The sequence below is a fragment of the Populus euphratica genome, unplaced genomic scaffold, assembly GCF_000495115.2.
Source record: "Populus euphratica unplaced genomic scaffold, PopEup_1.0 scaffold411.1, whole genome shotgun sequence".
Classification (NCBI taxonomy): domain Eukaryota; kingdom Viridiplantae; phylum Streptophyta; class Magnoliopsida; order Malpighiales; family Salicaceae; genus Populus; species Populus euphratica.
In genome coordinates this window covers 46,471-104,298 of record NW_011500297.1, presented here as the reverse complement: position 1 = coordinate 104,298, position 57,828 = coordinate 46,471, and the positions used below count along the sequence as shown (strand labels likewise).

General features: G+C 30.2%; 3 protein-coding genes across 3 annotated transcripts; all 3 read left to right on the top strand.

The window, feature by feature from the left end:
* The first annotated feature begins 212 nt into the window (after positions 1-212).
* Positions 213-3,437, top strand: LOC105113318 (triacylglycerol lipase 2-like). Its single transcript, XM_011009451.1, has 9 exons — positions 213-852; positions 954-1,064; positions 1,144-1,284; positions 1,378-1,488; positions 1,578-1,721; positions 1,821-1,861; positions 2,621-2,700; positions 2,801-2,896; positions 2,977-3,437. The coding sequence occupies exons 1-9, from the start codon at positions 664-666 to the stop codon at positions 3,294-3,296; spliced, it is 1,233 nt and encodes a 410-aa protein (XP_011007753.1). The 5' UTR covers positions 213-663; the 3' UTR covers positions 3,297-3,437.
* Positions 3,438-10,045: 6,608 nt separating this feature from the next.
* On the top strand, positions 10,046-12,610 carry LOC105113315 (triacylglycerol lipase 2-like). The gene is made up of 9 exons (XM_011009449.1): positions 10,046-10,341; positions 10,434-10,541; positions 10,640-10,780; positions 10,866-10,976; positions 11,106-11,249; positions 11,367-11,407; positions 11,558-11,637; positions 11,721-11,816; positions 12,046-12,610. Exons 1-9 carry the CDS (start codon positions 10,153-10,155, stop codon positions 12,363-12,365), a joined length of 1,230 nt encoding a protein of 409 aa, XP_011007751.1. The 5' UTR covers positions 10,046-10,152; the 3' UTR covers positions 12,366-12,610.
* A 15,576-nt stretch (positions 12,611-28,186) lies between these two features.
* Positions 28,187-30,633, top strand: LOC105113316 (triacylglycerol lipase 2-like). The gene is made up of 9 exons (XM_011009450.1): positions 28,187-28,412; positions 28,518-28,625; positions 28,720-28,860; positions 28,946-29,056; positions 29,173-29,316; positions 29,432-29,472; positions 29,658-29,737; positions 29,821-29,916; positions 30,157-30,633. Exons 1-9 carry the CDS (start codon positions 28,224-28,226, stop codon positions 30,474-30,476), a joined length of 1,230 nt encoding a protein of 409 aa, XP_011007752.1. The 5' UTR covers positions 28,187-28,223; the 3' UTR covers positions 30,477-30,633.
* Positions 30,634-57,828: the final 27,195 nt, after the last annotated feature.

The following is a 57,828-nucleotide window of genomic DNA, read 5'->3' as shown; positions in this document are numbered from 1 at the left end:
TTCATCTCTAATGGTGTAAGTTGTTTGGCAGGAAGGGGCCACCGAAAACAAAACAAAGCATTAGTATTCCTCCAAACACGCAAGTCCTCCAATCAGACAGTTCTGATGAAAGATTATGCAGCAGCATTTTTGCCTTAAAATAAAATTGCAGGTGTGTAATTAGATATCCTTAACGAGTCAGAATCAGAACACGCCAATGATATGGTGATAAGCAAGTTGCCTAGGAAATCCATTGCTTGTAGGGCATTTAAAGAGCCTTGTAAAGTGTCAACAGAAGGTGACAGGTCTTTGTTCTTTCTGATTCCATTGGACTTGCATCCTCGGAGTTTACTGATGAGACGAATGAAGAAGTCCTGCACAAATATAATTCTTATTGCCATGTTTTGGCTTATATATTTGCCACATATTTCTGATCACCCCCTTAGTAAGAAGCAATCTAGGATATTATGAACATGGAATAATTAATGCCAGCTAGGAATTCTAAATCATCTGTGAGGTAGATGATGAAGACTTCTAGGAGGAGAGGCTCTATAAGATACCTTATTTAGACCACTATTGTTGTCTTGAGATCTCGTGATCAAAATATATACTCCTTTCTGTTCGTATCCTTGATTATGCTAGTATAAAATTTGCCAAACATGAAAGAAAACATATCATAGGAACATGGCCAACAGTTTAGCCTTTGTACTTACGCTGACTCTTTTCTGTGGGTTGGCAGTTGGTAGCAGTAGAACAAAGTTGTTCTCAGACAAAAGTCAAAATGGCATGGCTGCTGCATTGGCCCCATCAGTCGGTGATGGCGTTTGTGCATCAATGATTGAGCCACAAGATTATATCTGCGAAGAACACACGGTAATCTGTTTGTATCGTACACTCTTCATTTTGTAAATGTGGCAATCAGTTGAAGACTTGAAGTGATGATTTATAGTGTGTAAAATTCCGTTGGGTTTCAGGTGACAACAGAAGATGGCTATATTCTCAGCTTGCAGAGAATCCCAGTAGGGCGATCCGGCGGGACTCGAGGAAACAGACCCCCAGTTCTGTTGCAGCATGGACTGCTAATGGTCAGTAATTCTGCTGGAAACTGGATTAGTGTTGGTATTCATTATATATATATTATAAGAAACAATGGTGTTATGGCAGGATGGAATTACCTGGCTGCTGTTACCTCCAGATCAATCTTTGGCATTCCTCTTGGCTGATAATGGCTTTGATGTATGGATTGCCAACACTCGGGGAACCAAATATAGTCGCGGCCATGTGTCCCTCAGTCCAGATGACTCAGTAACATCTCTTCCTCTTTCTAGCAATATTTTGTTCTCCCTGTTGTCACTTGTTTCGTGTTCTGTATGATTCAACGACTCAAATGTTTTCTAGGCTTATTGGGATTGGACTTGGGACGAGTTGGTCACATACGATCTTCCAGCTACCTTCCAGTATGTTCATGATCAAGCAGGACAAAACCTGCACTATGTTGGACATTCACTGGTGAACTTTTATATCTTCTAATGCTTAAGTTGTTTTGAGGACTCTGCTAACAACAATCTGCTCATACTAAGTTTTGAATTCTTTTCTAGGGAACTTTGATTGCTCTAGCTGCCTTTTCAAAGAACCAGCTGGTGAATTCATTGAGATCAGCTGCCCTACTTTGTCCAATTGCTTATGTTGGTCAGATGTCCTCTCCGCTTGCAAGAAACGCTGCCAAAGATTTTCTTGCTGAGGTGAAAGCTTATTTTCTTGTTTCTATGTGTCAAGCATCTAATTATATAATAGAATCCAATTTCCTGACAGTGATCTGCATATATATGCTTGTTTAACAGGCCTTACACTGGTTGGGTCTCAATGAATTTGATCCAAGAGGGTAATACTGCGAACTCTGCTCTTTTGACTTTCCACAATCACTCCTAAACATACTGATAATGCTAGAGATACTTAAATTATTTTTTTCACTGTAGCCCCACAGTCTCCTTCTTCTTCTTCTTATTTTTTATTATACCTTTTTCTTGACAATTGCACCCTTTTGTGATTAAATTAATGACTAAATTATAATAAATTGTTATATAAATACAAAACTTAAATATTGGGGACCAATGTGTAAAATACGGAAGAATAGCATGTTCACCCTATAATTTGAGCGCCAAAATTTTTTAATCCTCTTATGTTTCTTATTCTTTCGTTGCAGTCTCTTTTATTTTTAGATATTTTATTTTGGTTTAAAATTTTATTAATTTTTTAAAATTTTTAATTTGAGAAAAGAGAGAAAATCATAGGAAAAAATTAATAATACTTGTATGTTCCTTTTTTTTTTGCATTAATTTTTTTTCCTGATACATAGTGAAACGCAGACAATTATCTAATTGCTTTGCCCTATGATGTGGCAGCAAATGATTGGTGATTAATACGTTCTATTATAATTATTATTGCATCACTAAATTAATGTGATAAGATTCACGTTAAATACCTTTCGTATAACAAATGCCACGTCACTTAGTAAAAAAAGATTTATAAATATCTCAAGCATTATCTAAACATAATGCATTAGAAAATAATATAATTTAATTAGTCAGGAACGATTTTCTATTATTTATTTTGCTGCTGAACCCTTTCCAAAATCAAACAGGGAAGCTGTTGTAAAATTGCTTAAGATCATCTGCAACAAACCAGGTGTTGACTGCACCGACCTGTTAACTTCTTTCACAGGTATTACTTTTTTTTTTTGGCTAATTAGCTATCTCTATGACTTTAAACAGTTGAATTTCTATTACTGACTTGTTACCGTATGCTATTACCATTTTTTCAGGCCAGAATTGCTGCCTGAATTCTTCCATAGTGGATGTGTTTCTCAGCCACGAGCCTCAATCAACAGCAACAAAGAACATGATCCATATCTCTCAGAGTAAGTGCTTTTAAGCTAGGTGGTCACTTCTTCCTTTTTGTTGAAAACGAGTTTGGAATTAATTTTTAAGTTGTGGGTAGTGATCAGAGAAGGAACCATTGCAATGTACGATTACGACGACGAGGAGAAGAACAGAGAACACTACGGGCAGACAAGTCCTCCAGTGTACAACATGACAAGCATTCCAAATGACCTCCCTCTCTTCCTCAGCTATGGAGGAGCAGATGCTCTTTCTGATATTAATGACGTGCAACTCTTGCTCGATAGTCTGAAAGATCATGATGGAGATAAGCTCGTCAAGCAGTACAGAGTTGACTATGCTCATGCAGATTATGTTATGTCTGCGAATGCTAAGCAGGATGTGTATGATCCTCTCATAGCCTTCTTTAGACTTCAGTAAGAATTTCTCTGCTCATAGAGAGAAAAAAAACACAAGAAAGGAGGGGCGGGGGTCAATTTGTCATTTCATTACATTGCTGCCTTTTTCTCTGTGTCATCAGAATTTAAATTTGTTCAGTTGGGTTTCTTTCCTTTTTCTTTCGTTTTTTAGGATGAGTTCCGGTTCAGTTGAAATTCTTTTTTAATTTGAAATACTCATTTTCTTGTTGGAATTGAGTTATAAAAACATGTAATGTAATGAAACTTTTAAAAGCCAAAATTATATAGGGGTTCACTCGTTAAAATCATATTAGATTTTGTAATTCAATATCAATAATTTATCATTGAGACATTAACATGTCGTAGAATTCAATTAAAGGTGAATGAGAATTCATTCTAAAAAATACTTTTGAATAACAAAAATTTCAAATAAAAAATATTTTATATTAAATCTTTATTTGCTTGATAATTTCTTTTAATTCTTTTAACATCTTAATATATGAATTAATACATTAATTATGTGACAAGAAGAATAAATATTGTTATGAGTAATTCATGAACTATAAACATTTATAAGTTCTTTCTTTAATTACGGATATAGTCATTATGAGTAATTAATATTTTGGTTTCCGAGTTCTATAAAGAGATGTTTTAGAGGGGTGATAAGGTAATTCATAAATTTCCTAAACACTTTCCTTCCTTTGTTGATCTTGGACTTCTTCTCAGTTTTTCTACTCTAGAGCATGAATTCAATTATTGTAGAGTGATTTTGAGTATTATTCATTTGAATGCGTTGGATTTTATTTTAGAATGCACCTAAACAAGACAAGGATTTATTAGAATTCTTAGAAGCTTAATGAAATAAATTATTTTGCATTAAGTAAATAGTAATAAAATTTTAAAAACAAATAATTTATTTTTCAAAATAACAAAAATATCCAGTTTGATCAAATTCTAATAACTTTAACAAATAAATATTTTTACTTTAAGCATTATTTCAATATACATTTCAATATCCATAATAGGAGTTAATTTCAATCTTATGTATGATTATACACACACACATACTAGTTTTATGTGATGGTTGTAAGTTTATTATAATGAATTTAATCTTGCATGATTATAAATTAAATCACACTAGTTTTATGTGATGATTGTAAGTTTATTATAATGAATTTAATCTTGCATCATTATAAATTAAATATATTTTTCTTACTTGTCTAATTTTTACATGTTTAGACAACAATTCTTTAATAACATGACTGTTATATTTATTGACTTTTAAATTATTAAATTTGATTTAAATAAACATGATAACAATAATAATAACTTAACTCTTTGTTGTTTTATTTATCTCACCTAATATCTAGAATACCTAAATTCAAAATCAATTGTTTGAATGTTTGCTCATTTCCTTGATTTTCTTAGTTCCAACCTTGGAATTAACATTTAAATAAATTTATTTATTTATTTATGATTAAAAAAATTTATACATGTATATGCAACAAATTAACAAAAGATGAATCTTTAAGATTGTGATTAATGGCTAACCCTTGTCTTCTAAAAAACTAGAAGAAAAACCGTACTATCGGATCCAAATCTTATTTACGTACTCAAAATCCAATTGTATATACTTATCTACGTGGATGGATTGGTTTTAATAGTTGCCAAACATCACCTTACATGAAAAGAAATTATGAAATATTAGGCGAAGATCTTAATTAATAAGTGCATCAGGCTCTAGCATTGTATGTTATTTCAAATTTAGAGAATATGAATCAATAAATGTGAAATAGTTGTTAAAGCTATGGGTTGGTGATTAGTACTTAAAAGTGCATTTTTATCATGGTTTTATATCATCATTTTGCACTTGAAGTATCAATAACTCCTTAACCAAAGCATGTTTTATAATAATATATATAATAATATAAGATACCTTTAATTTATGGTAAATGTCTATTTTTAATGCAGGCCTATCACATAAATGAAAGGATTGATTGATGACTTGAAGAACTTAAATTGCAAGGATAAAGAGATGGCCAAACTTAGAAAAGAGATGTCGGTGCAATCCAAACCGGAACACTGTTCGGTAAATGGGTCATATCTGGAGCTATATATCTCAGATTTAGGTCCAATTTATATGGATGGAAAGGTAAGACATAGGCCTACAACTTTCATATGGAGCCCAAGATCTAAAAAGGCCATTATCAAGTCCAAATTGTAGCAACAACAAAGAAGCCCGAATCTGTCTTCCAGCCCGAGCACTGTTCGGTATTTTGGCCATATCTGGAGTTCTAGAAGTCCAAATGAGCTGAAATTTTTACACAAGAAAGCTGAGACAATTGCCTACAACTTTCATGTTTGCAACTGGCTCCAGTTTTGACGTTATCAATGACGTTTTGGGCAGACAAGAGAAGATAAGGATTGTCACCAAGTCAAAAGTTGGTCACCCACTTATCAATTAGTCATCAAATCAATAGTTCCCATTTTTGGCCTATAAAAGGAGGCATTTGCCATGCATTTAGGCATCTTGATTTCCAGATCAAGATCATGCTCTTCCTTTCTCTCTTTGTATTTTTTATGCTTTGTTTTCATTAATATTAAGTTTATGCCTTTCATTTCCTTTCCTTTACTTAGTTAACTTTTATGTTCTTATTTTGTTTATCTATTTTGCTTTCTTTCATTATGTCTAGCTAAGTTAATTATGTCAAGGTGAAAAGGTTACACTAATGGTGTAAGAATAAGTATAATGTAAACTTAATATGGACTTTAATGTTTGATACTAACATGTTTTATATTTGCTATCTTGTTCACTCTTTAATACTTTGCTTGTTAAATGACTAATCTTGATTTATGTTACATAACACTTGGTACAACAAATGTTTGGCACTTTCATAGCCCATAATGTATGGTATAACCGACACCTGAGCTATGAAAGGAACTTGATTTGTTGTTAACATAAGTTATAATCATGAATGCTTGACGAGATTTACAAGTATTAGCATTAATTGAATAAGATGACTAATGTAATCATGTTAACATTGTTATTGTTATTGTTATTGTTGTTGTATTATTGTTATTTATAATTTGTACAAATAACCTCCTTGTGGTTCGACCCCGGTCTTGCCGGGTTATTTATTACTTCGACACTCCTGCACTTGGGAGAAGACATCAATCTTTTAGTCGTGTCAGTTGGATTTCAAGTTACTTTTTAATATAAAAAAGAACAAAATAATTATGTTTTGAATATGTTTTTATTTATCATAATTTATTTGTAATTGATAAAAACAAAAAATAGTTGTTTACACTTCGAAAAATAAATTAAAAACTATATAAATGCTAAATTCAAAAAGAGTTGTTAACATTTATTAAATTTTAAACTAGAAACCTAGTCTTTATAGTAGAAATAAAAAATAGATATACTCGAGAATGTTTTACACTAATTATCTGATTTATTTTAAACATTATTATTTATTTTATTTTAGTAGATAATTAATTATTAATAGTAAATTATTTCTGTTTTTATAAATATTTCATTAAAATACAATGAGTACATATAAAACATAAAAGAAAAAAGATTCACAAGCAATTAATATTGATCATTTCAAAATATCATGCAACTAAAGAAAACATAAAAAGATCAATTACTACAAAAAACAAAAATCGAAGGTAATTCAACTTATTAAAGCAATAAGAAAGAGTACATAAATCATTATTTAAATAAAAACAATTAATGAAAAGGGAAATAAAATAAAAATAAAGGATAGAGTCTAGCTACAAATGAGTTATGCCTACATGTTTGATTATATAAAAGCCTTGCCTGCTCAGGCTTTAAATGTACTGTTTGAAAATAGAGTTGTGATTGTTTTTTAAATAATTTTTTATATTAAAATATATATTAATAAATTTTTTTAATTTTTAAAAATTATTTTTAATATTAATATATTAAAATAATTTGAAAAAATTAAAAATATATTAAATTAAAATTAATAAATAATATTTAATTTTTTTTAAAAAATATTTTTAAAACATAAAAACAAAAAAAGCATAGCATTTTTTTAGTTTTTTGTTTTCTTGTGCCGGAGACAATACATCATCTATTTTTATTTTATTTTTTTTCATATTAAGCAATAAATTATCTGTAGTGGCAGCTTACTATAACATTTTATGGTCACATGAGATGAACACAAAAGAAAATTGTTTTCCTTTAGTTTTTATGGATGGATATTTCCTGGAGGGCCATCTTTCCTTAATATGTTAGTTTTTCTTTGTACACTTAGCTTTTCTTAATATGCTTTATCATTATTCTGTTATTTAATATTTTTAACTCCTGAGAAATTAAAACATTTAGAGATGCATAAATAATTATTACTACATGAATATCCTATCTAGAAAAAAATCTTTTGGGATGCCCACAAAAATTTAGAATTTATCACTAAAATATCACAACATTACACATAAAACAATAAAGTAATAATGGATACATAATATTTAGTTAGACTGTTTTGTGATCGATCTAAATCTAATAAAATATAATATTTCATGCTATTTGATTTTTAAAGATAATATGAGAAAAATATAGAAAAAAAAAAAAGAATCTTTTGGAATGTCCATAAAAATTTGAAATTTATTACAAAACAATCGCTAAAATATATGTAATAATAGATACACAATATTTAGTTGGGTTTGTTTTTGTAATCAATCTAAATTTAATGAAATCTAATATTTCATGTCATTTGATTTTCAAAGATAATATATGAGAAAAATAGGGAAAGAAAAAAAAAAAGAAAGAATTTTTTGGGATGCCCATAAAAATTTGAAATTATCACAAAATCATGGCAATATTACACATAAGATAATGAACTATCTAAAATATATGTAATAATAGATATATAACCTTTAGTTGAGCTTATTTTGTGATCAATCTGAATATAATAAATATATAATATTTCATGCTAATTGATTTTCAAAGATAATATAAGAAAAATAGGGTTAAAAAAGAAAAAAATCTTTTGGAATGCCTATAAAAATTTGGTATTTATCACAAAAAATCACAACATTGCACATAAGACAATGAACTATCTAAAATATATGTAATAGTGGATACATAAGTTTTAGTTGGGCTTGATTTGTAATCAATCTCAATCTGATAAAATACAATATTTTCATATTATTTGATTTTTGAAGATAATATGATAAAAATATGGATAAAGAAAAAGAAGAATCTTTTAGGATGACTACAAATATTTAAAATTTATCACTAAAAAATCACAACATTACATATAAGACAATTTATTATCTAAAACATGTGTGATAGTGGATACACGTGATAGTGAGTACACAATATTTAGTTGAGCTTGTTTTACGATCGATCTAAATCTAATAAAATACAATATTTTGTTATTTGATTTTTAAAAATAATTTGAGAAAAATACAAAATAATAATAAAAAAAAAGAATCTTTTGGGATGACCACAAAAATTTAGAATTTATCATTAAAAATTCACAACATTACACGTAAGAAAATAAACTATCTAGAATACATGTAATAGGTTTGCAATCAATGTAATGCTAAGAAAAAATATATATTAATAGAGAAGTTTTTGAAATAGAAGATAACTTGGAAATAATTATAGGATTAATTAATGTTTAAAGACAAATTATTAGTTATTTATAACATATTATTCGTTCACTCACATAAAAATATAACTCACCATGATATTCTAGTATTTAATGCTCGTAAGTAATAGTACCTAAAATTCTTTTTCAAATGTTATTATGATAGTATCCCAATGTAAACGTGTACGGTTGTGATTGGAATAATAATCATGCGGTGGCCCTTTCAGTGCATCGACCCAACTAATATAATTATAATTATAATTATAATTATATTTTTTTTCCCGTCATCCCTCTATAAACATTTGAATATTCAAACCCCTGTCTTCTGGTCACAATATTGCTTGCTGCACAAAGTGACAGACGCTAAGCTCCTAGCTACAAAATCATGGCTGGTCCTTCATTTGTCAGCATACATCCATGGAAACGTACAAGAACAACCTTTATTAATGTGCAAACGTGGCGTTGACGAAATTGATTTGACGCTGAATATTAAAGTGATTTTTTTTTTTTCTGTTTGTAGTTAAAGTGTTAAAATATTGTATAACTTAAATATTTATAAAATATTTATATAAAATATCTAGATATTTTTCAAAATATTTATTTTAAAAAAATTATATAAAAGTTTTATCTTTATGGATAAAAAATCTACCACAACTTATCTTTATAGACTTTAGAAGTTTTAAGAAACATTGAAATTTAGAGAATATTTATTTTTGTTGTCACCTGAAAAAATACTATACTAACTTAAATTTTAAAGTGTTCTTCCTGTAAGTATTGCGGAACACTATCTTAAACAAAAAAATTATAATCAATCACCTTCTACAAAATTATTAATAAAAAAAAAGAACAACTTAAAATGGTTCTAATGAATTGTTGAAATATTTCTCGTAAAAAACTTTTCTTGTATTAATTTATCTTATTAAATTGTAAGCATGTACATGGAGAATTTTTACAATTTACCATTAATTAAATTTCATAGTTGTATCATAGTTATACTTTGATCCTTAAATTGACTCTTTTTTTTACGGTAACTTACATTCTAATTTTATTGATTTTATATAAAGAAAATTCAAGAAACTCACATCCATAATAAATGAGAAAGAGTTCAGGTCATATATATATATATATAACACGAAGGAGTTGAAATAGGTAAGATTTAATAATATATGCATTGATGTTGGTAGTATATAAAAGGAAATAGATTTGGTAAAATTTGAAAACAGAGAAGTATAGTTGGTGTGGTTTGTTACTAAATTTTAAATGGCTGAGACTTTAGCCACTCAAATTCTAGTGATCCTATTCTGTTTATCGGCAACTGCGGCCGCTGCAGGAACAAAGGTTTATTCCTTCAATAGTCGGAATAGCACATCTGTGTCATCCCTGAATGCCAATGATGGTATTTGCAAATCGGTGGTGGAGCCACAAGGCTACGCCTGCCAAGAACATACGGTACAGGAGGCTAACAGCTTCAATAAAAGGACTTAGTCGTTTTGCTTTAGAAACTTGAGCACATTTTTCCAACTCTGAATGGATTATTGCAGGTAACAACAAAAGATGGTTATATTCTTAGCCTTCAGAGAATCCCTTCTGGGTTGTCCGGTCAGGCAGCAGACAAGCCGCCAGTTCTGCTACAACATGGGCTAATTGTGGTACGTAGTAGCTAGCTAGCTAATTCTTCATTGATCTCTAATGTTTATGGCTGCGATTTAAATGAAGACGAAAAATAACATTAAAGGATTGACGGCAGGATGGCGTAACGTGGCTGATGAGTCTTCCTAATGAATCTTTAGCATTCATATGGGCGGATAATGGTTATGATGTGTGGATTTCCAACAGTCGTGGGACTAGATTTAGCCGGGGCCACGCGTCACTCGATCCCTCTGATTCGGTACTTTTGAGTCGATATATTTTGCTTCATTATGTGACCCTGAATCTTTTTTAACAATCGAACACTTTATCTTGTTTCATGGCAGGCTTATTGGGATTGGACCTGGGATGAGTTAGCTGCCTATGATCTTCCTGCTACATTTCAGTATGTTCATGACCAGACAGGGCAGAACCTTGACTATGTTGGGCATTCCCAGGTGAATATTACACTGTGTTGCTTTCACTGTTTTTTCTGGTTCCTGGGACATCAATATCTATCGTTGTAGAATTTTGTTCTGCATATATATACATAACTGAGGCTAAGACAATCTTTGACTTCATTTCAGGGAACTTTGATTGCTTTGGCTGCCTTTTCTCAAGGAAAGTTATTGAACATGTTAAGATCGGCTGTTTTGCTCTGTCCAATAGCTTATCTTAACCATATGACATCACCGTTTGCAAGAGGTCTTGTCGATTTATTTATAGCTGAGGTAAAACTAAATGAATGGATCTTCCTTGCTATAGAAAAAATGAATTTCCAAATTTAAATTTAAAGGAAAACAATTCCTTTACATTTTTACTTAGCATTTTGTCTCATTATTGCACAGGACTTGTACTGGTTAGGACAACATGAATTTTCTCTTTATGGGTGAGAAAGCAACTCTTCTTTCTTTTTCTACTTCATCATCATCATTATCACCACCATCAAGTTGCTAAATGAATTTTTTCTTCTTCTTCATCATCATCATTATCAAGTTGCTAAAAGAAATAGTAACTATTATGATTTCTTAGTGAACAGGCAGGTTGTGAACAAGCTTCTGGAAGATATCTGTATTAAGCCTGGGATCGACTGCTCTGACTTATTAACAGCTATAACTGGTATTTAGGCTTGTTCATTAAAACCTGAACACACAAAAATTTAGTACTTAACTAATACTGATTGACCAGCTAACATGTTTTAGACCCGAATTGCTGCCTGAATTCATCTCGGACAAATGAATTTCTTGATCATGAACCTCAATCAACAGCAACCAAGAACATTATTCATCTGGCACATAGTAAGTGTTTCTAAATTCCTGATTGGCTAACTCCTTCTTAAGAAAAACAAATCAAGAAAATTCTTTGAACAACAAAAGCAACCATTATGGTAGGAAATTATCTCAAACATTTTTTTCAATGAATGAGAAGGAAATGGGATAACTTATTCGAGTAAAATCTAAACAGAAAAATGCTGAACTTTAGAAGTTTGCTTTATTCATTACATTCTGATTCTGTGGTTCTATGTAGTGATTAGGACGGGAACGATAGCAATGTATGATTATGGTAATGAAAATGACAACATGGATCATTACGGGCAACCTACTCCTCCAGTGTATAACATGACCAGCATCCCTAATGACCTTCCTTTATTTCTTAGCTATGGAGAGAATGACTATCTCTCTGATGTGAAGGATGTACAAGTTCTACTAGACAACCTTAAAGATCATGATGGCGACAAGCTGGTGGTACAATACATAGATGAATATGCTCATGCAGATTTTGTTTTGGGCGTGAATGCTAATCAGATTGTCTATGATCCTTTAATAGCCTTCTTTAAGATCAACTGATCAGTCTAAGAACTCTGTTTGTGGACAATAATAAGAATTGTCTATGTCTTTTTTTCCGTGTAGATAGGCATATATTATCCATGTTTACTGCAAATATTCAATCTCATGATTAAATGTAAAGGTCATGTACTGCTTAAAATAGTTCTGATTTCCTTGGTTAATATCATTGCACTTTTCCATCTAGTATGATTTTGGATACATTGACAAATCAAGCCTATATACCCAAGTTTGCTTGATTAAGTGAAGTTTAAGAATGAGCTTAAGTTTGCAGCAAGAATAACATTGAACCAAAGGGCTATTGATAGGTTAAGCATGTATTATATGCCAACACGTACGCGTATATGTTTTGCGCATGGAAGTCTAAAATTGTTGAAAGTCAATATTTTTATTTAAATCCTTTAAAATTAACCAAAATCGATAAGAAAAGAGGCAGCGATAAGAAACATAAAAAGATGGGCTCTATGAGAATCTAGAAAGAAGGATAATAAAGCCCTATTTACAATCTATCAAAGGCTTGATAAAGTAGCACTTGAAATGACGGCTCTAGCAAAGACTTCAAAGAAAGCGTATGCAGTTTTGAACAAGACTTACAGTGGAGTTGAAAGAGCCAAAAAGGTATGATGATAAGCTCTAAAAGGAGATTTTGAAAAGCTTAACAAATAATAAGACAATTTTAAATTACTTTACAGAAGTAATTTACTTGGTGCATCAGATGAGAAGAAATGAAGAAAAGATTGATGATATTCATGTGATGAAGAAGATTTTGAGGTCTTTGTACTCAGAATTTGATCATGTTATTGGAATCTATATTAGTCTGTCAATATGCACAAGAAACACATCAAGAAAACAAGAAATCAAAGAAAGCCAAGTAGTTTATAAAAGAACCAATGCCCACAGCAGACTAGAGACTATCTTCACACACACACACACACACACAGTTACAAAGTTAGTTATAATTGTTAAGCTAGTTGAAAGCTGTTAGTTAATTGAGAAAATTAGTTAGAATATGTGTATATATATGTATTCATGTACTTTGATTCAAGTAAGAAAATAAGAAAAGAAAATGCTATATGCAGATTATTTAGACGTAAAGAATTCTTCTCTTCCTTTCCAAGAATTCATTCTCTACTTCTCTTTTCACTTCTTCTGCATGTTTCATATTCCTTATGTAAGAATTCTATATGGTATTAGATCATAATTACTAAAAATTTAAGTGTTTTTTTATTGTTTCACACTTCTTCTTCATCATCAACAGAAAGATTCATGTTCTTTTATAGTTTAAAATCTTTCCTCCATCATCTTTCTGATCCCTTCAAAACTTCAAAATGTTTAATCATCTTGAAGGAAATGCTTCTACAACACATAATGATTCATTCAACATCACTACTATGAATCTATCTGAAGATTCTTCCAGCTACTACTACTTGTACTCTTTTGATAACCCTGATGCACTTCTGGTCTCTGAAATTTTTACTGGTGAAAATTACATTGCATGAAGTAGATCCATAATAATTACTTTAAGAGTGAAAAACAAGATTGCCTTTATTGATGGTTCTTTGATTCAACCAATCACCAACAATCAATCACTTCGTGTGGCATGACTAAGATCAAATAATCTAGTCTTGTCATGGCTAATGAATTTCATTGCCAAAGATATTCACAACAACTTTCATTGCTTCACGACAGCCTTCAAGATTTGGGAAGAATTGAAAGTTAGAAACCTGAGAAGTGATGGATCAAAAGTCTTCAGTTTGGAGAAATCTTTAAGTTCTATTTCTTAGAACTCAAAAATTGTCACAAACCATTTCAGTGAATTCAAGGCTTTATGGGATGAATACATTAGTTATCATCCAATATCAAACTATAAATGTGGAAATCTTGATTCAGGCTCTTGCAACATTCTAAAGCATTTAACAGATCAATAACAATTAGATTATATTATGAAATTTTTGATAGGACTCAATGATTCTTTCTTAGTAATCAGAAGCTAATTATTACTCCAAACTGCTTTGCCATTTATAGGGAAGGTTTTTCCTTTGCTTCTTCAAGAAGAGAGTCAGAGGTTTCTAATGAATATGGTAGGGATTCCCATTGACTCATAAGCAATGGTTGTTGAACAATACCACAATCCAAACCTTAGATCAAGTTCAACATATGCTACACGTTTTTCTAAACAAAAAGAAAAAACTAAGGCAATTTGCTCCCACTGTGGATATCCAAGACATCTTATTGATAAATGTTTTTAGATCATTGGATATCCTTCTGGATGGAAGGAACCAAGAGGAAAACGATTTGCTAGCACGCCACGTACCAACAAAAATTATTAAAGGGTACTCACTACATATAATACTGTTGTCTTGGAGCAACATCTTGACACTCCCAACATTATTTTCTCTCAAGAGCAAATATAGAATCTACTCACTTTTGCAAATAACATTTCCAACTCAAAGCTAAATAACACTACTGAGGAAGTATCTGCATCAGGTATATCATTTTCACGTCATATCATTTCTTTACCTCAGAATAATTTTACTTGGATTCTTGATACAGGAGTAACAAATCACATAATTTGTAACCCCTTTCTTTTCGAGTCCATTGTTCTGCCTAAAATTCAATCCAAAGTTCATCTACTAAATAGTCAAAATATGCCTATTATTTTTACAAGAATGGCTAAATTCTCTCCTGACATCATTTTACACAATGCTTTCTATGTTCCATCCTTCAATATCAATCTTATTTCTGTGTCAACATTAATTGCTGATAACACTTTTGGTTTGTTCTTTCTTTACACAAAATATATACTGTAAGATCTAAGTAAATGAAGGACAATTAGGCTTGCTGAAGCTAAATCTAGTCTATACCATCTTCACAAACCTCATGATCAATCTATAAAATGCTTACCTCCTAGATCATTAATCAAATCTTGTATTGTTACCATTGATTTTTGGCATTTACGTTTATGCCACATTTCTACCTCCAAAATCAATCTTCTAAACAAAAAAGATCATTTAGTAACTTCTATAAGTAGTTCTATTTGTGAAATTTTCCCCTTAGCTAAACAAAAACTGGTGCCCTTTCTATTATCTATGAATTCATCTATATAGGCTTTTCAATTACTTCACATTAATATTTAAGGGCCCTTCTTTGTTACTTCATATTCTAGTTATAAGTTTTTCCTTACCATTGTAGATGATTACAATAGATTCTCTTGGATATTTTTAATGAAATCCAAATCTAAAACTAGAGGTCTTCTTAGCAATTTTCTACTCTATATTCATACTTAATTCAATACCAGAATTAAAACTCTTAGAATAGACAGTGGACAAGAGTTTAATATGCCTACTTTTTACCAAGAACATGGCATTCATTATTCATCAATCAACCTTTGTTGAAACACTTGAACATAATAGAAGGGCTAAAAGGAAACATCAACATCTACTAAATATAGCTAGATCTCTCATGTTTCAATCCAAACTCCCTTTAGCTTACTGGACGGATTGCATTCTCACAGCCACTCACCTAATCAATCGTATTTCTTCACTCATTCTACAAAATCAAATACCATTTTAGATTCTATTCAACAAACCACCTACTTACAATTACTTCAAGGTATTCAGTTGTTTATATTTTGTTAGCACATTCATACATAACAAAGGAAAATTTCAACCACAAGCCACTAAATTTATTTTTCTTGGTTATCCTCCTCACAATAAAGGGTACAAAGTGCTTGACTTAACAACATACAAAACCTTTGTGTCTCGCAATGTTATTTTTCATGAATTCATATTTCCACATATTCCAAACATAATTCATACAACCTTTATGTTTCCTGATTTTCCTTAATTTTTTTATTCTTTTCCTTGTCAACTCCTATCCATTATGTTCTTTCTACATTATTGCCCTTACAAACTTCTGTTCCTCTAACTCCTTCCTTAACTCAACATCTTATTTCCCAACTCAGAAGGTCTGAAAGGATTAAACATCCATTTAATTACTTATAATAGTACTATTATGGCAATATGGCTCATATTCCTTCAGTAGACCCAAGCTCTTTTGATTGCTCCTTTCCTGGTAAGCCACACTCAATCTTCTCTTTCTTATTTACTTTTAAATTATCTTTACCACAACGAGCCTTCACTTCTTTTGTTTCCTTTGTTTTTTAAACCAAAGACTTACAAACAAGTCAGCTCTATTCCTCATTGGAAAAATGTTATAACCAATGAGATTATAACTTTTGAACAAAACCAAACCAGGGATTTAGTACTTCTGCCTCATGATAAATCTTTCATTGGATGTAAGTGGGTATACAAAGTAAAGTTCCAAGCTGATGGAAAGGTTGAAAGTTACAAGGCAAGATTGGTAGCTAAGGGATACACACAATAAGAGGGAATTAATTTCTTTGACACTTATTCTCTTGTGGCCAAGATGACAACAATTAGAGTTTTTCTCACCATTGCTGCTGTTAATAATTAGCATTTACATCAACATGATACAGACAATGCTTTCTTGTATGGTGACTTACATGAGGAAGTATATGTGCAGTTGCCTCCTGGTTATTCAACTCCCAATGATCCTTGAGCCTGCGAACTCAAAAAAAACATATATGGCTTGAAACAAGCTCATAGACAATGGTTCTTTAAGCTATTTACCTCTCTATTGCTTTTCAGATTTCTATAAGTAAAATCAAATTCTAGCCTCTTTATCAGAAAAACTACTAACAACTTCATCGCAGTATTAATCTATGTTGATGATGTAATCATCACTTCTAACACTTTTACAACAATTGACAAAGTTAAATAGTTCCTTCACATGACCTTCCCTATAAAAGATTTGGAAAAACTGAAGTATTTTCTAGGCATTGAGGTTGCTTGGTTTGTAAAAAACATTGTTCCTTTTTAGAGAAAGGATGCCTTAGATATACTAGTAGATAGTGGATTTTCTAGAGCTAAACCAGTCAGTTTTCGTATGGAATCCATACTGGAAGTTAGTGCTTATGATGATAACCCTTTTCTGTTTGACCCTGCATCTCATTGTAGACTCATTGGCAGACTTATCTATCTCACAGTCACACACCCAGACTTATCGTATGCCATCCAAACTCTTAGCCAATTCATGTCCAATCCTCATACAATGTATCTGCAAGATGTAGAGAAAGTCCTTCGATATCTTAAAGCAACACTAGGTCAAAGATTGCTTCTCAAATATGATTCTACCTTTCATTTAAAAGCCTATTCTGACAGTGATTGGGGAGATTGCATTGCTACTAGAAGAAGTGTCATTGGATATTTGGTTTTTCTTGGAGATTCACTTATCTCCTGGAAATTCAAGAAACAACCAACTATCAGTCAATCCTCAGTAAAAGCTAAATATTGAGCTTTGACAACTACATCATGTGAACTTCAATGGCTGGTTTATTTATTGGCTGATTTCCATATACAACACTTTTAGCTTGCCTTGCTATACACTGACAACAAATTTGCTTCAGAACTTGCCTCTAATTTGGTCCATCATGAATGCACTAAACATATACAACTTGACTGTCATCTTATTTGAGAAAAATTACATGAGGGATTGCTTAACATCATTCATATCCCTTCTAGATTTCAGCTAACACACACACTCACCAAACTGCTAGGTTATCTCACACTTACTCTTATCCTTAATAAGATGGGAATGATAAATATTTATTCTCATCTTGAGGGGGGATATTGGAATTTACAACAGTCTATCAATATGCACAATGAACACATCAAGAAATCATAGAAGGCCAAGTAGTTTGCAGAATAACCAATGCCCATAGCAGACTAAAGACTAGCCATTCTATTCTTATTCTGCAATCTTCATATATGTGTAAATACAGTTACAAAGTTAGTTATAACTGTTAAGCTAGTTGAAAGCTGTTAGTTAGTTGAGAAAGTTAGTTAGAATATGTGTATATATATGCATTCATGTACTTTGATTCAAGTAAGAAAAAAAAAAATGCTGCATGCAAATTATTTCAGACGTAAAGAAATGTTGCATGCAAATTATTTCAGACGTAAAGAATTCTTCTTTTCCTTTCTAAGAATTCATTCTCTACTTCTCTTTTCACTTCTTCTACATATTTCATATTCCTTATGTAACAATTCTACACATGTTATGGTAACAATCCAAAATTTAAAAGATTTTACAGTAGAAAAACTGATGAGATCTTTGCAAGCCCATGAGTAGAAAATAAAAAGAAGAGAAGAAAGGAGATCACTAGAACAAGCTTTACAAATAAAGCTAAATATGAAAAGTAATTCTAAATCCACTAATGGATCATTTCAAAGAGGTAGATCTTTTTACTAAGGAGAAAGATCTTTCAAAAATCAAGAAAATTATAGAGCAAGAAATCAAAGTTTCATTTTTAGAGGAAGTAAAGGCAAAAATCATGTAGCATATTCAAATTGGAGGAATAATAATGTGAATGCTTAATGTTCCAACTACAAGGAATATGGTCATTGTGCTTCAAATTATTCTCAAAACAAGTATGAAGACAAAAAAGTTAATTTTACATAAAAGAAACTTGATTCTAATCAACTAGATTTGTTACCGGCTTATAAAAAATTTAATTCCAATAATTATAGCACATGATATCTAGATATTAGAGCATCTCCTCACATGCCTGGAATGAACAAAGTGTCGTTTGAACTGGATAAAATTCAAGAGCAACCCAGCCTCTTGATTTGGTGGATTCAATTGATGGCAACATGTGCTTTTTTACTTTTATAGATGGAAAAGTTTAGTAAATTTAAGGAGTTTAAAATCTTAATAGAAAAAAAAGTGAATATAAATTGAAATACTTAAGAACAAATAAAAATGGTAAGTACACAACACATGAATTTAATGAGTATTATAGATAGAATAACATAAAACATCAATTAACTATGCCTCAAAAGCCTTAACAGAATAAGGTGTCTGAAAGAAAGAATAGAATCATTCTTAATACGGTTATATGTATATTAAAAGAGAGAAAATATTTTAAAGAATTTTTGATGAAAACCTGTTGTTTGCAAGTTCTCATCGAGAATTGTCATTTCATTGGCATTTTTTCAGTATTATTATTGTCGATGAATTATTTGGGCTAAAAAAATCAAAGTTCACCTTCTATTTTTCTTTAACAAGTGCATCAGAAATTAATTTTTGACATAATTTTTAGTCATGTATTCCATAAAAAATTCCAAAACCTTCTGTAAATTTATAACAAAATAGGGGAGAAATTGTAAATGAAATTGTCAATAGAATGTTCTTGTCTTTTAGCAATTTTATTAGTGTTTTCATTATTTTTTCTAGGTTTGATTGTTATAATCATCTAACCAACCTATAAATTTATAACAAAATAAGGGAGAAATTGTAAATGAAATTGCCAACAGAATGTTCTTGTCTTTTAGCAATTCTATTAGTGTTTTCATTATTTTTTCTAAGTTTGATTGTTATAATCATCTAACCAACCTAAATATACAAAAATAACAAAAACAACAATTGTGAAACCATTGAAATAATGAACGCATCTAAAAAAGAAACATTAAACTTTATCTAACAAATATAAATATAATGCCATATAAAGCACCAATAAATGTCTCATATAATTTTGATTTTATTACAGAATGAAACATCCTATCTAAATTAATTCAATGACAACAATAATATTTTTAATCAAACATAGCTAACAATAAAGGTTACAAGATATCTTGGAATTTATCAATGTAAATATGGTTAACGTGACTCTGGTTGGAAATCTAATAGACACAATAGTGATAAATTCAACTAACGGAAGAAAAACACATTCAGCATGCTAGCTCTCACCATAAATATAAATCAAATATTTTATCCTTACCAATTGATTGTTTCTTTTTGCATTCTTTCTAGTAATCCTAACTTGACCCAAACCCTATAATATTGGCTAAGAAAAAATATGAAAGGTAAAAATGATAAAAAAAAAATGAGATAACAAATGAATACCTTCTTATAGAGTGCTTTTAATTATACAATACAAAATATTAACAAGAAATTCCAAAAAACAAATTGATCTTAAAAATGATATATTTGAAATGAAAACCATTAGTCAGCCATAGACATAATGAAATTCCAACCTTTTAACGTGGCACATATCAATGTCCTTGTCATCCAAACAAAAGCTCATTTCTTGAAGTGCTTGGGGAGCTTGTTCCTATGATATCTACAAGGGAAGAGTGATTTCATCAATTGAAAATATGTTAATTATTAAAAAATATATAATAAAAAAATATCATAAAGTGATTGTTGGAATCTTACAAGTTACGATTCTAATCATATGATTACTCTCCAATCACAAGCAAAACAATGTTTTAAACTAAAATCAATTACATATAAATTTTCACAAAGAAAAGAAGGAGGTGAATGAGAGTACATGTGCCCCAGACATCACGAGTGACAATAGTGATAAAAAGCACAACATGTTAATAGCACTAATACGAGACAATAATTAATTATCAATTACAAATTTAATTTTGTATTAAAAATAAGTTTATAATCCAATAACTAATTATTAGTTTAATACAAATTTTATTTTCCATCAAAATATAAGCTAAATAATAAAATTAACAAAATAATATTTAAATATAAATGCCAATTTCAAGTAATATAAAAAATAATAGGTATGTTTGCTTAGTGTATTGAAGGTTCTTAAAAAATAGAACCAAGAGAAGGATGCTAACATTACTAATTGATATAGGTCAATGGCGGCGGGTTAGGTGGCCAAATCTGTGAAGGGGGTGGCCGAATTTGTTAATTAATTGGGAGAGAGATGCTACTATTTTGAATGAAAAGGAAGAAGAAGAAGAAGAAGAAATATAAAAGAAGAGAGAACTAAGGGTTTTAAATTTATTTAAATTTGCTGATAAAATTTCAATTGAGGGTTTCGTCGATATTCGTTAAATTATTAATGAAATTTGCATTGATTTTTTTTTCTTTTTCCATCTTATTTTTCTTTAGAAATTATCAATTGAAATTATTCGTTGTTGTCTCTATTAAAAACTACCAACTGTATATTTTTTTTGTTTTTTTATTATTATCTATTAATTTTCTAAGAATGAATATGACTATCCAGTATATAAAGAGGGCAGTGACAGTGGCTAGAATAGTGTTGAGCTTAGACACTGTTAATAGTACTGTTAAGCTCTTGATGGGTTTGAGTTGCTGGTGGGTTGAGGGTATTTATAGGAAAATTAGGGGTTTGCATGGTGAGGACGTGTTCATTTTTGTTGTGTAAGATGGTGAGTCTGAGGTTAAATGTATGCATGAAGGGTTAAAAAGCAATGCAAATTAGTACAATAAACTGACTTTTTTTTTTTTTTAATGATGGAAATATTTTTATAATTTTATAATAACAATTTTGAAGTTGTCTTTAAAAGTGATTTAGAGAAGTAAATGAAAAGCTCTCATAAAAATTCTCATAGAATTGAGAATTGAGTTTTCAATGTGATGGTGAATTATTAATTACATTCAATCTTAAAATAAAAAATTATTTTAAATTGTTTTAAATGAAATATTTTTGGAATTCTTATCCTTATCTCATAGTATCTTTTTCTTATTTATAAATGTTGAAATGTACTATATTTCCATTTAAAAAAACTACAAATAAACCCTTAATTTTTTCAAGATGCAGTGGTGAAATTCATAAATATCTTATTTATTATTATATTTTAAAAAAATTTAAAAATTATTTATTTTTACTTTAAATTAATATTTTTTTTATGTTTTCAGATTATTTTAATATACCATTATTAAAGATAATTTTTTTAAAATGAAAAATATTATTTTATATATTTTTAAATAAAAAATGATTTATAAAACAATTATAAGCATAGGCCAATATTTGGAGTACTACTAGGGCAAGAGATTGCAAAAGATTTGTGAGTTTTCAGCAATCATTTTTGTGGATTAATAAGAAAGGGGGGGGAAAAGAAGATATTGCAATAAACAAGTGTAGAAAAATAAACAAGTGGTTAATTAAGGTGCGGATAACTATGTATATTTATTTATTGCGTTATAAATTTTTTTTTTTATCACGTAGCAAGTTAGCTTACATAATATGACTACTTGTGAATGATGGGGGAAAATTATGATTTCATTAAATATTATTTACGTTAAGAAAATTCAATTTATAACACTACCAACGATTAAGTATATTTGCCTATTATGTCATTTGAAAATTTAACTAATTATATCTTAATTATGATAATTCTCATAACTTATTTTCTCAGAAATCCTTTGAATTTTTTCCAAGAAAAATGCAAAAATACCAATTTCTTAAAAAGTATAATATTGTTTTTCACAATTTTTTTTATCATTTCACAATTTTTTTTTGATCATTTCTCTTGTTTTTTTATATATTGATAATTTTTTCAAAAAGAAGAAAGATAGAGAAGGAAAAACAAATACAGAAAGAAAAAAAAATAGTGAAAAAATAATAATGATTAATTTAGAATTTTTTTTTAATTATATAATATTGTTTAAAAGATAATGAATTTTAAAAATCAGAAACTAGAAGGTAATATAAATTCTTGGAGAAATTATGAAAATTATAGATGATTGTGAAAGACTATAAAGATTAAATATGAAAAGAATATTTTGAGTAACATATAAAGACTATAAAGATTAAATATGAAAAGAATATTTTGAGTACCCATCAACCAGCCTCTCTCGCTTCATTCTTGCTGTGAGCCATCAAAGCCACTAGCCCCTTTATCTAGCCCAAGCAAAACCAGCATTTCATCGTAGCAGAGAAACCAACAGCATCACAGCCTTAGATCATAGACTCATCATCTTCTCTGGTTGCAGCCACCTCCAGTCAAACAAGATCAACCAGTATCCCCCCATGGCCTTAACCCAAAAATCAACTTTATCTTTCCTCCAGCCAAGAGCTTCCAAGACCACCCATTCCAACAGTCCTTTAACCCGTGCCAATGACAGTAGTAGCAACCCGACACCGACGAGTATCCAAAACCTGCAGCGGAGAAGCAGATCCGTAGAGAAGAGGAAGAAATAGAACTGTTTGTTTGTGAAGTTTTCTCTTTTGCAGGTATTGTTTAGGCTCACCGCCGGCACGAGGAGGACGAGGAGGAGGAGAAACCAATCCAAAAAAAAAAAGTTGTTTCACCTTTGGTGACACGCGAATCCACGTGCTATTAGTGGTTGTGGTGCGGACGACCGCCACTATTCCTCCACTTCTTGCACTTGTCCCTTGGTGACGACATCCTTACAATCCTTTTTAATCAGATTAATTCATAATCTTAAATTATTTTTATTAATAAATTACTAAAATATGATAAAATTTAAAATAAAATGTTTATTCTTATGTATTATTTTTAGAATATTTGGATATTATTGATTTGTATTAATGTGTGTTTTTGTTGAGATGATTTGATAATTTATATTAGATTATGAGTTCATTTTTTTGGGTTGTTATTACTAATTGAAAATTAAATATTTATTTATGGATTATGCTTGTGTTTATATTGATTTGAATATTAAATATTAATCATAGATTATGCTTGGGTTTAATCTTTTAAACTTGCAACTTGTCAAAAAGTAGAATTTCAAGAATGATGATTAAATATAATAGAAAATTTAATCTTTTAAACTTGTAACTTGTCAAAAAGTAGAATTCCAAGAATGATGATTAAATATAATAGAAAAAAAATTTGAGCATGAAATCATAAGAAAAAATCAATTTCAAGAACTATTTCAAATAAAATAAATGAAAAGTAAAAGTATATGAACTGAATCTAACAAATAAAAAAATTGATAAAATATGAAATTGAAAAAAAATATTATAATCTTATGAATTATTTCAAATAAAAAAATATTAATCAAAAGGAAAGGAATGAAATAAGAAAGAAAGAAAATTAAAGAGCTGCTTTGAAAATTTCAAGAGTTAAGCGTGAAAATTTAGAGAGAAAAGAAGAAAAAGAAGAAATATCGTCAATGTGAAAATAGAAATTTGTTAGCAAGAAGCTTTGTTTAAGGATGAAGGGGCAACTAAGATGATTTGAATGCTGCCTCATAATCCACATTTTGATTGGCGCAATATCTTTTGGTAAGATTTGGAATTTAAAGTTAAAATTTTATATCATCTAGTTTTATTTTTATGCTATTAAAAATAACTTTAAATTAAACTATTAGATCAAGTTAAAACTTTACCAAGAGATTCTAGAGATATTTTTATATGTTGGGTAAATATTTAAGTGAATCAGACTTTGATCAGGGCTTTTAATATAGGTTAGAATAAATTGTATGAATTTTGTTATTTACTTTCTGTTAACTTGTGAACGTTCTATTTGAAAAATATTATTTTTCTATAAGAATATGACCGTTTATTTTAGAAATTTTCTATTTCTATAAGGATTTTTAATAGGCTGTAATATAATTTCCATATCAATGATTCACTGATGTTTCAAAATATTTTTCTAATATAAATTCTTTATTCATCATAGCTATATAAGAAAAAAAGAATTAGTGATGTTTAATGACATATTAGTTTCTAAGATAATTAGATAAGATTGTAAGCTATAAATAAATTTTATAACATATTTGTATTGTTTGATTTTCTTTTTATCTTCTCACAACAACATAGGAAATTAACTTACAAATTTTATTTTTATTGTTTTAGCTATAACCCAAGTTTGTTTAAATTAAGGTTTGTGCTTGCTAATATAGGTTTTATATCAGTTTTGAAAGTAGGTCAATTCATTCCATAAATGTAAATTAATTAGGGCTAATTTTTTAGAAGTACTTAAACTCTTATAAGTCTAAGTTTCAACAACCTTTCATGAATAGCACTTCCAAACTTTTTAGTTTAATGTGTAATACAGATTCTTATATTATTTGGTTCTTAAATAAACTAAATCTTATTTATTGAAGATTAACTAATTTTGTAGCATCGTTTGGCTTCATTTCAATAGTGTTATTGTCATAAAACAAGTTTTCATTATGTCATGCTTCCATCAGACTTCTTTTAGCTTTTCAAAATCATATCTTAATTTTAATTATGAATTGCATAATCACATTATCATGATATTTAAATCAACTATGTTTTAAAAAGCTAAAAGAACTTTTTTACCTCTGATTGACATGCAATAACTAATGAATTATAAGAAAAAGACTGCATCACTTTCAATAAAAGATTTAATAATTTTTTTTAGAAAGAAAAAATAATAATTTCATTACTCAAAACTATAATTATATGTATTAGAAAATCTAATATCTTATTTCTTTAATGATGGTATATATTAAACCTTACTACTCCAACAAGACCATATAATTTGATGACATTATGTACGGTGGATATGTAATATTTAGTTGAGCCTGTTTTGTTATTAATTTAAATTTGATAAAATACAATATTTCATACTATTTGATTTTTAAAGATAATACAAGAAAAAAAAGAAAAAAAAATCATTTGAGATGCCCATAAAAAAATGAAATTTATGACTAAAAATTCACAACATTAAACATAAAACAATAAACTTTTGGTTTGCAATCACTGTAATGCTGAGAAGAAATTATTTTAATAAGAAAAGTTTTTGAAATAGAATTGATAACTTGGAAATAATTATAGAATTAATCAATGTTTAAAGAAAAATTATTAGTTATTTATAATATATTATTCTTTCACTTACATAAAAATAAAACTCGACAGATATTCTAGTTTTTAATACTAGTAATAAATAATATCAAAAATCTTTTTAAAATGTTATTATGATTGCATCCCACTGTAATTTTTAAGTGAAGTTTTAATTTAAAAATATATTAAAATACTATTTTTAATTTTATTTTTTAAAATTAATTTTTAACATCAATAAATGAAAATAATTTAAAAAATAAAAAAAATATTTTTTTAAAAAATAAATATTAACCGATATCTGTTTCGACCTCCTCTGAAACAAAGGCTTAGTGCATAAACCCACATGTCCAAATGTCCCAGTCAGAAGTCCTTGCCTCATCAGTTATGCCATATCATATAATAATAATAATAAAAATAAAATAAAATAATCTTCTTAGGCCTTGGTTTCATCAGCATTTTTGTTTCTGTCATACCTGTATGAACATTTGAATATTCAAACCCCTGGGAAGCATGTTCACATTGCTTGCTGCACAAAGTGACAGACGCCAAGCTCCTAGCTACAAAATCATGGCTGGTCCATCATCTGTCAGCACACATCCATGGAAATGTACAAGAACAACCTTTATTAATGAGCTAACGTGGCGTTGACGAAACGTGACTTTCTTTTTCGTTTGTGGTTTTTTTTATCGGTAAAGGACGATTTTCCAAACATAATTTAGATTGATTTTCAAGTTTTTTAGTATTAACTTTTAAATTCGTTTTATATTTTTTTGTTATTTTCTTAATGACAGTCTTATATTTTAATATTTATTTTGATTCCTTGTTTATTGTGCATGTAATCTTGTCGAGATTAATATGTTTTTTTTTTTTTTATCATATATATTTTTTTTATTTGGTTTTGGTAAAACAATATTTATCTTATTATTATATAATATGCATTGAATTTTTAATATGAATTTAGTATTTTTTTTCCCGATAAGATAATATTATAGCTAACGATACACAAAAAAATTCACAAATATTTCATATAATATATACATCTCCATGAATATTACTATAAATATTCTAAATATTTATGAGATATTTATATTTAATAACTTAAATACATCTTAAAATATTTATTTTAAAAAAATCTATATAAACAGAATTGAGGTGTAGACTTTAATTTCTCTAGACAATATAAATCTAAAAAAAATATAAGTTTGATACAAGATTTAAATAACATTTAAGAAATATTTAAGTGTAGAGAATATTTATTCTCAATATCACCTAAATAAATACAACATTGACTTGAGTTTCAAAGTGTTTTTTTTGTAGATATAGTTGGGCCGACCAAGTCTTCCGAGTTAAGTTTTATCAACCTATAAAAAATACTCATAATTTTTCTATAAAGAATTTTTCCAGCCTCACCAATAGCTAAATTTATATAACATTTCATAACTCTATTTTTTTTTTTTTTACAAAAACAAGATTGATTGCTTAACTTTTTTTTTTCTTGATGGAAAAATTATAACCAATCACCTTCTACAAAATTATCAATAAAGAAAGAACAACTTAAAATTAAAATGATTTGAAAGAATTTTTGAATTATTTATCATAAAATCCTTTTTATATTTATCTTATTAAATTCTAAGTTTGTATTATAGTTTTACTTTGATCTTTTACTTGACTTTTTTCTTTCTTTCTATAACTTACATTCTAATTTTATTGATTTTATATAAAGGAAATTCAAGAAATCACATGCATACATAATAAATGAGAAAGAGATTAGGTTATATATATATAATGAAGGAGTTGAAATAGGTAAGATTTAAAAATATATGCTTTGATGTTGGTAGTATATAAAAGGAAATAGATTTGGTAAAATTTGAAATTTAAAAGAAAGTAGATTTTGTTAAGTAAGAGAAAATCTCCAAATAAAATCTTAGGCTTTCGCGTGCGTGTATTGTACGTTTTGTATTCCATTTCATGGAAAAAAAGAAAAGAAAAAGAGGAGAGCAATCCACAGGTTATACATCCTAAGCCACCGATTTCAATTTAGAATAGCTTTCATTTCATTATAATATATAGTATACTAAGACAAGATACTGAACAAGTTCACACTAAAGGGTTAAGGATCTTTATGTCTTGACTTGTGATGTATTGTCTTCTGTTTGAATATGGATTTTGGATACACTATAAAATGCAGGAAAACAGAAGTGTAATTGGTGTAGTTTGTAACTAAATTTTAAATGGCCGAGACTTCAGCCACCCAAATTCTAGCGATCGTATTCTGTGTAACGGCAGCTGCGGCCGCAGCACGAGCAAAGGTTTATTCCTTCAATAATCAGGGTAGCACATCTGTGTCATCCCTGAATGCCAGTGATGGTATTTGCAAATCGGTGGTGGAGCCACAAGGCTACGCCTGCCAGGAACATACGGTACAGGAGGCTAATGTTTGCTAGCTCAGCTTCAATAACGGACTAAGAGTCATTTTGCTTTAGAAACTTGAGCACATTTTTCAAACTCTGGATGGATTATTGCAGGTTACAACAAAAGATGGTTATATTCTTAGCCTTCAGAGAATGCCTTCTGGGCTGTCCGGTAAGGCAGCAGACAAGCCGCCAGTTCTGCTACAACATGGGCTAATGATGGTCCGTCGTAGCTAGCTAATTCTTCATTGATCTCTAATGTTTTTGGCTGCGATTTAAATGAAAACGAAAAATAACATTACCGGATTGACGGCAGGATGGCGTAACGTGGCTGATGAATCTTCCTGATGAATCTTTAGCATTCATATTGGCGGATAATGGTTATGATGTGTGGATTGCCAACAGTCGTGGGACTAGATTTAGCCGGGGCCACGCATCACTCCATCCCAATGATTCGGTACTTTTGAGTCTTTATATTTTCCTTCATGAGGCGACCCTGAATCTTTTTTAACAATCGAACATTTTATCTTGTTTCATGGCAGGCTTATTGGGATTGGACCTGGGATGAGTTAGCTGCCTATGATCTTCCTGCTACATTTCAGTATGTGCATGACCAGACAGGGCAAAACCTTCACTATGTTGGGCATTCGCAGGTGAATATTGCACTGTGTTTGCTTTCACTGTTTTTTTGTTGTTCCTGGAACATTAATTATTATCGTTGTAGAATTTTGTTCTGCATTTATATATGTAGCTTTTGACTTCGTTTCAGGGGACTTTGATTGCTTTTGCTGCATTTTCTCAAGAAAAGTTACTGAACATGTTAAGATCGGCTGTTTTGCTCAGTCCAATAGCTTATCTTAACCAGATGCCATCACCGCTTGCAAGAGGTGCTGCCGATTTATTTCTAGCTGAGGTAAAACCAAATGAATGGATCTTCCTTGTTCAAAAAAATGAATTTCCAAATTTAAATTTAAAGGAAAAGAATTCCCTTACCTTCTTACTTCTTATTCTGTCTCCTTATTGCACAGGACTTGTACTGGTTAGGACTCCATGAATTTGTTCCTCGAGGGTGAGAAAGCAACTTTTCTTCTTCTTCCTTTCCTTTCCTTTTTCTTTTTCATATCTCCAAGTTAATCAATGGCTAAAACTTACCTTTATAAAAATATTTCCTTAGATGTTTACCTAGAGGTCCACGAGAAAAAGGTATTAAGTTGCTAAATAAAATAGTAATCATTGTGATTTCTTACTGAACAGGCAGGCTGCAAACAAGCTTTTGGAAGATATCTGCGGTAAACCTGGGATCAACTGCACTGACTTAATGACATCTTTCACTGGTATTTAAGCTTATTTATTAAAACCTAGACACCCAAAAGTTTAGTAGTTAACCAATGCTGATTGACTAGCCAACATGTTTTAGGCCCGAATTGCTGCTTGAATTCTTCTAGGACAAATGAATTTCTTGATCATGAACCTCAATCAACAGCAACCAAGAACATGATCCACCTGGCACAGAGTAAGTGTTTCTACATTCCTGATTTACTAACTCTTTTATAAGACAAATTAAGAAGGATATTTGAACAACAAAATTATCGCAATATGGTTCTGCATGACAATTAGAAAATTATCTCAAACATTGTTTTCGGTGAATGGGAAGGAAATGGGATACCTTATTCGAGCAAAATCCAAACAGAAAAATGCTGAACTTTAGAAGTTTGCTTTATTCATTACATTCTGATTTCGTGTTTCTATGTAGTGATTAGGACGGGAACGATAGCGATGTATGATTATGGTAATGAAAATGACAACAAGGATCATTACGGGCAACCTACTCCTCCAGTGTATAACATGACCAGCATCCCTAATGACCTTCCTCTTTTTCTTGGGTATGGAGGGAAGGACTATCTCTCTGATGTGAAGGATGTACAAGTTCTACTAGACAACCTCAAAAATCACGATGATGACAAGCTGGTGGTACAATACACTGATGAATATGCTCATGCAGATTTTGTTTTTGCCGTGAATGCTAATCAGATTGTATATGATCGTTTAATAGCCTTTTTTAAGATCAACTGATTAGTCAATGAACTCTATTTGTAGACAATAACAGGATTTGTCTATGGCTACTTTTCCATGTAGATAGGCCTATAATATCCATGTTTATTGCAAATATTCAATCTCATGATTGAATGTAAAGGTCATGTACTGCTTAAATAGTTTTGATTTTCTTGGTTAACTTCATTCACTATCGCAAAATTAACAAATACAAATAGAAACATTAATAAATTTTTTTTTATCATTATATATCAAAGGAATAATGAAGGGTATTATAATGAGATTTAAAAAAAAATCATCCAGTGACATTGTATTTTTATTGATGGAATTATTAATAGAATAATTTCATCAAAAATATCATTAGTGGTATTTAATTTATAATCATACTAGTGGCAAAGCCATCTAAAAGCAAGAGGGGGCAATCACCCTTAATTTTTTTTTAAAATACTTTTTATATTAGAATATTTATAATATCTTAAAAGGTTTAACTTTCTTTGTTGGCTACTAATTGGCTCAAGTTAGCTCTTGTTAACTTATGGCATAATATAATATAAAATATATATTTCTATAACATTTCACTAAACATTTTCCTTTTCTTTTCTTTACTTCCATTAATTAACTAGGAGGCTGTATTCTTTCTTTCGAGCTATTATCATTGCCTCTCTCTCTTCTATAAAATTTTTCTTCAAGTCCTAAGAATTAATTAATTAAGTAAATAAACTCTTTATGCTTTGTGATTTAGGTAAATTTTCTTCATCTTTTCTATTTGTTGCATTGTCTAATTTTGGTTTTATTCATTTATAATTAGTTATTGCAAATTATTAGGTTTATGATAATTTAAGGGTTTGTTGAATTAATATATGTATGAGTAATATTATATGCATATGGATATAAATTGAAATGAGTTTTGATGAATTGATAAGTATTTTTTTTTATGAATTTCATATGAAAAATGGATGGTGATAAATTTACTAATGATGAAAAATGAAGTATAGGATAAAAAAATTAGGGACACAATAGAGAAATAAAAAAATATTTAACATTTATGCTTAACCCCCTTGTAGAAAACAATAACTCAGCAATAACAACATCAATTTGTCATGACAATCATTTTAAGCTATGATTTTAAATACTCTTTACTATATGTCAACATAGAATTGTTGCCAAAAATTTCATTAGTCCTTGTAAGATTTAGAAAACACAAGCATTGAACCCATCCTAAATTAAAAATAGATAAATAACAATTTGGTTGTATATATTCAAATAATGTCTTCGATGAGATTGATAATAAAATTATCATGAAGCGGTTGTAAAATATGAAACTTAAATAGAACAATTATAACATAAGTTTTATCATTTTAAAAGTATTCTTAAATTAATTTTGCTTGATATGAGTTAGTACATATGTTTCAAATTGATTTATCTATATAGAGCATGTTTACATAATAAATAATATCAAGCATTTGTTAGTAATTTTCCCCCTCATTTAAAAAATTCTAACTCCACCACTGGACCTGATCGACCCTTATCTCTCTTCCATTTCTTTTTTTTTTTATGCATTTTTTTCTACAACAATCACCCCCTTCCCCCACAATCTCAACATAATTCAACCTCCCACAACAAATTTGGCCACCATAACATTTAGTTTGCCAGCATCCGTGTTTTGATTCAAATTTTATTGAGAATTCTCCACTTTAAATAAGCAAATCCACCTTTTTTTTTTAATTTAAACTCAATTTTAAAATGTTGATTTTTTTGCATATTTTTTGTAGCATATGTATTTTATTTTGTTGTTTACTTGTTTTATAGTTTTTTCTTATACAAATTTATTTTATGAATTTATGATTTGTACATGTTAGGGTTTATTTTAGATTTTGTAACATTATATTTATTTGTACATTGATGAAACTTATGTTGAATTTCATACTTAGGTGTTCTGTGATGAAATAAATAACGGTTTTATTTAATGAGTTCATTTTATATTTTATCAATTTTATCATTGAGTTGAAAATTTTGATAAATGTGTACAAATTTGAGTTTATGTAGATAATTGATAATGAATTAAAAGTACTATTAAAATAGATTGAATAAGTTTGAACTAAATCAATCTTTTTGCAAATTATATAGTTAACGTAGTTAATTAATATATGTTGTAATCATTATTTTATATAGGTTTTTATATAAGTAATGAATGATTGTTTATGGATATATAGAGATTCACCCTAAGAATTATGAATGGTAGATTATTGTAATAGGATTCAAGGCTTTATTAATTACGCACTTTTTAAATCCCAGAAATATTAATGAAACGGGAATTAGATATCCATGCAAGAGGTGTAAAAATAAAAAGTCTCTTAATTCAGATGTTGTAATTGTATATCTCCTACAAAAAGGGTTTATGAAAAAATATATGTGTTGGTATGTACACGAAGAACCATATATTTCTCACGATATCATGGTAGAAAAGATGGTTAGCTCAACTTCTAGTTCTAGCAATTTGCATGAAGTTGTAGATGACAATAATAATGCTTATTGTAATATAGTTATAGATGTAGTGGAAATGAATCAGGGTCATGCTAGTCAATGTCCAATCATAGATGAAAAACTTAATACAAACACGATCAAGTTTTTTAATCTTTTGAAAGATTTTGACGAACCATTAAGGGATGGTTGCATAAATCATAATAAATTAAAGATTATTGCATAGGTGTTTAATATCAAGTTGGATCACGAGTCGAGTGAGGGCGGTTATGATAGAATTATCGAATGAGTTAGAAGTATTTTACTTGAAAGGAACAAGTTGAAAAAGAACTTCTATGCTACTAAGTTTATAGTGAAACCCTTTGGTCTAGGATATTAAAAAATTAACATATATCCAAATTTTTGTATGTTGTACTACCTTGAAAATGCAAAGTTGACCAAATGTAAAACACAGTCATTCTCGTTATAAACCCATTATTGGCAAGGGAAGGTCTCTTGTTGCTCAAAGAAAACTTAGATATTTCTCAATCACATTTAAATTGCAGAGGTTATTCATATTACCAAAGACTATTGTCATCAAGAATGTGTATGAGGTTGGAGTTTATATTTTTATTTATGGTCCTATCCAGTCCTAATAGTCCAAGTTAGAATATAGATGTTTGTTTTTGACTGTTGATTGATAAGTTAAAGCAGTTGTGGTCATCCGGGCTTTAACTTATAATGTATCAAAGAAACAAAATTTTTTTATGAAGGCAGTTTTGATGTGGATTTTTAATAATTTTCTAGCTTATGAAATGGTTTTTAGTTGGATCATACATGAAAAACTAGCGTGTCCATATTATATGAAAAATAACAAGGCATTTATATCAACAAACAATAGCAAAATATCTTTTTCTTTTTTTCTTTTTATTGCCACTGATGGTTTTTGCCAATAGATTATAGGTTTCAAAAGAACAAAAATGACGTCTATTGGCAGAGTTGAAAGGAATGTTGCACCGTTGCTTCTTTCAAGTAAAGAATTGTATAATGTGGTGTTGGAGTACAGTGACATTGTGTTTGGATTTCAATATAGTAAGAATAAGTTTTCTAATTTTGGTTTGACTCATAATTGAATAAAGCAAAGTATTCTCTAGGAGCTTCCTTATTGGAAGACTAATCTTCTCTACCATAACTTTATGTCATGCACATAGAAAAGAATGCATTTGAGAACATTTTCAACATAGTTATGGACATGAGGGGAAGATAAAGTACAACTTCAAAGCTAGAATGAATATAATTTTGTTTTTTATCAGTATAAAAATATGAAGTTGATTTATATTGGGTCGTAGGTCATAAAACTTAAAGCCAGTTTTGCCTTAGATAAGAATGCACAGTTACTTATCTATTAATGACTTAAACGTCCATGTTTTCCTGATAGACATGTCTCAAACATATCAAGGTTGGTGAATATGGAGGATTGCAAATTGTATAGAATTAAGCGCCATAAATACCACATGTTTATGCAAACACTTATTCCATAAGTTTACTGGGATTTATTGCTAAAAGGGATATAAGATGCATGCACAGAAACTAGTCACTTATTTAAAGATATATGCTTCAACAAGTTGCATACACAACACATGGAAAAACTTGAAACGAATATTGTCCAAATAATATGTAAACTTGAGATGATATTCCCTTCATTATTTTTCGACTCGATTGAGCATCTACCCATATATTTACCATTTAAGGCAAAATTTGAAGACCCAGCTCAATATAGATAAATGTATCTATTCTAGAGGTTAGGGTTTACACATGCATCATAATTAAAATTTTATTTTTTTTTCTTTATATATTTTTTTAAAAAATTATTTAATTCCATGCAGGTATTTGTTCAAGTTTAAGAGAAAAGTAATAAACAAGGAATATGTTGAAGTTTTGACATGTAAGGTATATATTGTTGAAGAGATCTTTATATTTATGTTGTACTATTCTGAGACTTAGTTGAGAACAAGAATCAACCATGTTCCAAGGCATGACAATGGTAGAGAAGAGCTTTTGAGTGAGAACTTGTCAATATTCTCTTATATTCTCTCATCTTGGATGACCCATAGTATAAAAATGTTATGAGGAAAAGATATCTGTCAGAAATAGAATTCAGATAAGCACATAATTATGTGTTATTTAACTGTGATGAACTAAGATGTTTTATTTAATAAGTATACTACATAATATTTGTTATTTTTTTAACAATTTATCTCTTATAATATCATAAACTGATATATTATTGAATTTCTCGCAAGAAACATTGTCACTATTTACTATCATAAATTTTTCAATTATAACATGAATAATTTTTCATGTGGTTCAGAATATATGTAAATAGTATTTAATTATTCTTATCTTTTAGGATTCTTAATTTCATTACACATTTCTCATTAACTGTTCATGGTTGTACTTCATATACTAGGTTTATCAATCATGAGGGAATGCTAGTGTTACTTTGTCTTTACTAAGTCTCGATCCTGAAAAAAAGATGAAATGCTATAATAGGTATTTCATTAATAGACATGTATTTTACATTGAATAATATGGGTAGGGTAGAAAGACATATAATAGTGGAGTTTGTGTTAAGAAATCCACTTCTAATGAGTTTGAAGTTCAATACTATAGAAAGTTGAAAGAGATTATTCAATTGTAATATCGTAGTGAGTAAAATAAAGTATTTTTATTCAAATATTATTGTTATGACACCATTGATAAAGAAATCAAAGTAGATCCCTATCATGATTTGATTGAAATTAATTTAAAGGCTATACTTGGCAACGTCGATGCTATCTTTGTTTTCACCAAATAATGTTAGTAAGTTTATTATACTTACAATCATTCCTTTAAAAAGATCATTCAAGAGTTGACTGGTTACCATAGTGAAAACCAAACTTAGGGGTCGTGTTAAGGTTGTTCAGAATGACAACAATAAATTAATTGTGGGAGATTATGTCTTTTTAATTTAGTAAGTTAGTTAATTTATATTGAGTTGCTCCATTTAATGACTTGGAATAAAATTTAAATTTTTGTATTATTGAGAATATTTTTATTGATGTTGATGTTAAGGAGTTAAGACGAAATAAACATACAAGAATGTGATAAAGATGAGGATAAGTCAATTGATGAAAAAGATGAGGATAATTCTGATTAATGTACTGTGTGTTATTTTTTGAATTCAAATACTTGCAGGATGGACAAATAGAGAATATAATTACAATTTGTCATCACATACTTTTTTTGTCATCAGACACATTACATACGGATATACTGATGAAATGTGTTTGTAAGTATATTCTAATGATCATGGAAACTGTTCACTTCTCAATGACAATGTTCATGATGTTCATCATATACTGGTATATTGATAGAATGTGTCCGTCAGTAAATTCCAAGGACCAAGAGAACTGTTTCACTTCATTATAGTACTGTTTACAATGTTCATTACATGCGAGTATACCAATGAAATATTTTTATTGGCAAATTCAATAGGAATTATTCACTTCTCAATGTGGTGATAATTTATGATTTTTTACCAACAAAATCAACGACATAATAAAAAATCATCGGTAATATTTGAAGGGGCTATCTAAAAATTTTGGCGCAAGTTGAAAATTTTCATTTCACTTTACAAATAGAATGACCAACAAAAATATTAAAAATAATAATATATAATTTTCTACTTATGATTCTATTAGTAAAAAAATGCCAAATACCAAAACCATTAAATTTCAATTTGACTTTACAAATAGAATCATCAACGGAAAATATTAATATTTAATATTGCATTAGTAATCCCATCAATAAAAACTAAATAAAAAAAGACTTCAACTATGATAGATTTGGGCTTCATCTTCTTCTCTAACACCCTTGTTTCTCTCTCTTTCTCCTCTCTCTCTCCTTTAAACTTAAGATCAAGCATTCTCTTTTCTTCTCACCCTAAGGTATAATGTTTTTCTTCATTTTTCTTCTCATTTTTTTTTTATTAACAATGTCTTATCTTTTTTTTATTATTTTCATTAAGAGCCGAAATCAATTTTGTGTTTTTTTTCATTATTTGTTTTTTGTCATTATTTTTGTTTAATTTTGTGTTTTTAATAACTTTATGAATTAATAAATGTGTTGCATTTTAGTTGTTATTGAAATAATTTTTGCATTATTTTTTTTTTCAAATTTGTTGTGAATTTTAATTAAATATATGGTATTGATTTTAATTATTATTTTATATTTATTCCATTTTTTTTAAATTTAGTATTAAAAGTATTATCACTTAGAAATAATTGTGTTGAATTTTAGTTGTTATTGTAATAATTTTTGCATTATTTTGTTGAATTTTAGTAGTTTTATAGTTCAATTTGTTGTTTAGTTTCAATTAAATGTGTAGGATTAATTTTAATTATTAATTATTAATTTTCATAAATTTATTATAATTTGTTGTAAATTTATGATTAAAAATATTATCACGTATAAAATGAAATTTTCTACAAAATTGAATTATGCTAAATTGTTAGAAAAATTAATAAAATCATATGGTTTATAGCATGTATATTGTGTATTTGCAAGTTTAAATTTTTTTGGTAGTCTCCCGTATAGGGGAGATGCTGCCGATGTCTTTTTAAATTAGAAATTGTTTAATTTTTTCCATTAATTTATGTAGATGCCTAATAGAAAGTCTATTGTATGCCGCGAGGACATGATCACTGCTAATTCTTCTAGCAATAATGATGAGAATCATAAGTCATTAAGTGCTAATCAAGAACATGCACCTGAGGCACAAGCATTTACTTACAACAAGGGCTTGTCAAGTGCAATGCCGCAATGTCAAAGAGGATCCCTTTACATCAAAATCTATTTATTTGCAAGTACGAGGCCTAGTGGAAGGACGCCTTTTTAATGTAAGTTTGTTTTTCTTTCATAACGACATGTTTAATAATTTTTGAAAAAAAATAATATCATTTAACGAATACAATTTAAGATTTACAAACATTGGGATTGCTAAAACAATAAAATCAACCTTGTAATCATCAGTGGAAATTCTATTGTTTTAATAGAGCTAAGTTTCCAAATATTCTGAATGAAAACTGTAGGTGGATACATGATTTTCAAGGTTGAATATTAATATTAACTGAGATATTTTTTATGTTAATTTGGATCATTTATAAGATATTTTTTATGTTAATTTGGATTATTTATTTAAATATTTATTTCAAGGGGAAAATTGAATGGAAGAGAGCTGATAATAATGTTGCGAAGAGGAGTTTGAGAGAATCATATTGCAATTAGATAAGATGGAATTTATGATATTTTTTTCAAATATTAAAATTTTATTTTTATTTACTGACATATAATTAATTTGTACCATATAGGTTGCATGATTTTTGGCACAAGACGTAAAAAAGCCAAAAAATATGTGAAAGAAAGAGAGCTTATAGGATGGAGTGACGTGGCATTTTGAAAAGATTTTAGATCGTTGTATATCTTATAGGTTGTGTAGGCAGAATATGTTTAATAAATGGCGTTTGTGTATTTCACTTGACAATCAGAATCTGATACAGCAAATTAAAACTAGCAAGTTCATGGTTTAATTATCACGCACACTAGCAACTTTATTCCATTCGTTTCACATGCAAAGCAAATGATGAGATTTTTTTATCATGTCCATTTTTTTTTATTATTAGTTGTTTTTTATAAATATATTTAACTAAAATTTTTTTTATTGTAGGCTACGGTCCTTGTATGTGAGCCAAGCCTAATGAAATTTTTTGTTGAAATGCATGTATGGAGTGATGATCGCTAAAAAAGGGGTACAACAGTTCATTGATAACTGAGCTCAACACTTTATGATATATTGGTTTTCAATCACTTTTTTCTCTTAAGTTATTATTTCTTTAAAATTGATGAATTTATTTTTTCTTTCTAGGAAACATATAATAGTCGTTTCAAAGAGAAATACATGAACGATCCTTTGACCCATTTGGATATCGATCCAAATTTGTAGTTAGAGGTAGGATTATCTGGTGAGCCTCATAAATATCAGATTTATGAGATTTATAAATTCTTTAACACTATGACTATCTCATAAAAATCAGATTTATAAATTCTTTAACACTATGACTTGTTGTTATAGGATAAGAACAAAGGTGTGCAAGCTAAAGAAAGCTTTTTATAAGCTTAAACAAGCACTAAGAGCATGAAATTCTAGAATTGATGGCTATCTCACATAGAATGATTTTTTCAAATGTCCTTATAAACATGCCTTATATGTGAAAAAGAATTTATAAGACAATGTGATGTTTATCTATTTGTATGTAGATGATTTGATTTTTACAAGTGATGAAGAATTCTAGTAGCTTATGGTGAAAGGATTCCAAATGATAGACTTAGGTCTTTTGACCTATTTCCTATGAATTGAAGCAAAACAGTGTAGTAATAGAATTTTTATTTCGCAAGATAAGGTACGTAGTAGAGGTTTTGAGGAAGTTTGCCTTGAAAGATTGTCACCCTGTAGATACTCTAGTTGAGTGTGGAATCAAGCAAGCTAAAGAAAGAGGATAAAGAAAGAGGAGCACGAGAGAATCCAACATATTATAAAAGCATTGTGGGGATATTTGTGATATCTAACTTGTAACAAATTATATATTTTATTTCGAGTTTGTTTAATTAGCAACTACATAGAACAAACAAGGAGTTTGCATTTCAAGACACGCGACTAAAAGAATTGTGTTTTGTTAAAGGATCTTTAAGCTATAGTTTATTTTACTTATCTTCATAAAATTCCAATACTATTGGTTATAGTGACCGTGACTTCTTCATAAAATTTCAATACTATTGGTTATAGTGACCGTGACTAGGCTAGAAATTTCTTTTTTTAAAAAAATGATTGATTGCATTATGTGTTTTGTTTAGGAGAAATGATTTTTACATGCTCATCTAAGAAACAATCAATTATTACATTATCAATATGTGAAGCACCATACATTGCCACATCTTCTTTTGTATGTCATACAATTTAGTTAAGGAATTCAAAGAACTACAACAAGAGCAGAGAAAAGCTATATGAATGTTTGTTGACAACAAGTCTGTAATTGCTTACCAAAAAATCCAGTCCATCATGAACATTCAAAGCATATTGATACACATTTCCATTTCATAAGAGAGCATGCAAAAGAAAAAAAAAGTGGAGCTGTTTAATGTGAGAACAAATGAACAAGTTGTTGATATTTTTATAAAACCATTGAAGACATAACGTTTTGTTACTTGCAGAAGAAACTTGAAATTAGGATGATAGAAGAAACAAGTTTAAGAAGGGAGAATGTTGAAAATTAAACTTGTTTTTGCGGAAAACTAAGAATTTTTAAGTTAGCAATGTCATGAAGTTAGTGTTATCACAATTAAATCAATAGTTTTATTTAAATCCCTTGAGATATTGAATGTCTATATAGATGTAAGTGGTCTTTTAATGAAAGTGTGAGAGTGACACTAACAGTAATTACAATTTCTTGTTTTTAAGTTAATTCTTCCAACAAATTCTGGATTTTTTGCCACACAGAAGTATTTGAGCCCATGATTTGCAACATCTAGCTGTGATATCAAATCACGTTATTAAATGAGAAGAAAAATTGATGTTAGGACAAACTCTTTAATCATGTAATTTGTTGTCAATTGACAAGACACCATGGTTTACAGTGTACATGTGATCGAGCAAGAAGTGCAGTGATAGCCTTTAACATCTTGCAAACAGAAACAGATTACAACAAGAGTATCAACAATTAACAGTTCTGCATGTCTCTCTATCTCCCTTTCAAATATAGATGTTTGGCCTAAAAGTGAAGTGATTCTGGGCTGCAATATGAGCTGGTATAAAAGGATCATGATTATGGCCATCATTTATTCTATGACCATTTTGTACTCCTGATGACAAGGAGAGCTCCTCGCAGGCAACAACACGAGGAGAAGACACTGAATAATTTACTATTTCAGAATTACTGCCTTTTTTAAGGGACTTGAAAATTCTCTTCAACTTTCTAGCACATTTGGTGAGTTTCTCCATCATTCTCATAGGCTTTGAGCTGCTGTACTTCCCAGTCCTCTCTATATATAGACGAATAGGAGCGACAAAGAACATGGCATGATCACATGGATCATGAGTAAATAGTAAAAGTGAGGTGTGCTTTTTTCATGAAGTTTTGGTTGCTTAATTTCATTTGTATTTAGCTTCCTAAATAAGGTAGGATCCCTTCTCATCATTATTGTCGTTTTCTTGCTTGGCCAGTTTGTTACAGAGAGAGAGAGAGAGAGTTTTTCTGGTTATGAAGCACCATCCGCAACATATTTATAGAAATAGAAAGTAGAAACAGAAGCATGGAGCTTATATATATATATATATATCCTTTCACATTTGTTTAGACGGTTGTGATATGCCATACCCAAATTATTTTTATTTTTATAAAAATATATATTTAGAAGCTTTAAATGTGTTTAATCTATAAGTTATAGATCTAGAGTGTTTGGAAGAATGGTGGCTTTTGTGATTATAATTGGTAAAATATATTTTTTTGAAAATCACTTTTTTGTGTGGTTCTTTTAAATAATATGTGTTTGGTTATTATTATGGTTAAGATTAAAATTATTTAAAAAGTACTTGATATGTGTTTGGTTAAGTTGTTTTTGTAAGTGCTTTTATTGGTAAAATTACCTAGAAGGACATATATGAATTTGGTTGTAGAATTTATTAGGAAATTCTTAATGATTCATAAAAAAATTATGAATGTTACATTATTGTTGTCCTTCATTCATCCCATTAAACTATCCGCAATGCTTTCATGCACATAATTCATTTGAGAAGGAGAACGTGATACAACATCAGTGACAAGACTAAAAGATTGATGTTTTCTCCCAAGTGCAGGAGTGTCGAAGTAATAAATAACCCGGTAAGACCGGGGTCGAACCACAGGGAGGTTAATTGTACAAATTATAAACGACAATAGTACAATAACAATAATAACAACAACAACAACAATAATAATAATAATAACAATAATAACAACAACAACAACAACAACAACAACAACAACAACAACAACAATAATAATAATAATAATAAAGAAAGAGAAGAAGAAGAAGAAGAAGAAGATGAGAACTTTGAGATGGAATATTAATGTAAGGATTAAACAATGATAATAATAAATGTCAAGGTTAGAGGTTCCACTAATGGTATGTCAAACAAGTATAGTATAAACTCTTATTATTCAATTGGAAACCACACACAAAGGAGGTTCCAATCAGATTATAGATTGTTAACATGATTACATTAGTCATCTTATTCGATTAATACTAGTACGTGTAAATCTCGTCAAGCATTCATGATTATAACTTATGTTAACAACAAATCAAGTTCCTTTCATAGCTCAGGTGTCGGTTATACCATACAGTATGGGCTATGAAAGTGCCAAGCATTTTTTGTACCAAGTGTTATACAACATAAATTAAGATTAGTCATTTAACAAGCAAAGTATTAAAGAGTGAACAAGATAACAAATACAAAACATGTTAGTATCAAACATTAAAGTCCATATTGAGTTTACACTATACTTATTCTCACACCATTAGTGTAACCTTTTCACCTTGACATAATAAACTTAGCTAGACATAATAAAAGAAAGATAAATAAATAAACAAAATAAGAACATAAATAAGATAAAAGTTAGCTAAGTAAATGAAAGGCATAAACTTGATATTAATGAAAGCAAAGCATAAACATTACAAAAAATAATCTTGATCTGGAGACCAAGATGCCTAAATGCATGGCAAATGCCTCCTTTTATAGGCCAAAATTGGGAACTATTGATTTGATGACTAATTGATGAGTGGGTGGCCAACTCTTGACTTGGTGACAATCCTTATCTTCTCTTGTCTACCCAAAACATCATTGATAACGTCAAAACTGGAGCCCCTTGAAAACCTGAAAGTTGTAGGCAATTGTCTCAGATTTCTTGTGTAAAAAATTCAGTTCATTTTGACTTCTAGAACTCCAGATATGGCCAAAATACTGAACAGTACTCGGGCTGGAGGATAGATTCGGGCTTCTTTGTTGTTGCAACAATTTGGACTTGAAAATGGACTTTTTAGATCTTCGGCTCCATATGAAAGTTGTAGGCCTATATCTTACCTTTCCATCCATATAAAGTAGACCTAAATCTGAGATCTATAGCTCCAAATATGACCCAATTACCGAACAGTGTTCCAGTTTGGATTGCACCGACATCTCTTTTCTAATTTTGGTCATCTCTTTGCCCTTGCAATTTAAGTTCTTAAAGTCATCAATCAATCCTTTCATTTATGTGATAGGCCTGCATTTAAAATGAACATTTACCACAAATTAAAGGTATCTTATATTATTAGATATATTATTATAAAACATGCTTTAGTTAAGGAGTTATTGATACTTCAAGTGCAAAATGATGATATAAAATCATTATAAAAATGTACTTTTAAGTACCAATCACACCCCCCCAACCAGCTTATTACTAGTCCCTAGTAATCAAAGCGTTAAAATAGAAAAACAATTTGCAAATTCCACAAAGCAAGGTATTCATCATTTAACTTCCATTAATCTATCCAGATAAACAAACTCTCGTTAAATTTATATACTTGCTCAATACCTCTTACAAGATATTTGATTAGTACTTAAAAGTGCATTTTTATCATGGTTTTATATGAGAAAGATGAGACAATTGCCTACAAGTTTCATGTTTGCAACTGCCTCTAATTTTGACGTTATCAATGACGTTTTGGGCAGACAAGAGAAGATAAGGATTGTCACCAAGTCAAAAGTTGGCCACCCACTTATCAATTAGTCATCAAATCAATAGTTCTCAATTTTGGACTATAAAAGGAGGCATTTGCCATGCATTTAGGCATCTTGGTTTCCAGATCAAGATCATGCTCTTCCTTTCTCTCTTTGTATTTTTTGTAATGCTTATGCTTTGCTTTCATTATTATTAAGTTTATGCCTTTCGTTTCCTTTCCTTTACTTAGTTAACTTTTATGTTCTTATTTTGTTTATCTATTTTGCTTTCTTTCATTATGTCTAGCTAAGTTAGTTATGTCAAGGTGAAAAGGTTACACTAATGGTGTAAGAATAAGTATAATGTAAACTTAATATGGACTTTAATGTTTGATACTAACATGTTTTATATTTGTTATCTTGTTCACTCTTTAATACTTTGCTTGTTAAATGACTAATCTTGATTTATGTTGTATAACACTTGGTACAACAAATGCTTGGCAATTTTATAGCCCATAATGTATGGTATAACCGACACCTGAGCTATGAAAGGAACTTGATTTGTTGTTAACATAAGTTATAATCATGAATGCTTGACGAGATTTACAAGTATTAGCATTAATTGAATAAGATGACTAATGTAATCATGTTAACAATATATAATCTGATTGGAACCTCCTTTGTGTGTGGTTTCCAATTCAATAATAAGATTTTATACTATACTTGTTTGATATACCATTAATGGAACCTCTAACCTTGACATTTGTTATTATTATTGTTTAATCCTTACATTAATTTTCCATCTCCAAGTTCTCATCATCTTCTTCTTCTTCTCTTTCTTTATTATTATTATTATTATTACTACTACTATTACTATTACTACTACTACTACTACTACTACTACTACTACTACTACTACTATTATTATTAGTATTACTATTATTATTATTATTATTATTATTATTGTTGTTGTTGTTGTTGTATTATTGTTATTTATAATTTGTACAAATAACCTCCCTGTGGTTCGACCCCGGTCTTGCCGGGTTATTTATTACTTCGACACTTCTGCACTTGGGAGAAGACATCAATCTTTTAGTCGTGTCAAGTTTTTGGCGCCGTTGCCGGGGAGGTAAGTTTTTGTATAAATTATAATATTTATTTTATTTTCTCTTTTCACTTTTGTTGTATATAACTTTGTTTCTTTTCTCTTGTTTCTTCTTCTTTTGTTTTCTTCTTCCTTTTATTTTATTCCTACACGTGCATGAGAGTGTGGTCACGTACATCAAGTGGTAGACTTTGTAGGATATCCTCATCAGTTTCAGAAAATATGGCTGAAGAAGATAATCAATCACTTCATAATGAAAATAATGAGAATAACCGTGCTAGAACACTTAGAGACCACATGAATCCCACAAGAACAAGTGCACCATCATGCATAGTTTTTCCTCCCGATGCATCTCATTTTAATTTTAAACCAGGTATTATTCAACTTCTACCTTCTTTTCATGGTTTAGAATTGGAAAATCCATACTTGCATTTAAGGGAATTTGAAGAAGTCTGCAACACATATAATAATTTAAATTGTAGCATGAACACCATCAGATTAAAGCTTTTTCCTTTTTCGTTAAAAGATAAAGCTAAAACATGGCTACAAAATTTAAGACCAGGATCCATTCATGCTTGGGATGAAATGCAACAATAATTTTTAAAGAAGTTTTTCCCATCTCATAGAACAAACTCTTTCAAGAGACAAATCACCACTTTCATTCAAAAACCAGGAGAAACATTTTACCAATGTTGGGATAGGTATCGAGACTTGCTTAGTACTTGCCCTCATCATGGTTTTGAAACATGGAGATTGATTTCACATTTCTATGAAGGGTTAACACCTAAAGATAGGCAAATGGTTGAATTGATGTGCAATGGAACTTTTGAAGATAAAGACCCTGATGAAGCAATGGAGTACTTAGACTTGTTAGCTGAAAATACTCAAAATTGGAACACTGCGGGTACTTATAAGGCACCGAGTAAAACTCAACCGCACACATCTAGTGGAGGCATGTACAACCTTAGGGAAGATCATGACCTTCAAGCCAAGTTTGCATCTTTAGCTAGAAAAGTCGAGGCACTAGAATTGAAAAAGAGTGGTCAATTAAAATCTGTTGAAAACATTGTGTGTCAAATCTGTGAAACAAATGAACACTCAACCAGTAACTGTCCAACCTTGCCTTCTTTTAAGGAATGTCTCCATGAACAAGCCCATGCTTTAAATAGTTTTCAAAGGGACAACCACAACCCATACTCCCAAACATACAACACTGGTTGGAGAAATCACCCAAATTTCAATTGGAAGAGTGAGAACAACAATGCACAAACTTCACAACCACCATTTCAAGCACACCACAATTTCCAAAATTCTCATGGATATGCACCTCCTTATGCTCCACCTCCTAGAAGAAATCTTGAGGAAACATTGCATGCATTCATTGAAAAGCAAGAGACAATCAATACTCAACTTGATCAAAACATGACAGATTTTAAAGATACTCTTGCTAAATTAACATCTGCTCTCAGTTTCCAAGAGAAAGGTAAGTTTCCATCTCAATCGCAACAAAATCCCAAGGGGCAATACAATGCAAATGCAAGTATTTTCGGAAGCCAACACATGGATCAAGTCAAATCAGTCACTACTCTGCGCAGTGGTAAGGTTATTGAAAAACCCTCTCTTGAACCTTATGAGAAAGATGATGAGTCAATCTCTGAGGGTAAGGAAGGGGTTAAATCTGAAAATTGCAAAGAAAAGACTAATTCTCTGTCAGTACTTCCATTTCCTCAAGCTATAACCAAACAAAGAAAAGTTAATCACAACTCTGAAATCTTTGAAACTTTCAAACAGGTAAGGATCAATATACCTTTGCTGAATGCTATTAAACAGGTTCCTTCCTATGCTAAATTTTTGAAAGATCTCTGCACTGTGAAGAGGAAACTGAATGTGAAAAAGAAAGCCTTTCTAGCCGAACAAGTAAGTGCTATTCTTCAAAATAATAATGCTTTGAAATATAAAGACCCTGGTTGTCCTATAATTTCTTGCTTTATTGGAGAGCATAAAATTGAAAGAGCCTTACTTGATCTTGGTGCTAGTATGAATTTACTTCCATATTCAGTTTTTCAGAGTCTCAATCTAGGTGAGTTAAAACCAACTTCTATAACTCTTTTACTTGTCGATAGATCTATAAAAGTGCCTAGAGGAATAATTGAAGATGTGTTAGTACAAGTTGATAAATTCATTTATCCTGTGGATTTTATTGTCTTGGACACACAACCTGTTGAAGTATGTAATTCATTTCCTGTTATTTTAGGACGTCCATTTCTTGCAACTTCTAATGCATTGATTAATTGTAGGAATGGACTGATGAAGCTATCATTTGGAAACATGACATTGAAGATGAATATTTTCAACATTTGCAAGCAACCTAGAGATGATAATGACTTACAGGAAGTGGACTTTACTGAAAATTTAATTCATGATCAATTTCCAACCACTTCTAGTGAAATTGAGATTGATGAATCTGATGATTTGAAAATGATTTATTTTCAGGAAGAATCAAAGACAAGTAATTGGAGGCCACAAATTGAGGAATTGCCACCACGACCAATTAAGTCCATACCTTCAAGTGTTCAACCACCAAAACCTGATTTGAAGTCGTTGCCATCCAATCTCAAATACTCATTTTTGGGAGAAAATGAAACTTTTCCGGTAATAATCTCTTCCAAACTTAATGCACATCAAGAAGGTAAGTTATTACAAACTCTGAAAATGCATAAAAATGCATTAGGATGGACCATAGCTGATATAAAAGGAATTAGTCCTTTGATTTGTACACACATAATTTATTTAGAGGAAAATGCTAAACCCTCTAGAGAAATGCAACGAAGGCTAAATCCTAATATGAAAGAAGTAGTGAAAAATGAAGTCATTAAGCTTCTAGATAATGAAATCATTTATCCTATTTCTGATAGCAAATGGGTAAGTCCTACCCAAGTTGTACCTAAGAAGTCTGGAGTCACTATGATAACAAATGAGAACAATGAGTTAATTCCCACTAAAACTGTTACTGGTTGGCGCATGTGCATTGACTATAGGAAACTTAATTTAATGACTAGAAAAGATCATTTTCCTTTACCTTTCATGGATTAAATCCTAGAAAGAGTTGCAGGTCATGAATTTTATTGTTTCCTAGATGGCTATTCGGGTTACAACCAAATTGAAATTGCATTGGAAGATCAAGAAAAGACTACTTTCACATGTCCATCTGGTACTTTTGCATATCGAAGGATGCCTTTTGGATTATGTAATGCACCAGCCACATTTCAAAGATGCATGCTTAGTATATTTAGCGATATGGTTGAACATTCTCTTGAGATTTTCATGGATGATTTTTCTATTTTTGGCGATTCATTTGATGATTGTTTGACTAACTTAGGAAAGGTTTTGACCAGGTGTGAAGAGAAGAATCTTGTACTGAATTGGGAAAAATGTCATTTTATGGTAACAAACGGCATTGTACTGGTCATATTGTTTCACCAAAAGGAATTGAGGTTGACAAATCTAAAATCGAGTTAATTGCAAACTTGCCAACACCAAAATCTCTTAAAGATGTTAGATCATTCCTGGGACATGCTGGTTTTTATAGAAGGTTCATCAAAGATTTTAGTGTAATATCTAAGCCCTTAAGTAACCTTCTAACAAAGGATACTATTTTTGAATGGACTGAACATTGTGAAGAAGCCTTTGTTAAACTTAAAAACTTGCTTACTTGTGCTCCTATCATTCAACCTCCCGATTGGTCATTACCTTTTGAAATAATGTGTGATGCTAGTGATTATGCCGTAGGTGCTGTTTTGGGACAAAGAAAAGATAAGAAACCTTATGTAATTTACTATTCAAGTAAAACTTTAAATAGTGCTCAAATGAATTATACCACCACTGAAAAAGAATTACTTGCAGTAGTATTTGCATGTGAAAAATTCAGATCTTATCTTGTTGGCTCACCTGTTGTTGTTTTTAGTGATCATACAGCATTGAAATATCTTCTTTCTAAGAAATATTCTAAGGCTAGATTGGTGCGGTGGATTTTATTACTTCAAGAATTTGATATCACAATCAAAGATAAGAAAGGCAGTGAAAATGTTGTCACAGATCACTTGTCAAGATTAACAACAGATTCGAAAACTGACATCACACCAATCGATGACTACTTTCCCGATGAATCTTTACTTTCTGTCTCTACAATGCCTTGGTTTGCTAATATTGTCAATTTTCTTGTTTCAGGACAATTGCCAGCTCATTGGAGTACCCAAGATAAAAGAAAGTTCTTGAATGAAGTGAAGAACTTTTATTGGGATGATCCTTATTTATTCAAATATTGTCCTGATCAAATATTTCGAAGATGCATTCCGGACAATGAGGTAAGTAGTGTCATTAAATTTTGTCATTCTGAGGCATGTGGGGGCCATTTCTCATCAAGAAAGACAACTGCAAAAATCTTACAAAGTGGATTTTATTGGCCCACCATGTTCAGACTCACATGCATTCTGCAAGTCTTGTGAAAATTGTCAAAAGTTGGGATCTATTTCAAAACGTCACATGATGCCTTTAAATCCTATTATTGTCATTGAGATCTTTGATTGTTGGGGTATAGATTTCATGGGTCCATTCCCTCCATCATTTGGTTTCTTATACATATTAGTCGCAGTAGATTATGTTTCAAAATGGATAGAGGCAATTCCAAGTCGAAACAATGATCACAAAACAGTGATAAAGTTTTTGAAAGAAAATATTTTGAGTCGATTTGGAGTCCCTCGAGCCATAATAAGTGGAACACAATTCTGCAACAAGCCATTTGAGTCTTTAATGAAGAAATATGGAATCACACACAAAGTTGCCACCCTTTATCACCCTCAAACAAGTGGACAAGTAGAGCTTGCTAATAGGGAGATCAAACATATTTTGGAGAAAACAGTGAACCCTAATAGGAAAGACTGGTCTTTAAGACTTAATGATGCACTTTGGGCTTATCGAACTGCTTATAAAACATCATTAGGTATGTCACCTTATAGACTAGTCTATGGAAAACCTTATCACTTGCCTGTAGAACTTGAACATAAAGCTTATTGGGCTATTAAAGCTTTTAATTCAAATCTGGATGATGCTAGTCAACTGCGAAAATTACAAATAAATGAGCTTGAGGAAATAAGAAATGATGCATATGAAAATTCAAGAATTCATAAAGCAAGAATAAAAGAGTTTCATGACAAGAAAATACAGAGAAAAACCTTCAATGTTGGTCAAAAAGTCTTGCTTTATAATTCTCGACTGTATTTATTTCCTGGAAAATTAAGATCAAGATGGAGCGGTCCTTTTATTGTGAAACATGTGTATCCATATGGGGCCTATGACATGGAGAATCCAAAGAATGGCAATGTTTTCAAGATAAATGGACATCGTCTGAAAGTTTACTTTGACAATTTTTCAGTTGAACATAACTCTATTGAATTGGGTGATCCTGTATATAAAGATTGATTTTATTTTATTTTTGTTTCTTTTTGAGTGATTTTTGCAAGTTTCTTTCACCCCGGTCAAATGGCGGATAACGGTACTCCGTGACTTAAGTCGGTTCTTTCAGTTTCCCACAATAACTGATATCTGTGTATATATTTGTGCAATTCCTTGAATCTCTCTTCTAATTCTCATTTGAAAATGGACACTAATCTTGAAAAATTGAAAAAGTATTTTCCCGCTCTGCCTCAGAATGCGATTACAAAAATTTACCGTGCTAGATGTGCAAGATTGAGATTGTTAATGAATCATGGAATTCCTGAAGATATTCGCTGGTTGATTGAAGCAAAGGTCCGATTATCAGGTGAGTCCTCTAATTTCTTTATTTCACACATGCCTGGAACAGGTAAAAGCACTTTTGCAAAGAAACGTCGTGCAAAACGACTAGAAGTCTGTCATCGATGTGCTAGATGGACTTGTAATACACAATGTCATTCTTTAGGAATGGTATCTATAAACCGTGAAGATAAAATACAATTCATTAAGGATGGCCTGAGTAAGGAGTCTTTAGATAATCTTCTATTGACTCTTGAGACGCATCCTAGTGGAGATGTGCATCGTGCAATTCATGATTTATGGCCACTATTTCATAAAGAACATGATCGACTTAGTCTTGGGAATCTGACTAAAAAAGACCCTGTTTGCCAGTTTTTAAGAAAACTGGATGGGAAGCCTATCCCCGACCCATAGAGGGCGTTTAAGCCATTCTTGGACGTAAAACCAAGGGAAGATGTGAGCCACAATCACAACTACATGTACATACACATGCGTTTTTCAAAAAGTAAATAAATAAATAAATAAAAAGAGAGAGAGTGTGTGTGAGACTTCAGCTGACCTACATATAGGTGTTATGATTGCCTTTCTCATTTCTCATCTATAAAACCCTATTTTCCTTCCTTTCATTTCTACTCAACCCATACATTCAACAAATACAGAAGTGTGTAGAAATGGCAAGTTCCTCAGGTCATCAAATAAGAAATATTTGTGTTTTTGGTGGATCTAGTCGTGGGAAAGAAAAGGAGTTTTTAGAATCAGCAAATCCTCTTGGTCAGGTGCTAGCTGAGAGAAAGATTCATTTAGTGTATGGGGGAGGCAGTCTTGGGTTAATGGGAGGTGTGTCAATAGCTGCATTTTTAGGAGGTAGTCAAGTTTTGGGGGTTGTCCCCGAAGCTTTAGCATAAGGGGACATCATTGGAAAAACAATTGGAGAGGAACTTCAGGTCTCCACAATGTCAGCTCGAATGAATGCAATGTTTAACCATGTTGATGCCTTCATTGCTTTACCAGGTGGTCTAGGTACATTGAAAGAGATCTTTCATATTTCCTCTTGGGCTCAACTGCACATTCACAATAAACTCATAGGTTTGTTAAATGTTAATGGTTATTATGATAAGTTGTTGTCTTTTCTTGATCATGCTGTGGAACAGGAATTTCTAACATCTTCTGCAAGACAAATCATAATCTCTGCTGCTACTGCTGAACAATTGATTGACCAACTACAATCTTTCATTCCTGTAATTGATCCCTCCATGAATCGCATAAATTGGTCATCTAAGAAAAGCCGTAAAAAGCTTAGATTAGATTTGAGTCTTCATTTGTAATTTTTGTGTTGTTTTGTTTTATTATTGTGTTTTGTTATTTCTTATTTTTGTTTAAGTGTGTTTCAGGTTTGTCAATGTTCGTTATTTTAGGTGATATCTTCTATACTCTATCTTTCTACCTTAGAACATTGAGGACAATGTCTTGTTTTAGTTGGGGGGAGAGGGTAGTAGTTAAGAAAAAAAAATTATTTTTCATTTCATAAAGCATGTGCATAATTGTTGTTACTAGGATGGCAGAGTAAAGGAGCTCTTTTGTTAAAGTGACTCTTGAGACGCATCTTAGTAACCATTCTTAACAAGGTCTATTATTATACTTCTTGAAATATTCAGATTTACAGCTCTCACATTATTATCACTTAATTCTGCTCATATACTCATTTAACATGTATTCTTAAATCTTTAACTTAATTCTGCTCATATACTTATTTAACATGTATTCTTAAACCTTAATTTTCACACACACACTTTAACATATGATTGTGGGTTGCACATTGGATTATTACGTTATTTAACTTTAACATATGATTGTGGGTTGCATATTGGATTATTACATTATTTATGTTCTTTTGTTAAAGGTAACAACTAAGGGAAAGGGATTGTATATAATTAAATAAAAAATAAATAAAAAATAAATAAAAAAAGAGAAAAAAAGTGAAAAAAAAATAATAATAATAAAAATATAGATAAGTTTGGTTTCGTAGCCTCCCTAACCTAAGCAATTAAGCCCGAAGGGGTGTTTTAACACGTAATACCCTAAAGTCAACTGACTTGGGAGCTATTGGCCCAACGCTTGTTACATGGGTTGAGGAGAAAAGCTTAAGAAAATCAAACATTGCACTATTTACATATCAATATCTGCGACTCGAGTTACTAAGCTCGTAGGGGTGTCTTAACACCTAATGCCCTAAGACCAACTGGTCTGGGAGTCATTAGCCGAAAGCTCGTTACATGGGTTAAAGATTTTTCACACACACACTTTAACATATGATTGTGGGTTGCACATTGGATTATTACGTTATTTATGTTCTTTTGTTAAAGGTAACAACTAAGGGAAAGGGATTGTATATAATTAAATAAAAAATAAAAAATAAAAATAAAAATAAAAGAGAAAAAAAATGAAAAAAAAAATGATAATAATAAAAATGTAGATAAGTTTGGTTGCGCAGCCTCCCTAACCTAAGCAATTAAGCCCGAAGGGGTGTTTTAAAACCTAATACCCTAAAGTCAACTGACTTGGGAGCTATTGGCCCAACGCTTGTTACATGGGTTAGGGAGAAAAGCTTAAGGAAATCAAACATTGCACTATCTACATATCAGTATCTACGACCCGAGTTACTAAGCTCGTAGGGGTGTCTTAACACCTAATGCCCTAAGACCAACTGGTTTGGGAGTCATTAGCCGAAAGCTCGTTACATGGGTTAAAGATGCATGGTGTTTTTAAATTATATGTATATAAATTTAAAACAAAAGGAAGAAAAAAAAAGAAAAAAATAATAATCCCAACCCAAGGAAGTTAACCTTAAACATTAGAACAAAAATTTTGTTTTCTTCCAAGAAAAGCCCCATAATTATGTGTTGATACATTGAGCACAAAAGAAAGGTTTATGAATATCTTGTTAAGATGTATTGAGCATGTATATAAATTTAACGAGAGTTTGTTTATCTAGATAGATTAATGGAAGTTAAATGATGAATACCTTGCTTTGTGGAATTTGCAAATTGTTTTTCTATTTTAACGCTTTGATTACTAGGGACTAGTAATAAGCTAGTTGGGGGGGGGGGGGGATTAGTACTTAAAAGTGCATTTTTATCATGGTTTTATATCATCATTTTGCACTTGAAGTATCAATAACTCCTTAACTAAAGCATGTTTTATAATAATATATCTAATAATATAAGATACCTTTAATTTGTGGTAAATGTTCATTTTAAATGCAGGCCTATCACATAAATGAAAGGATTGATTGATGACTTTAAGAACTTAAATTGCAAGGGCAAAGAGATGACCAAAATTAGAAAAGAGATGTCGGTGCAATCCAAACCGGAACACTGTTTGGTAATTAGGTCATATTTGGAGCTATAGATCTCAGATTTAGGTCTACATTATATGGATGGAAAGGTAAGACATAGGCCTACAACTTTCATATGGAGCCCAAGATCTAAAACGACCATTTTCAAGTCCAAATTATTGCAATAACAAAGAAGCCCGAAGCTGTCCTCCAGCCCGAGCACTGTTCAGTATTTTGGCCATATCTGGAGTTCTAGAACTCTAAATGAGCTAAATTGTTTACACAAGAAAGTTGAGACAATTGTCTACAACTTTCATGTTCTCAAGTGGCTCCATTTTTGACGTTATCAATGACGTTTTGGGCAGACAAGAGAAGATAAGGATTGTCACCAAGTCAAGAGTTGGTCACCCACTCATCAATTAGTCATCAAATCAATAGTTCCCAATTTTGGCCTATAAAAGAAGGCATTTGCCATGCATTTAGGCATCTTGGTGTTCAGATTAAGACAATTGTCTACAACTTTCTCTCTTTGTATTTTTTGTAATGTTTATGCTTTATTTTCATTAATATCAAGTTTATGCCTTTCATTTCCTTTCATTTACTTAGTTAACTCTTATCTTATTTATGTTCTTATTTTGTTTATTTATTTTTCTTTCTTTTATTATGTTTAGCTAAGTTTATTATGTCAAGGTGAAAAGGTTACACTAATGGTGTAAGAATAAGTATAGTGTGAACTTAATATGGACTTTAATGTTTGATACTAACATATTTTATATTTGTTATTTTGTTCACTCTTTAATACTTTGCTTGTTAAATGACTAATCTTGATTTATGTTGTATAACACTTGGTACAACAAATACTTGACACTCTCATAGGTATAACCGATACCTAAGCTATGAAAGGAACTTGATTTGTTGTTAACATAAGTTATAATCATGAATGCTTGACGAGATTTACAAGTACTAGCATTGATCGAATAAGATGACTAATGTAATCATGTTAACAATCTATAATCTGATTGGAACCTCCTTTGTGTGTGGTTTCCAATTGAATAATATGAGTTTATATTACACTTGTTTGACATACCATTAGTGGAACCTCTAACCTTGACATTTGTTATTATTATTGTTTAATCCTTACATTAATTTTCCATCTCCAAGTTCTCATCATCTTCTTCTTTTTCTCTTTCTTTATTATTATTATTATTATTATTACTATTGTTGTTGTTTATTATTACTACTATTATTATTACTATTATTATTATTATTATTATTATTATTATTATTATTATTATTATTATTATTATTGTTATTGTCATTGTTATTGTCATTGTTGTTATTATTGTTATTACTATTATTATTGTTGTTGTTATTATTATTGTTGTTGTACTATTGTCGTTTATAATTTGTACAATTAACTTCTCTGTAGTTCGACCCCGGTCTTGCCGGGTTATTTATTACTTCGACACTCCTGCACTTGGGAGTAGACATCAATCTTACCTCCCTAACAACGGTACCACAAACTTAACACGATAAAAAGATTGATGTCTTCTCCCAAGTGCAGGAGCGTTGAAGAAATAAATAACCTAGCAAGACCGAGGTCGAACCATAGGAAGATTAATTGTATAAATTATAGATAACAATAATATAACAACAACAAAACAACAATAATAGTAGTAGTAGTAGTAGTAGTAATAGTAGTAGTAGTAAAGAAGAAGAAGAAGAAAAAGAAAAAGAAAAGGTTGATAAGAACTTTGAGATGGAAGATTAATGTAAGGATTAAAAAATGATAACAACATATGTCAACATATGCCATGAAAGTGTCAAGCATTTGTTGTACCATGTGTTATATAACATAAATTTTGATTAGTCATTTAACAAGCAAAGTATTAATGAGTGAACAAGATAACAAATAAAAAATATGTTAGTATCAAACATTAAAGTCTATATTAAGTTTACACTATACTTATTCTTACACCATTAGTATAACCTTTTCACCTTGACATAATAAACTTAATTAAACATAATGAAAGAAAGAAAAATAAATAAACAAAATAAGAATACATAATGAAAGAAAGAAAAATAAATAAATAAAATAAGAACATAAATAAGATAAAAGTTAACTAAGTAAAGGAAAGGAAATGAAAGGCATAAACTTGATATTAATGAAAGCAAAACTTAAACAATACAAAGAGAGAAAGGAAGAGCATGATCTTAATCTGGAAACCAAGATGCCAAAATGCTTAGCAAATGCCTCCTTTTATAGGCCAAAATTAGGAAATATTGATTTGATGACTAATTGATGAATGGGTGGCCAACTCTTGACTTAGTGACAATCCATATCTTCTCTTATCTGCCTAAAATGTCATTGATAACATCAAAATTGGAACCACTTGAAAACATGAAAGTTGTAGGAAATTATCTTAGCTTTGCAGGAAAGAAAATGGAGGTCATTTAGACTTCTAAAACTCTAGATATGGGCCAAACACTGAAGAGTGCTCGGGCTGCAGGACATATTCAGACTTTTTTGTTATTGCTATAATTTGGACTTGAAAGTTGCCTTTTAAATTTTGGGCTCCTATGAAAGTTGTAGGCCTATGTTTTACCTTTCTATTCATATAAAGTAGACCTAAATCTGAGATCTACAGCTCTATATATAACCCAATTACCAAACAATGTTCCGGTTCGGACTGCATTAAAAGAGAAATTTCTTTTTTAAGTTTAGCCATTTCTTTGTCCTTTCAATTTCAGTTCTTAAACTCATCAATCAATCCTTTCATTTATGTGATAGGCTTGTATTTAAAATAAATATTTACCACAAATTAAAGGTATTTTATATTATTAGATATGTTATTATAAAACATGCTTTAGTTAAGGAGTTATTGATACTTCAAGTGCAAAATGATAATATAAAACCTTGATAAAAATACACTTTTAAGTAATAATCAATATTCATGATTAGAACTTATGTTAACAATAAATTAAGTTCCTTTCATAGCATAGATGTCGGTTATACCATATGGTTTGTGCTATGAAAATGCTAAGCATTTGTTGTACTAAGTGTTAAACAACATAAATCTAGATTAACCATTTAAGAAGCAAAGTATTGAAAGTGAACAAGATAATAAATACAAAATATATTAGTATCAAATATTAAAGTCCATGTTAAGTTTACACTATAGTTATTCTTAAATCATTAGTGTAACCTTTTCATCTTGACATAATAAACTTAATGAATGAATGAAAGAAAAATAAATAAATAAAATAAGAATATAAATAAGATAAAAGTTAACTAAGTAAAAGAAAGGAAATGAAAGACATAAACTTGATATTAATGAAAGCAAAACATAAGCAATACAAAGATACAAAGAGAGAAAGTAAGAGCATAATCTTGATCTAGAAACCAAAATGCCAAAATGCTTAGCAAATGCCTCCTTTTATAGGCCAAAATTGGAAACTATTGATTTGATGACTAATTGATGAGTGGGTAGCCAACTCTTTACTTGGTGACAATCCTTATCTTCTCTTGTCTGCCTAAAATATTATTAATAATGTCAGAATTTGAACTAGATCTCTACATAAAAGTTGTGGAAAATTATCTCAGCTTTCTAGAAGAAAAAAAATAGAGGTCATTTGGACTTCTAGAACTTTAGATATGGGTTGAATACTGACACGACTAAAAGATTGATGTCTTCTTCCAAGTGCAGGAGTGTCGAAGTAATAAATAATTCGGCAAGACTAGGGTCAAACCACAGGGAGGTTACTTGAAATAACTCGGCAAGACCGGGGTCGAACCACAGGGAGGTTATTTGTACAAATTATAAATAACAATAATACAACAATAACAACAACA

What these genes read in the sequence shown, in the direction of transcription:
- LOC105113318 (XM_011009451.1), top strand. Translation starts at nt 664, where the DNA reads ATGGCCAACAGTTTAGCCTTTGTACTTACGCTGACTCTTTTCTGTGGG. An exon ending in CCAAAGATTTTCTTGCTGAG is followed by an intron (nt 1,722 to 1,820) that starts GTGAAAGCTTAT and finishes CTTGTTTAACAG; the next exon opens with GCCTTACACTGGTTGGGTCT. An exon ending in AATGAATTTGATCCAAGAGG is followed by an intron (nt 1,862 to 2,620) that starts GTAATACTGCGA and finishes AAAATCAAACAG; the next exon opens with GGAAGCTGTTGTAAAATTGC.
- LOC105113315 (XM_011009449.1), top strand. Translation starts at nt 10,153, where the DNA reads ATGGCTGAGACTTTAGCCACTCAAATTCTAGTGATCCTATTCTGTTTA. An exon ending in CACTCGATCCCTCTGATTCG is followed by an intron (nt 10,781 to 10,865) that starts GTACTTTTGAGT and finishes GTTTCATGGCAG; the next exon opens with GCTTATTGGGATTGGACCTG. An exon ending in TCGATTTATTTATAGCTGAG is followed by an intron (nt 11,250 to 11,366) that starts GTAAAACTAAAT and finishes ATTATTGCACAG; the next exon opens with GACTTGTACTGGTTAGGACA.
- LOC105113316 (XM_011009450.1), top strand. Translation starts at nt 28,224, where the DNA reads ATGGCCGAGACTTCAGCCACCCAAATTCTAGCGATCGTATTCTGTGTA. An exon ending in ACGCCTGCCAGGAACATACG is followed by an intron (nt 28,413 to 28,517) that starts GTACAGGAGGCT and finishes GGATTATTGCAG; the next exon opens with GTTACAACAAAAGATGGTTA. An exon ending in CATGATCCACCTGGCACAGA is followed by an intron (nt 29,917 to 30,156) that starts GTAAGTGTTTCT and finishes GTTTCTATGTAG; the next exon opens with TGATTAGGACGGGAACGATA.